Source organism: Chenopodium quinoa, unplaced genomic scaffold (assembly GCF_001683475.1).
Source record: "Chenopodium quinoa cultivar QQ74 unplaced genomic scaffold, ASM168347v1, whole genome shotgun sequence".
Taxonomy (NCBI): domain Eukaryota; kingdom Viridiplantae; phylum Streptophyta; class Magnoliopsida; order Caryophyllales; family Amaranthaceae; genus Chenopodium; species Chenopodium quinoa.
In genome coordinates, this window is record NW_018744895.1 from 2156428 (window position 1) to 2228516 (window position 72089).

General features: G+C 35.1%; 2 protein-coding genes across 2 annotated transcripts; both read right to left on the reverse strand.

Annotated features, from left to right (window-relative positions):
- Positions 1-4738: 4738 nt before the first annotated feature.
- Positions 4739-32220, reverse strand: LOC110706031 (protein ACCELERATED CELL DEATH 6-like). The gene is made up of 6 exons (XM_021883944.1): positions 30735-32220; positions 18873-19478; positions 10052-10575; positions 8784-9329; positions 8557-8673; positions 4739-5078 (listed from the first exon to the last, which is right to left on the reverse strand). Exons 1-6 carry the CDS (start codon positions 31351-31353, stop codon positions 4989-4991), a joined length of 2502 nt encoding a protein of 833 aa, XP_021739636.1. The 5' UTR covers positions 31354-32220; the 3' UTR covers positions 4739-4988.
- Positions 32221-35683: 3463 nt separating this feature from the next.
- Positions 35684-38536, reverse strand: LOC110706032 (chitinase 2-like). The gene has a single exon (XM_021883945.1). The coding sequence runs from the start codon at positions 36741-36743 to the stop codon at positions 35883-35885; it is 861 nt and encodes a 286-aa protein (XP_021739637.1). The 5' UTR covers positions 36744-38536; the 3' UTR covers positions 35684-35882.
- Positions 38537-72089: the final 33553 nt, after the last annotated feature.

The following is a 72089-nucleotide window of genomic DNA, read 5'->3' on the forward strand; positions in this document are numbered from 1 at the left end:
AGGGTTCAAAAGGTATGACGTGTCCGCCTGTCTAAAGGCGAACCAGAGCTCTCGTACCCCGACCCTACTAGGATGATTTCTTTTCAAACCAAACATGTTTGAAAATCTGGTTCGTAGGTCGACTACTTTTTGGCAAGCAAGGACTCAAGAACTATTCTTATCTTAACAAACAGGCGGGCTAGTTATAAACGGCCTATTCTCCTTCTAACTTGAAAAAATTAAGCAAACCTAACGTATTGCCGAAAATACGTTGGGGGTCCAACTGGGTAAATGGTCGACTGATCGCCTAATCTGGAACCAAGACAACCAGTCGTCCAGGGGCATAGGCAGTCGGTACTTTGTACCTGTTCGCAACTTTTGGCTTACAAATTTTAAATAAATGGCTAGCCGAAACAGTCGGTATGGCATGCAAGAGGATATCAAGGATCCTCGACACTTAGAAAAAATAAAGTATAAAACAAAACTTGGAGAGCAAAGACGACCAAAAGATGGCCGCCAAATTCATATAAACAGCCGGCCATAAAGACCGGCAAAATATTCAATACCCCTGCCCCCTGGCCGGGTAAAGTGATACAAGAACAAATGTCGCGCAACCGAAGAAAAAATAAAAAGACATAAAAGCTTTACGATTGAGGCAGAGTTTCGGTATTGACTGCCGCCTGATCAGCAAGGGACGCCTGGTTCTGGGAGGCTTCCTTCTTACTTGTCTCGGCATCAGGAGCAGTTTCTTTAGACGTATCTGCCACAATCGGTTGCAAGGCCACCACCTCCTCTTCCTCTTCTGAGCTGGACTCGGCCGCCTTGTCATCCTCAGCCGCCTGACTCATGATTTGTTGATTGTATTGTTCAGTACAAGCGTTGAACTTTTTCTCCCAGGCGGCATAGTGAGCTTTTGGGAAGAGGGTTATCCAAGTCATCTTCATGATTTGAGCTGAGTCATCCATCATAGCTTGGACTAACTCCATCTTTTCTTTTTCGGCCTTGGCCGAGAGCTCATCAGTGAGGCTTTTCTTCTGCTTTTGCAGGCGGTCTTTGACAGCAGCCAAGGATTTCTCCATGGCCTCAAAATGGGTCATCTTTTTCCTAAGAGGCTTCAGATCATCTCGGAGACCCTTGACAATCGCCTCCAACTCGTTATTCTTTTTCTTGGCCGCCTCCAACTCAGCGCGAATAGTGGAAGTGGCCTGCGCCTGATAATAAAGAATATCAGTTGTCAAAATTTCATTTTGGGCAATTTGAAACATTGCCTTATCAACGTCAGAGGCGGCCATAGCTTTAGCAGCCTTTACCTCTTTGTTCTTGGCGCTGATCGGCCTTCGGAGGCCGTGTACTCTCAGCATGGTCTGAAAAAAGAAAAACAGGCGTCAGATTTGAGAATAACAGGCGGCACACCAAGTCAACACTTTAAATATTCCAAGTCTACCTCAGAAAGGAGACCCATAATGTCGTCTAGGTCAAGGGTGCCGACTCCCTTGACCGCATCCCTCTCCTCTTGAGGGACTGCCTTAATCATGGACTTGGCCATTTGGACCGAGTCCGGTTCTTGAGGGCCGCCTGCATAAAAAACAAAGAGAAAAATCAGAAAGGTGAAGAGAGAGTGATGAACAAATAAGTTAAGTCTAGCAGAACGATTTATACCTCTTAGCGGCCGACTGAGGACTAGTGGTGGGTTCCCCACACTTTGTGGGGTGATTGGCTGCTTGTCAGCCGACTGTTTCTTGGCAGATCCAAGCGTACTCCCACCAGTCGTCTTTCGAACCTTTGAGTCCGGTTGTTGGGAGGAGGAGGGTTTGGAAGTGCCCGCCTGCGAAAAAGATGAGTGGTCAATACTGATATAAGCAGCTTTTCAAAGACAAGTTCTAAGGCTCGAAGCTCACTATGGGCGTCTCCTTGGCAGGAGAATCAGAAGAGGTCCGCTTCTGTTGCATGATGGAGGCTCGCAGCAAAGCAGCCGCCTTCTTAGATGCGGAGATTCGGTCCATAGCTTCAACTACAAGTAACAACCACAAGAGTTAGAAAAAATTCGAAAACAAATCAAAAGAAGGGTACATATATTCAAGAGGCCGGCTACCTCTGGAGGACCGACTGCTAAGGCCGCAAGCGGCCAGAAAAAACTCGTCATAGAGCCATTGAAACTCTGGGACCCAGTTTAGGGGCACTTGCTCTCGTACCCCAGTAGTAGAGTTTGTCCTAATCTCTACTTTGAAGAGTCCTCGGTCAAGGATCTCTTCCCGAGCCTTGCGGGGGACAGGCGGCATGCTGCATCCGCCTGCTAGAAGAGGCGGATCCTTGTTCCACCTATTGTAGCGCTTGTTCAGCAGACGGTCAGGGCTGGAAATGATGAGGAAGGTGTTTCTCCAATCCTTCCATTTATTTTCTTTGCCCCTGGTCATTAGGTAGCCCTTGTGGCTCGTTATTTGGTACCAACCGGTACCGCTTGCCTTGGGGGTCCGGCTGAGATAGTTCATATGGGTGAACGCCTCAAAATTCGGCTCCACCCTGTGCATTTCACATCCGGCTACATAGCCAAGGATGTTGAACCAGGAATTCGGGGCTAATTGCCAAAGCCCCACCTCGTATCCATCGAGGATTTGTTGAACGACCAGATGCAAGGGAAATCGCAGTCCAGCCTTGATTGCCGCCTCGTAGCAGCCAAAACAGGCGTCCCCATAGCTGGTTCCCGCAGGCCAGACGACCGTATCCTCAGCATCCGGCACAAAGACTTGAAAATCAGGACCCATCACATGGTCCGATAGAAAAGTGTCTATTCGTTCTTTCATGGCCTTGATCCGGCCCTTTGGGACATGACAATAATAAGGAGTATTCAACTCCCTGTGAGAGGCGGATGGTTCCGACCAGCCGTCCCCTTTTTCGGCCGCATGAGAAATTCTCGCCTCATGCAAACGAGCATGTCTTTCCTCTGAGTTTATAGAGAGGCGGCTTAAAGAGCTAGAGTCAGACTCACTATCAGAAGAGTCCGACTCCTCCCCTCTCCCTGAGGGGGCCGACCCCTCCTCTTCTTCAGGGGTCGTCTGCTGACTGGCCAGCTCAACAAATAAGTGGGAAGGATCTACTTTAGCCCCTCCTCCGAGCTCTCAACTGAAGGGCCGCCTTGGGTCCCTGCGGTATCAGGTGGCTGGTCCGACAGCTCGCTAATCTGAACCTGGAAAGAGGAGCCATCAGAGTTTTCAATTCTCTTGATCTTTTTTGTTCTTGCCATATTATCCTGCATAGATACAAAGACAGTTGGATTCCGAAACTTGCGCAAAGTTTGAAGTACTGCAGGGCAGTCGGCACCCCTAGTCCTAGATTCAGCCATCCCCGGTGACCGGCTGATTGCTAACCTAGGTCGTGCCTGATGCTTTTGAGGTCTCATTTTCAAAAAAGAAAGAAAAAGTGCAAAAGCAAAAAGAATAAAGAAACAGACGGTTACCTGAAACTTAAGTTCTGAAGAAGAGCTTGATCGAGTAGGCGCCTAGTAAAAACAGTCGTCTTGACAGGTCAAAAGTTGCAAAGTGTCAGAGCTCAAGTTCAGGGGCCCGAGAGTTCTCTTGAAAAAGTTCGCAAATGTGAACAAAAGACTTGGTCAGCATGCCTTTATATAGGGCAAAGGAGAATGCGAAGAGTCGCCTCCAAATTCAAAAACGAGCGGGAAAAATGCTCGGCCCGTCATAGGGCGACACTTGTAGCAGGCCGTCGCCTGTTACAGGCTGACACCTGTCACAGGTGACATGTGAACAGTCACGTGCCACCTGTGAGGGGCAAATGATTAGGGGATTTTTCCCTACCAATCACCATCTGACAAGTGGACCATTCAGGCTCTGCCAAGTGTCCGCCTACATGGGCCAATAGAAGCCTGCCACATGTCAGGAGTTGATCTGTCCCCCATGAACCAGTTGTGTCACCCCACGTGGCCTCCGTATGACAAATAGGCCAAGCAGGCCACCTAAGCCCAATTTCCAAGGGAAGCCCAGTCAGCCCTAGGATAACCTAAACCTAGTATTTGGCACGTTTCCCAAGGTTATAAATATTCTAATTAATTCTCATTAAAGGGGATTCGAAAATTAATTACTCTCACCTAGAGAACCTAAACAGACTGATCATTCCTCCCCTAGAGGAACCAGATCTCCCAACCTTTATTTCCGCACTTATTACTCCTCAAACAAGTACTAACTTGACCGTCGGAGGCGGAGCTCCCACCACCCGGAGTCTCCGTTGTTTTGCAGGTACAGGCGCACGGATCCAGTCCCAAAATTGTAACTCTCCCGCGGGACATCAAAAAACCCCGAAACACCTATACCATTGTAGGTTCATTCCAGATTTCAAACCTATACCATTTTGTGAACCAAACACCCCCTGATTTAGTTAAATTCTTGCATGCTTCTTTTGAATAAAAATTATCTTGTCTAGGATTATTCGGCTTTTACGTAAATTGGATTAGATCTTGTAGGTAATTGTAATCCCTAAGGTGTTTGCGATAGTCGAGTTTGGCTATTGTTTGTGGCTTTAACTCATCTTAAAAGTCTTCGCCAAAGAAATTAGGTCTAGAAGAATTACATTAGGCTTATTACAATAAAACTAATTTTAGTTGCATTAATATATTACTTAGACAGTGTTGTGCGGACTCATTTTTGTCATTCACTTGCTGCCTTTAATTCTGCTATATTCCTAGTAGTGCCAATCCCTAACAAAGGTTGAGTCGTTGAGACATTGCAAAAGTTGACACCAACAATTCAAGATTGTAAACTTACTGAAATTTCTGCATAGAAATAATGTTTTGAATTGATAAAGAAGATACTCACAAACACAGCTGATAATTCGACCTCAAAGCCGGCTTAAATCTCTCCAAAAAAATTAAAACAACACTTTTTTATTTATTTATTTATTTATTTATTTATTTATTTTTATATGAAGGAAGAATAATAAAATTTTTCGGAATGCTTCTCACTTTTCTACTTTCCTTAAAACGTTTGACATTTTTTGGCACCTTATGCAATTGATATGCCCTTGTTTTTGTATGGTGGACTAGGAGGATTCTTGATATCATCTTTTCCAGATGTAGATGCTTGCCCTTGCCCCTGAAATAGCATTTATTCATAATGAGGATTTTTTTTTCTTATATAGGCTATATTATATCATAAAAAGTGTCCAGATATATATATAATCAAATACAAGTAAATAATACCATCATTTCATAATGTTTCTTAACATATTATCATTTCATAATATTTCTTAACATACTATGATGCGGATCAAAGAAATCAAGATTAAAATTTTTATTGCTTTCTTTGATTTCTATTTGAGTCGTCTACTAAGTTGTGAACTTGTGGAGATTGACTATCGTCAATTCGAAAGTTATGCATCTATACTATAAACTAAAGTAATCACCAAAATTATCCCTAAAGTACATGTGTCGCATTCACAACAAAAAAAAATTTACCAAAAACTTTTTAGTTTTTCTTGTTTTTTTTTCATATAAAATAACATGATAAAAAGTTAATGAATAAAAACTTACAATAATTTATAAATATATTTTAAATAACAAACCTAACTTAACAAGAGAGTTTTAACATTAGACATTAAATGAATTCAAATTTTCTTAAAAAGAAAATAAAAAATAAATAAACATGTTATAGATGTCAGTTCATTTAAACTAACTTTATTTTAATTGACTTTTATTATTTTCATGTCTTATTATTTTGAATCCATACATTGCATTGGAAAAAACTAGTGAATATTAAAATTACTGTTAGTTTCTATTATTAGGACTAGTTAGTTAGGATTTTCTAGTTTAGATAGACTCTAATATTTTCTTTTATAAAACAAGGTTGGGATTATTGTTAGGATTTATTTTATCTTTTAACTAGTTTTTGGCCCGTGCAATACACGGATTCATAATCATAAGATTTATTAATATTAATAGTCAATCGAAATCAAGTTAATTGAAACTAAATGACTTAAATATGTAACAATTTTTTTTTTGTAAATTTGAATTTATTTAATGTCTACACTTAAAATTCTTATGCGTTACGTATGAAGTATATATAAATAATTTCATTAAAAGGATTTGGGATTTTTATTTTAATAGAATTTATTTTATAAAAAAATAAATAGTATTTTGGAGGGAAAATTCTTAGAAAATTACGCCAAGTATTTTATATGGGGATTACTTTTAGTATATAACTAGATTAGACTCGTACGATGCACGATATATATGGACAAATAAATTTGCTATATTGTCAGTTTGTCACAATTACAAAGTTTGAACTAAATTTGGATATTGATTAATACACTAAATTTTCAAATTATAAAAACAAATAAATAGTAAAATCGATGACCAAAAAATCTATTAACTAATACTAAAACAGAATATGCTAACGTCACCACTGTCCACATGTCGCTCTCTTAATAAAAAAAATTTCAGCCTAAATGCAATGATGATGTCTTTTTTTAAGCTATCATATTTAACATATTTGAAATTTAAATATTAGAAGCTTTTACCTTACAAGTTACAACTAAAACGTAAGTGACATTGAATAGGTATAATGTAAAAACTTTGATGAAAATCTAAAAATTTTAAATTAAAATTATTTTTTGTACATAATTCTTATTTATATTTATGTATAATACTCAATTTATTTTTTTTTAAAAATGTACAAATTACAAAAATATGTATTATATAAACCGTGCATCGCACAGGTTCTAACCTAGTTTCAACTAAAAATAATATGCAGAGTAAAATAAAGTGATGACATCACATATATTTTAGGCGGGAAAATTTTCTAGTTCATCTTTACATGTGTACAGTTTGGAGAAAGGATGATGTCAGGTGTTGTTATTTTATTAATAGTTACTAGACTAGAACCCGTCGTGCGATGCACGATTTATATAAAATCTATTTTTATAGTTTGTACATTTTTTTAAAAAATGGATAAATATAAATAAGAATTATGCACCTTGTACAAAAATATCTGTACTTTTAAAATTTTATTTTCATCAAAATTATGATATAATACCTGTTCAACGTCGCGTAATACATCAATAACATAATACTAAAACAGACACCAGAAATGACACGTGTCACTTCCTGGTGCCGTTTATTTCCCTCCAACTTTTTCGGAAAAAAAAGGAAAAAAAAAACTTTGAACTATGTTTTTACAAAAAATATCCTTGATTGATTATATATAAGATTTACGGTATATTCACCATATCTGAAAATCCTTGAATAAAATTTATACAAATATATTTAGGTTACTTAACATAAGTATCTAATTAAAGATTTCAAATATATATTTGATCATATATAGAGATCACCTTTTTCATATTTCAAAAATTATTATTATTTCGAAAGATAATCTTTAACTAATTTACATAAAATTTACTATAGGATTTGCTTGAGAATATAATTGATGTTTACATTCATTAATAGTGCAAAAAACTACAAAGAAACAAAGCTTACATACGAGTAAAATCTAGCCTATAATTAAATAGGTACTTTTTTTTTTCTTTAAAAAACGTAGGTACTTTTTTGATTAAATATAATTATGAGTAATAACTAACAAGATTTGTACCCAAAAAACCGAGTACATGCACTAATGTCAGAAAAATATAATCAAAATGTTTAATAAATATTTTAAGGAATATATATCCCTTTAAAGTTCACAGTTCACACGTATCTTTTGCGTTAAACATAAATAGTTTAAAACTTTCACAATTAATTTATGAGAAAAAACATTAAATTGTATTAAACTTAAATATTTATATGATCCTATTATTATACTATTAACCTTAGATGTTTTATTAGTTAAAATGTGGAGAATATTTTCATTTTGATTATCACAAAGTTTTCATAAACAATTCCTTACAAATATTAATGCTCACAATTTTATAATTTGTATACCACTGCACGTATAGAACTATATAGATTATGATTCTTTCCTCAAAAATAAAAAATAAAGATTATGATTCTTATGTCATATGATTAATAATAATAAGAATACACTACATGTTTATAAGATGAATTATGACTAACATTTATCTTTGATTCATATGAAAATTATCGATCAATATCAATATCTATGCCAAGTGTCCCATCTGGTGATTATTTTAGTATATAGTATAGATTATTTGATGTACAGTAATATAATTGTAAGTAGTGCACAATTTAATTTTATTTTAATTTTTTTTTTTTTTGAAAAGTGTATATCTCTCCTTTCATAGTCCTCATTCATATTTACTCTTAGTTTTATCATTTTATGTTTCCCAACAAATATCACTAATACAATATTTTAACAAATTCAACTCAACTATTAAAAGTTTAGTGCAGATTAAAATGTTGCATTTTGATAAAATAGATGGGCTATCCTCTCTTACATCCCTTACTTTTTACATTGTAATATTGATTAACTACAATGCCTTTTCTTGAATCTTTTTTGATGCCAAAATTACCCACTTATATCTTATTTTATCAAGTCAATAAAACTATCTAAAGTTGTTTTAGTCAAATTGTAACATTCAAAAAACACGGATTGAGTATATTATAAGTGATTGCATTACCTCTTCAAGCAATGGAACCATTTCTCGATTTTCAGCATTGGTTATGTTTTCTTTAGCTAGTGAAGAGGTTGTATATTGAGGGATGGCACTACGAATTCTTGACAGAGAAGGTTTTCCCTGGAACAAAATTGTACATACACGATACACCATTAACAAGTAAAAGTAATAGATCGAATAAGAATTATTGATGAATGTTTAGGCGATGAGTGGTAAGGTTCTTAGCTAACCTCTTCAATCCATCGAATTCGATCAACTTGAAACTGATTTGCAGCGGCAGGGACAAGCTTGGACAGAACGCGATCCAATAAGGTCCGTATCGCGAAAACAACAAGGAAAGAGCAAATGATGAAGACAATTATGGCCACCCACAAGGACTTTTTCGGTAATACAGTGTAGATACCGGTCATAAAGGCGAGTATCGTACCATATAGGGAAGTTATCAATATAAAGATACTGCGATCAACCAACAAATATGCCATAGGACGGTTTGAAGCCATAGACCATATCAAACCAAATAAGACCAACATGGACGAGCACAAAGCATATGCGTCTGCTAATAAAAACACTATAAATGGTGCCTTGGTTGCCAGATTTGCAATGCCCGTTTTGTCATCCACACCACCAGGGAGTGTAAAACCAGCAGCAAATGTAATTGTTGCCAGGAGTGCTGCTACAATAAATAGTGCACTTCGCATTGGATCCAAATTCATATCGTGATGAACAAATGATAATTTCAAGTGCGGATTTATATTTAAATCAAAGCACATCAATTCCTGCAAGTCCGATGGTTCATTGTAATTAGCTCTATAATATTGCACATCATATGCTAAAGCATTCTCATAAATGGGCAAAAACGTACTTCTTCATTCTTTCTCTACCCACTTTTTATTCATTCTACCCATGGTCACTCTATTGGTCACAATTTTCCTCACCAATGTCTCTTCAACTTTATCTTATACCCCACAAATATTTATCTTTCCTACACATTATTTAACTTCAATGCCTGATCGACTGATGTTATAAACTTATGCATATACACATCTATTAATCTATTTATAGTATTTAAGCTAACTAACGTTGTTAACCAACCATCATTAAAAACTAACTCAATATCTAAACTCTAACATTATTGTAGTGCAATTTATTCCAATTAAACAACACTTTCTCATATTACACTAAATTTCCCTAAATACTCATCAAAGTTGATGACCACATGTACTAATTGCACAAATTAACAAAGCATATGAAATACATTATTTTTTTTTATTATTGTCTTCATTAGAAAACAATAATATCTCTTGTGATTATACCAATTAAATGATTTCATACTCCTTCCACTTTGGTTACTTTTGTTAATTTCCGTACAAAATGAGAAACGACCACGACATTATGGAACAGGAGTGAGTACAATGCTTAAAAAAAAAAAAAACACTCTTATAGCTGTCATTGAATAAACAACAACAATTTTTAAAAATAAAAGCTTGGAGGAACATACCCAATCGCGATCTTTGCATAGTTGGGTAAGCATAGACATGGCAGTCCTGCTTTGAAAATCCTGTATGTTTCTCTCCACCCCCTCATCACGGAGTAATGCCGTAGCTAGATGAATATCCATCCTCTCTAGTGCTCGATGCAAAGGCGTTGCGCCCTTGGAATCACGTGTATTTTTAAGTTCCGCAATAGATGGATTGTTCAACAAGTTCACATAATCTTGGTAATTTTGCAATTTGATGTGGTGTAGAGGAGTGTCATTTTTTTCAAGGCAAATCTCCCGAAGATTTGGACAACTATCAATGAAGGCTAGTACCGCCCATGTCGTCTCATCTTTCTCACAGGCTTTTACCCAATCGAAAGGTTCTAAATTTTTCGAGTGATGATAATTCTTTATCAAACTTATAAGCCACTGTTTGTGATCTTTTATGGCTACTTGAAGGGCAGTTTCACCGGCAGTTTTTCCATCGGCATCACGCAAGTTGATCATCCACCAATATCTTTGAAATAACTTTGTTCCAATATTCTCTATATACAAAACAATTAATACAGAGATATAGGTCATTATTAACCTTTTAAGATAGAGTTGTATGACATACATGTAAATTCATGCAATATTGGCCACACCGTATGGCCAAATAATGACAGTTACTTTGCCACTATTATAGCGGTTACTCCAACAATGTTACAAAGATTACTTCATCAAATATAAGGGGGCCGCACACAAAACATGCTGAAAACTTTTGTATAGAATAGTATAAGTGCACATAAACAGTTGAGGATAACTTAATAAAATTTAAAATTTAGTATTTTGTCAACTATTTTATGGTAGCTTTAACTTTTATGTGTGATAAAGAATATTCATAGAATATTCTCCTTTTAGGTTTAGGATATTTGTTATATAAGAATATATCTATTATATCTTTACATATCTTGTTAGTTACCTAATATGAATAGGTTTCTCATTGTAATCCTATAAATATTGATCAAAAGAAATACCTCTAATGAATGAGTTTTATATTATCTTACAATATGATTTTTGTTATAGGGATAATACAATTATTTTTACGCACTAAATTTAGTTTGTTTTTATTTTTTATTTTTTATTTTTCCTACTTCTACTTAGATGAGCAGATTTGTCAATAACAAATAAATAATTTTGTTGAGTAATTAGGTTTTGATGATTATCTATCTAACATGTTTGTGTAAGTTGTGCATAGAAAGGACAAGTTATGCTTGGGACAATATACAAGAAACCTAAGCTATGACAAGCTTATATATATGTATATATATATATATATATATATATAAGGAACATGACAAATATATGATAAGCATCAGTAGGAACAAGAACAAACAATGATGAGCTACGGTTGATAAGCTAGATGATGGCTAAGGAGCACATTAAGGTAACTATGTATATATGAGTCGTTTGCGTAGAAGTATATATCTGGATTTAAGTTTAATTAGTTCTCTCACTTGAAACGTTTATGTGAAGACAGGAACTGAGTTAGGTGAAGCAAAGGGTTGGAACAAAAAATACTTCAAGAGGAACAAGTAGAGAGAATGAATGAACCTAAAGTAGGTCGTTCTCCCACAAATAGTGGCGGAACCAGAAATTATATATATATATATATATATATATATATATATATATATATATATATATATATTCATTGGAAACTTTATAAATTTTAAGGACTTAGCTATTCTGTATGTATAGCTTTATTAAAAATTGTGCAGCAAGATTCGAACTCATAGTCTCACATAAGAAATCCCTTAAAAATCTCACATGTTAACCAACTAGGATGTGAATATTTGCTTGATAGAATATGAAAAATTAAATTTTAAACAAAATCAAGGGGGTGGCCATGGCTTACCCCAGCCACTCCCTCATATCGCCCCTGCCCACGAGAACCAAAACCGCAAAGGAACTTCACTACAAGAAAACAGCTTGATTTCGACGGAAAAAATCTATCGGAATCATCGGAAATTCCGTCGGAAACTAGCCTCCCGACAGAATTCCGTCGGAATGAGTCCGTCGTAAAACACTTTGTCGGAAATTCGACCTTTTCCGACGAAATTTCCGTCGGAAGGCTAGTTTCCGACGGAAATTCCGACAGATTTATTTATGTCGGCTAATAGACAGTCCGTAGCAATTTTCCGACGGAAAAGATTACGTCGGAATATTCCTCTTCCGACGGAATTTTCCGTCGGAATTTACCCCTTCCGACGGAATATTCCGTCGGAATCTACTATTTTTAATAAAAAAATATATATAAAAAAAACAGCCCCACCCACCACCCCCACCATCAGCCCACACTACCAGCCCTAGCCTGAACCCACCACCAGCCCTAACCACCTCAAACCCACCCAGACCAACCCACCCCAGCTAGACCACCCCACCCAAACCCTACCCCACTAGACCACCACAACTAACCCCATCTTCACCGACCAATCGTACCCACCCACCACCACCCCACCTAAAACCGTACCCACCTAGTACCCCCACCTTAACATACCTCACTTAACCCACCACCACAACCCAGTACCCCCAACCCTAACCGAACCACCCAACCACCCAGCCTAACCGAACCACACCCACCACCTTAACCCCCCCACTTAACCCTAACCAACCTAAATCCAGATCTACCACCCAAACACCCCCAAACCACAACCACCACTATTGCCAGAAAAAAAAAAAAAAAAAAAAAAAAAAAGAGAGAAACCACAACCACCACTATCGCTTAAAATTAACAACAACAAAAAAAACAATCACAACCACAACCACATCCATAACCACCACTACTACGAAAACCACAATTACAACCCAACAATTACCATAAAAAAGAAAAAAAAAAAAAAAGTAAATTAAAATCAAGAAAACATACCTTAACACCGAAATTGGATGTTAATTTCTCATCGAAATTGGTTTAATACGGCCAAATCAATCATGAAACCTCTAGATCTAGAGTTTTCATGATCGAATTTGATCATAAGCACCATAATTATTTGCTTGTTGACGAAAACCCGAAACCCTATAGTAATTGTTGTCGAAAATTTCTGGAAAAAAAACCAAGAAGAAATAGAGAACGAAAATGAAGAGGAAAGAGAAGAAGGAGAAAGGAAAGAGAAAGGAAAGAAAAGAAGGAGAAAGGTGATGGAGAAAGGAAAGAGAAACGGAAAAGAAGAAGGAGAAGAGAGGAGAGAGAAGGAGTAGAGAGGCGGAGAGAAAAGGAGAGGAGAGAGAAATGAGAAATAAAAGGGGGGGGGGGGAATCCGGGTTTTTAGGGTTATTTATGGTTTTTTTTATTTAATTACATTCCGATGGAATATTAATTTTCCGACGGAATATTCCGTCGGAAATTTCCGACAGATTAAATTCCTTCGGAAATTTTATGTTTCGACGAAATAATTCGTCGGAAATTTCCGACGGATTTTATTTCTGCCGGAAAATTAATGTTCCGACGGAATATTCCGTTGGAAAGCCCATAAATTTTGACGGATTGTAATTCCGTAGGGAATCCATCGGAATATACGGGATTTCCGGCGGAATATCATGTCCGTCGGAAGATGTCCGTCGGAAATAAGCCTATTTCTTGTACTGCTTCAATATATTCTCCAATGAGACCCAGAAGGAACTTTTAGCAGACTTTCTCACAAGAGTCGGAGCATGATGCCTAGCAGGTCTGGAGGTTTTCCTTAACAGGTACACGACGGAAAGCTCCCTAATAGGAGTGCATGTGACAACAAGTTGCAGAAAAGAACATGATCTGCAAGTTCAAGTAAGGAACAAATAAATGTGACAGCAAGTTCCTGAAAAGAACTTGGTGTACGAATTCTAGCAAGGAACAAACAAGAATGACAACAAGTTCCAGTTAGGAACTTGGCCTGCGGTTCCAGTAGTGGATCATTGCTCTGAGTTCCAGAATACATCAAGACTACACGATTCTAGAACAAGAGTTTCAGAGAAACAACATCAAGACAGAGAAATAGAAGTATATTGCTCTAAGATTCATATAAGTATGTTGGGCATAAAAGTATATTTGGAACAAATCTATGGAATTAAGGTGGATCTCTAGACAGTCAATGAAATTAAAGTTACTGGCCCGTTAGGAACTCAGAGACTGCCAGAGTGCCGAACCTAATAGTAACTTAAGCTTGCATATCTTTAAAAGTCATTTTTAATTTCAAGATATATATCTCTACTTAATACGTGCCTATCTTTTAGAGATTTGGTTTTACTTAATAAAGATATTTATTTTATGATAAATTCCTTTTGGAAAAAGATAAATTTGTTTTAAAAGATAAGAAAGTATTTTAACTAAAAAGATAAGAAGGTATTTTAACTAAAAAGATAAGTTTTGAATAAAATCTGATTTTACACTAATTATATCTTATCATTGTTGACATATTTTATTCTTAACAAAAAGATATAATTTCGGAAAACTTTACCTTTAGAAAATATCTTTTAAACTTATCATTTAATTTGATAGAATTTATCTTTTAAGAAGAAATGAAACATTTGAGTGTAACATAAATAGGAAAGATTGTCAAAAATAAAACGACCTTTGGCTGGTGTTTCAAAAATAAATCAACCTTTGATTATTCAAGGATAAAACGACCTTTGACATACATTTGCTCAAAATAGAATAAAAAAATCGGTTACTTGTTTAAAAGGTTACAATTAGACACGTGTCCATTGCGATTAGTTAGGATTTTTTATTTTTATTTTTATATATTTCTTTTTAATAAAGCTTGATTTTTGATTAAAAAAAATTAAAAATATCTCTCTCCTCATCTCCCCTTCCCCGTAAACCACATGGAACCCCTCCCCATCACCACCTCTCCTCCCTCCCCTCCCCTCCCCCGCCACTCATTAGCCTTGCTTGACCACCCATACACCCAGGGGCGTATTAAGGATGGGTTCAAGTAGGTTATTGAACCCACTGATTTTTTTGAAAAAAAAAATGTTTTTTTTTTTAATTTTTTTTATAAAAAAACAAAAAAAGATAGGATATATACAATTAATTGCATAGCCAGAAGAGGAAAAGCAGCGTGGCTTGCTGGTTTTCTTGAGTACATGTTTGTAAGCCTTTAGGCCCCTAAGGTGGGGGTTCGATTCTTTGTACATAAACTTTTTAGCCTTCTAAATATTTTTTCCCTCTCAATTTTTTAGCCGTTTAAATATATTTTTTTTCCTCTTTTGCTTTAACTACTTCTCTAAAATCCCAATATGCAAACAAACTCACCAAATACTCAAAAAATCAAACCCCATTACCCTAACTTTGTTCTCCAAAGTATATGAAAACTCGAATGCTTTATTTTTTTTTTACCCTTTTGCTTCAATTACTTCTCTGAACTCCAAATATCCTAACAAACTCTTTAAAGACTCAAAATATCAAATCCCTTTACCCTAATTATTTTTTTCACCAAAGTATATGAAAACCCGAATATTTTTGTAGAACCCCTTTTTTAACCGTATTACATTATGTTAAGTTATATGTTATCCATTGTAATTTGGATTTGAATGTATCTATTAAAATATAAATTTTACGTTCTTTTTAAATTGCAACATTTGTACACATTCCTTTGGTCGTTTTTTGTAATTCATATGCTGGAAAAATTATATATTCGTCAAATGGATCTTGTTAAATTCGTCTCGAACAATATTTTTATGATATCAAGTTATCAACTATTTTTAGTTATAGAATGTGCAATAGCAAGTGTGAAATAACCAACGTTTAAATTAAAAAAATCTAATGACCTATATCTTATGAAGTAGTTTTTAACAATTCCGAACCCACACTTCTGAATTCGGATAAGCCACTGCACACACCCCAAACATCCCACCCATCATAAAATCACCCTAAAACCATCATAGAGATAGGTGGTTGGCGTGAGGGTTCGAATTAGGGAGACAGTCGCATCGACAGCCACGACAGATGGCTAGGTTTGTGGGGGGTTCCAAGGAGAAAGGTGATGATCGGCGAGGGGTCGATGGTCGCGAGGGGCTGCGTTCGCAAAAGGTGGTGGTCAGCGTGGGGTTGGGCTCAGAGGGGTTTATGGTGGTGGTCGGCAGTGGGCTAGTTCGTGAGGTAGTTAGCAATCTATCATGGTGATTGGCTTCTATGGAGGAGGGTTGTGGTGACGGGACAGCTAAAGAATTTGGGGGTTGTTCAGGGGGTGAAGGGCTATTTTTTTTTTAAAAAAAAAAGAAAAATTAAAATCATCAATAACTTAATACTAAAACAGACACCGGGAGTGACACGTGTCACATCCTGCTGCTTGTTTTTCCCTCCAAAACTCCCTTTTCCTTTTTGACCTTTTTTCTTTGTTAATATTTGATTGTATAATAACATCATTCTAAATCTTTTATATTATATCTTTATGACAAATATATTCCTTTTTACTTGGTGTTCATATTCAACACACATTTACCTGAATAATTATTCCAACTCCTTTTTAATTATCTTTTAAATGAAGTATTATTAGATTTTGCCAAAAAAATAAAAGTAATAATAAATTGATTCATATAATAGATGTTAAAGAAATTACTTTAAAACATCGCTTAAATTTTTTATTTTCAAACACCTCTAGCTAATATTATATTTCAATTTCAACATAACTATATATTCAACTTAATTACAATTTTGTTTCTGAAATTTTACTAATCCGTACTACGTATATATTATCACAAATTAAGGATTTATAGTATATAGTATAACAATAAAATAAATGTTGTGTTTGACAATTATATCATATGTCTAATTCTAGATTGGTTAGGGATTACTAAGTCATGGGTTACTAGGTCGGTCAGAGGTTACTAGCTCGGTCAGGGATTACTAAGTCGGAGAGATTACTTGATCGGAGGGGTTAATTGGTCAGGATTACTAGATCGGTGGAGTTACTTTTGTCATGTGTTAGCTGGCCACATTGTGTGGCCAGCCACACACAAAATCTCCCCTTATATGAAAGAGAGAAGCTCATTTTGGGCTTTTTATTTTTTTACCAAATAACAGTTACTAAGTTTAGGCTTACAATTTGTTTTATGTCTTCCAAAGGAAATATTAATTTTTATGTGATTGATGGTACAGAGAAGCATGATGAAATAACAACAAAGGTAGACTTGTTAAAGTAATTTTAATTATCGTAATATTTATTTGTAGGGTTTTCACCAATTCCACCAGATCGTACCGGACCAAATCAAAAATCGAAAATTTAAAATTTCAAGAAACAAAGACCAAACCGGTTTAGCTAAGGTCAAACTTAGATTGGACCAGAATAATTGTTTCAAATCAGTTTGGATCGGTTCTAGATTTTTTTAAAAACCAAATATCAAAAATTTTAATATCATGACTAAAGACTTGAAAAAAGTAGTGAAAAAATCATTTTTGTTGTCTTTTTTGTAGGTCTAATGAATGAGCAAGTCTTGTAACATTGATTTATTATAAAAATAATCCTTATTTATATACATGAGTAACCCTATTTATTCATAAGAGTAACCTCATTTTATCCATTAAAGTAACTCCAATTCATTATACGAGTTATATCAACTAATTTAAAAATAATTAACCCCATCTGTTAATTTGAGTAACCCTATTTTTTTGTTTTTAAAATTGAAAGAATGATTCCCTTATGTAAGAGAGTAACCCCTTTTTTCATTTAAGTAACTCACATAGTCAAGGTAACCCCATTTGCTCATCACCGTAACCCTCTATTACATAATTAAATCCTGTATTGTGAATTGGTCACACCTTATGACCAGTTACATATAAGAATTTCTGCTAATAAATTACTCCCTCTATTGGTTTTAAATGTTATACTTGCCTAATGCAGCCGTAAAGTACTTACATTTGAATACTATTTTTCTTTATTCACATATATCCAGGCCAATACTTTTTTTTACTTGCCTTGGTTTCCAATAACTATTTTTCAAGTGTATCTTTTCTATGATTATTTAATACCCCACTTATTACATCTTACGAACAAGGCTCCTGTTTTATTAAAGAGTAATATTAAATAAATAAGGACTTTTTTTAAGAAATTACCTATTAAAATTCAAATTTTGTGGAAAAATACCTAATAAATTTTTTTTTGTAAGAAACTACCCATTAAAGGTAAATGTTGTAAAATACTACCTATGGCTGGATTTCTACTGTTGATCTAATTATTCGGCATTGACTCGCTTCAAAACACCGCCGGAACTATAATCTTGTACCCCGAATTACCCCCACTAACTCGGATAATCTCTAAACCACCTCGAAATTAGCCTTACCACCTTGAAAACCAACCCTCGTGGCGGTGGTTTCAAGGGTGCTTAGATGTGGGTCAACGCCAGAAAGTTTGGTCAACGGAGGAAATTCGGCTATAGGTAGTACTTTACAACATTTTACCTTTTATTAGGTAATTTCTTTTAACATTTTTTTATTAGGTTGTTTCTCATCAAATTTGGGTGTTATTAGGCAATTTTTAACAAAAAGTCCAATTAACAATTAAGTGCAACATTACGATTTTAATGGGCAAATGTGTAAGTTAAAAAGAAATTAATAAATAGCATATTTAATTATCAATAAATTAATATTATAACAGTTAAATATTGGTAAATTATTAATAGACACAATTTGTGGACACGTATATCAATGCAAACTCGTAATATGTTTTTCCTTATCTACTTGTATACATGACTAATATTAGTCCAATGAATTAGGTGAATAGTGCAAAAAAATCAACAAGTTACAGTAAAAAAAAAAAAACAAAGGCAGAATTAGCTAATTGTTTGCGTGATGCCGAAAACAAAAAATTAAAAAGCACGAAGAAAGTACCTGGCATTTTCCATAAGCTATGAAGCACAGTATTTCCCTTGGTTTTACGCAACATGTTGAAACTAACTTCCTGATTGTTCAAAATTTCTTCAACAACGTTTGCACAAAGATCACCAACAGCAGCAAATAGAGGGCTCTCTCCACTATCACTTAACATATGCAATAATGTTGAATCGAGGTTTATGTAATACAGTGCAAGTTCTTCGTTTTGTTGTTCATATATAGCAACGAGCAATGGCGTATGTTTGTATCTATTCCCTATTCTCCAAGGTGGAGAGGTATCAGTTGACTCAACCATACTTCCTGCCCTCATTACCTGTTCTAGTTTGTAACCATTTATAATCGATTTCGTAATTTCGACATTCTTATGTGTTCTTGCTGCCGTATGTAAAGGAGTATCATACCAATTCTTTTTTTTCGTCTTCTTTGTGATTAAATCAGTGAAGACTTTGGTCCTCGCACCCGGAAAGTCTCCCTTTAAAAGGAAATCAAATGGCCAAACTTGATTCAGTTTTGCCCATTGGTGAAGCATATTGTAACCTTTATTGCGATCCACGGCGTCCATTAGCACAGGATGTTTCTTTAGTAGCAATTTTAATACATTTTCTGCATCCCAAAAGTTCGATGTTATTAGATACTATTATATGATTCCTCAAAAAAAAAAAAAAACAAAAAAAAACAAGGTATTAGATGAAATCTGTGCCATGTACGATTTTTATATGATAAAACTTGAGATTTTATTAGATGAATTGGACCAGTTTACCATTTTTCAATTTGTTTAGATTTCTTTTAATTTTTTTTTGTCCTATTATAAAGAAAAAAAAAATAAGGGAATTATTATATAATACCTATTTTAAACATCTAAAATGAAATAATCTATCTATTAACCTATACTAAAGGCAAATCCTTTCATGACACTTGTCATTACCTTGTGAAAAATTTCCCGCCTTTTTCGCTTTTTTTTTTGCAAAATCTTATACCTTGTGATATTTTCTTTCCATTTTGACAATCATATTCTATATATACTCAAATGAAATATTTCTGAATATCTTTTGTATACTTTGTTTCGTGGTTTTTATGTGTCCTGCGGAAGAGTTACGTCACCAATACTGGATTTCCTTCACCTGTACCCGCAAACAAACGGAAGCTCCGGTTGTGCAGAGTTCCGCCTCCAATGATCAAGTTAGTAACAGTCAAAGGAGAGTAAAAAGTGCGGAAAGTAAAAGTAGATCTTCTCGGATCCCGATATCAAGAGTTTTTGTCTGTTGTAAGAGAATTGATTGTGATGTAATGAATGAATGTGTCCCCAAATTAGGGTAAATCTCCCTATTTATAGGGTTATGGGAATCAGTGCCCCCTAGTCTAGGTCATCAACCTAGGAAAATGGGCCGCGCCGTTTTTACGGCGTTCTCGGGATTTGGGCCTTTGTAAGCAACCTTTTTTACCTGATGATTGGGAGTGCCACGTGTCAACTGGTGATTGGTCCCTTTTGGGCCTCTCTTGGGGTGACACGTGTCCCCTTCTGATTGGGCCACGTGCCCTGGGTATTTTTTCCCAAATCATTTGCCCCTTATAGGGGTGACGTGGCGTGCCACGTGGCGCCTGTGACACTTGTCAGTTTGGCATTTGTGAATTGTTTTTAACTGTTCACCTTGTGGGGATATTTCAGAAATGCCCTGGATATACCCCTCTATAAATAGCGTTTTACCCCTCCCTCCTTTTTGACCATTTTATAAAGTCTAGAGAGAGAAAGCAAACAATTCTAGAGAGATAGAGAGAGAGTCTAATAACCGCTTGTATATCTTTCTGACAATTTCACTTGTTTTTCCGACTTGTTACAGTCGGTCAGCGCTTGACACCCTATCACTTCAGAATAACATATTTGAGGTAATAGTCTCTCTCTCTCTTACATTCTTTTACTGTTTGTTTGTGCATATTTTTTTGAAATAAATTAATTCACCATCAACACACACGGCACGCCCTAGGACAATAGTCAACCGGTCTCCTGGTACGGCTGAGTCCAGGACTTGGGGTGCTGTCTCTCGGCACCTTTATTTGTGCAGGACACTATGGCTCGGACAAAGTAGACGGCACCTGATCTGGAATATAGGGAGGAAGGTACAATAGAAGTGCCGGCTGATGAAGTAGTATCGGTTGACGAGACATCACCGGTTGAGGGAGAAGTGGACTTTCCCCTAGGTGCACCTAGCACTCCAAGTGATGGTATTTTGGAGGAGTCTGATCAAGGAGAAGAGTTCGAGCCTGGAGACGGCGAAGAGGCCAGCTCTGGGCCTAGCTCTAAGGAGAGAAATAATGGAGAGTCCGCCTCTAGGTTGGACTTTGAAGAGGGCAGCAGTAACTCTTTAGAGCCGGTGGTGGATAGTGAGGAGGAGGAGTGCCGCCTCTAAATTAATAAGACGGACCCGTTTCAAATTCATGTTTCAGCCAGGGATAGGGCAAACATGAAGGTGGGCCTTGAAAATTTCAAGAAGAAACGTTCCCTTGAGGGGAAATATGCCATCTGGGTGCCGCCTGAATTGGGCACCATAGCATGGGAAGATGACCAACGAAACGCCAATGACTACTTTAGCTGTTATGAGGCGGCATTCTTAGTCGGCCTCCGCTCTCCCCTCCATGACGCAATAAAGGCCATTCTTCGAGGATATGGCTTAGGCGTGTGACTGTTGACCCCAAACTTCTAGGTTAACATTCTGGGCTACATCGCCGCCTACAAGATGCAGAACCTCCATCCCTGCTGGGAGGCTTTTGCCAAGATGCATTATTTGAGCCATAACCCAGAGGGCTGGCTGACGTGGTACACACTAACCACTTACCTGGAATACCTTATGATCTTAGACAAACCGTTTAAGTGGTATGATTGGAGGAACAAGTTCTATCTTGTTTCTTCCCGCAAACGGCAAGAAAATCATGAGTATCGTCGTTACAATAACAAGTCGGAGCTGTTGGGCAGACAACAACTGGGCCAAATTAATAGAGCCGGATTTCTTTGGGGTAACCACCATGCCCCTATCAACCGACGAACAAATCATTGTGCCCAAAAATTGGGTACCAAAGCATGAGTGGCCGAGGGATGAGTGCTTTTTGTCCGCCTATGGTCTCAGTACCATGTTTGACAAACGTATGTCAAATAATCATCCGGCATTTTAATGCTGCCTTTATTGTTTCTACACTTTGCTTATAGTTTTCTTGTTTTTTGGTGATATAACAGACAACTTTTATTGCAGAGGATGCCAGAGCCATGATTCCAAAACACAAGACGCCTGCCCGCTAAGCTGCCCAAATAAGGAAGGACAATGCTGAAGAAAAATGGGCTCAGCAGGCGGCTTTCCAAAAGGATCAAGTATATCCCGTCTGTCATGATCATTCTTCTTTCATACATATATGTGCCGACTGTGCCTGACAATTTGTTTTCTTCATCCAGTATGGAGATAAGGGGCCTCCTAGATCATTTACGAAGCTGATCAAACGGAAGTTTGAGGACAAGGCCAAAAGTTCAGCCAAGTCCAGGAAGGTTTCATCCCAGAAGGTTCTGGATCTTCCGCTTGGGAAAGGTCGTCTGACCGTTGGGGGGAAGAGCATAAAAAAATTTGGTCTTGGGATAATCCTTTTTAAGCTGAGCGCCACTGAGGCGATGAAGGGAAGCGAGCCACCCAAAGCTTTAAGCGGTTATAGGCAATCTAAGCCTTCAACCATTACACCAAGGTACGGATGACCCCTTTGATATTTCCTTTGATCTTCCTTGGCCCATGTGGGTCAAGTGACGCTCTCAACAGCAGTCAAAAGGTTCTTTAAGCAGCCGAAATTCTATTGGTGGCGCCTATGTTGCTTACTCACCAAATCTACCTTATGCTGTAGATCTATCCCCCCGATGACCGGATGTGCAGCAAATCTCCAAGACCATGCTGAGGTCCATAGCCAAGAAGGACAAGGAGGCCATCCCTCGGGTGCATACGTTCATTGTTGCACGCATCCTTGCTTTGCTGTCTGAGGTATATTAACTTAACTCAAACCCATAGATATTCTACTTAGTAAAATACCAATTGGGTGTTTAACATGCCGTTTATATAATATAGGCCATGCTGAGGAGTTGACGGGATAAAGAAGTCGTATGCCCGCAAACAGGAAGAGGTAAGGGCTACCAAAGTCCGGGCGGCTGAGTCTGCTGATGTCTCCCAATATAAATGTACAACGAATGATCTTGAGACTAAGGCTAAGTTACTGACGCAGGCGGAGTCTATCAGGAAACTGACGTTTGCGCTGGATGAGGCGAACAAGATAGCCTCCGACTTTGAGGCGGCACTCAAAAATGCCCAGTTGGACCTCAAAGCCTTGGAAGGTGCTGACAAGGAGAACACCACTCTCCGGGCAGACGTTGATCGTCTAAAGAATGAGCTGGCTTAGACAAGGACCAGTCATCAAGCAGCTTTGGAGACTGAGCAGAGCCGCCTCATAGAGGAGAATGAATAAGACTACAAAGATCGCATGGGACCTCCTTCATTCGGGAACCAAATGGGGGTGTCTTTTCCTTGAAATATCAATATGCAAATCTTGTTCTTACTGCTAGGGCAGAGGGAAAGCCAGAGCCGGAGCCGTTTGACATCTGGGCGCACAAAAAAGAGGGCTTTTAGGATGAGTAGGAGAGGGGTGTGGAAGATGGAGAAGAGAATCAAGTAGAAGAGACGCCAATCAACTTTGCTCTTCCCCCGCCTGGGCAGAATGCCAGTGCGCTCCCTTTTGGGCAAGAGCCGTCGGTGGCCCCGCCTCAGCAAAATTAATCTTTATTTCTCTCTTTTTCGGCCTTGAGTCGTCTGCTTTTCCGGCCTGCGTGCTGAGTATCTGTGTTGTAATTTTAACAATCTTTGATTTGCCCGGACATGGATCCGGTATGAAAATATCACCCCCAACTTTAGGGTTAGGTTTTATTAATGAAATGGCCGATTGAGTTAGTTTTACTTCAATTTGAGTTTAATTTTTCAATTTTGCAATTCTTTGAATTTTTTCTATATATGCTTTGATTTCTGCCTAACATGTTAATCGCATACGACAACTAACAAACCGGCTGGCCTCTTGCCCCTAGGCGGCTATGTCGTTGGTTTCAAAAAGTAGACCGATTGACCTAGGAACTCTTGATACTTTAAAGAGTATGACGAGTTCCTTTGTCAATCAATCACTACTCTGATTGTCCCAAGCCAAGTACACAGCTGTCTAAGGTTCATGCGGTATGAACTTGGATAGCTAGATGGTTTTCGATATTACTGTCCATTGGACAAAGAATACTTTCTCCATCGTTTGGGTCATCTGTCAAGTTTAACTAGATTTCCCATGAAAATAATGCACTTCAAGCGTCCTTTTACCCTATTGGGAGGACTGTTAATTTGTACAATTATTATAAAATTCTTAATCTAAGTTGAAATGACGGCCAGGTACCGCATGTTGTCGATAAGACATGCGGTTTGTTACGCCGTTTAGGTTCCATTTTAGATTATTTAGGTCAAACGGCTATGAGCTAATCCTTATTAAGGTAGTCAATGGGACCATTTGTTTGAGTTTATAGAGCAATGTACCAGCCAAATGGGAGATGCTCTCTGCAACAAATTCGCCCGGATGAGCGTCGCTAGATGTCTTACTCTTTTAAGAGCAGATGGTTGGTTTAGCTAATAAAGAAAAAATTAACAGATTGAAAATAAAAAGCAACTTTTCATTGATAAGCTTTTTATTTACAAAAATTTTACAAGTCTTAGAAGTAGTACTTTTTAAAGTTGTCTACATTCCAAGTTCTAGCTAGCTGCCTACCGTCTGGAGTTTCCAGGCAGTAAGTGCCACCTCTTACTTCTTCATAGATCCGGTAGGGACCTTCCCAATTGAGAGTCAAATTGCCCTTCTCATTGGCCCTACCGGTTGCCTCCATTTTCCTCAACACAAAGTCCCCCACTTTCAAGGGTCGTTTATGTACTCGTTTGTTGTAGGCTCTAGTCATTCTCAGACGGTAGATCTCATGGCGTAAGGAAGCATTGCCCCGGCGTTCGGAAAGTGAGTCCAATGCAAGCCACATGGCCTCCCAGTTTGCCTCTTCATCATACAACATGACTCTAAGAGTCAGCTCGTAAAGCTCAATAGGTAAAACTGCTTCAACACCGTATACCATTAGGAATGGGGTTTCGCCGGTTTCCCCTTTTGCCATTGTTCTTATGGCCCATAGGACATGAGTTAACTCTATTGCCTATAGACCGCTAGCTCTTTCAATTTTCTTCTTAATGCCGTCTTAGATTAGCTTGTTGAAGGCTTCAACCTGGCATTTTTCTTGGGGTCAGCCGACTAAGGCAAAGCAGTGTGAGATCCATTGGTCCCCCAGCCAATTATTGAGGGTAGGTGTCTCAAATTGAGGGCCATTGTTAAATTCCATAGCCATAGGTACCCTAAACCGGGTGATGATGTTCTTCCAAATGAAGGAGATGACATCCTTTGTCTTAATACCTTTGACCGCCTCTGCCTTTACCCACTTGGTGAAGTAGTCAACAACAACTAGAATATACCGTCGTCCGCTTGGCGTGGTTGTATATGGATCCAAGACATTCATGCCCATTTGTTGAATGGTACTGGGCTATGAATAGCCGTCAGATCAGTGGCCGGACAGTGGATGAGCTAGCTAAATCTTTGACACTTATCACACTTCTTCCTTATTATCCTTGGAACAGATGCGTCTAGTTTTAATGGCCCCATCTTTGGCTGTGTATACTTCGACCTTAAAATAAGAATCTGTATCATGGTCCAAATGGACCTCTACTTCTGGACGTTTGTCCTCAGGAAGCGGTACAGTATCTTGAGAAACCATCTTAGAGGTACTCTCCCTACAGACGACGCCAAATGTTTCGGGATTTTTTATGTGTCCTGCGGGAGAGTTACGTCACCAAGACTGGATTCCATTCGCCTGTACCTGCAAACAAACAAAAGGCCCGATTGTGCGGAGTTCCGCCTCCAACGATCAAGTTAGTAAAAGTCGAAATAGAGTAAAAAGTGCGTAAAGTAAAAGTAGATCTTCTCGGATCCCGATAGCAGGAGTTTTTGTCTGTTGTAAGAGAATTGATTGTGATGTAATGAGTGAATGTGTCCCTAAATTGGGGTAAATCTCCCTATTATGGGGTTATGGGAATCAGTGCCCCCTTTTCTAGGTCATCAACCTAGGTAAATAGGTTGCGCCGTTTTTAAGGCGTTCTCGGGATTTGGGCCTTTGAAAGCCGTCTTTTTTCCCTGATGATTGGGAGTGCCACGTGTCAACCGGTGATGGTGCTTTTTGGGCCTCTCTTAGGGTGACATGTGTCCCCTTCTGATTGGGCCACATGGCTTGGGTATTTTTACCCAAATCATACTGTATGTAGTATTTTGTAATATTATTGTTAAAAATTTAATAATCGTGCATTGCACGGGATTTTAACCTAATTCATAATATAAAAGTATTTGTATATTGAACATAAAAATTAAACATTACAAAAAAAATTTAGTCTAGTTTTTATGGTGTTTAGTATAGCACTGGTAATATTAATATCTTGACCTGGCGACCAGACCAGTTTCTTTAGTTCGTTTCAGTTCAAGGTCAATCTTTTTTCAGGTTTAGACTGATTTTTGAACACCCCTACATACAGCATAGTATAACAAAATAACTTAGAACGACTTTAATAACAATTTTTTGACAGAAATTGCATAATTAATACTCCCTTCGTCCCATTTTAAGTGCTTGTTTATCATATTTCACGGGTTTTATGCAAATGAAGGAAGTATAAAAAATATTACTCGTATGTGTGAAGTGCATTGGGAATATAATTATAAAAATTACAATATATTTTTTTTCTAGTGACAAAAAATGCAAAAGCATGTGGAGTAAATGTGAGCATCAATTTTAAAGGGTATATTAGAAAGTTTAGTGTGTTAAAAGGTATAAAGTGGGGTAATGTATGTAATTATATATTCCCTCCGTTTTGTAATTATTGCAGTAGTAGGGTGGACATATAAGTTTTAGGAAAATCATAGGACAAAGTCTTAAAAGAGAATTTTATAATATAAAGTATAGTTAGTGGGAAAATCATAGGGTCGGGTATAGTCCAAAAAGAGAATTTTATAATACTCCCTTCGTGTTTCAATAACTGTTACACTTTGACCGGCACATACTTTTAGGCTTTTTAATTGACTTAAACAAAATAAGAGGTAAATGGGGGTAGTTTGAGTATTAAAAAATTGTGAAAGAAATATAATGGGGTTAATATTTTATTGAAAAGTAATGAATGTGAGGGGGAAAAAAACATAAAAAAACTAATAGTGAATTTTGATAGGGACCATAAAAGGAAAAAGATATGAAGACTCCACCTTGATGAGTTGACTGAATTTTTGATGGAAGTCAAACCTAACTATGCGTGGACTTGGACTATGTATTTTGGTTTATGTTATCATACCAGTTTACTTAGATTATTTTGTATTATTTTGGCTGTTTAGATTTAGTGATAAAATTTGTGATTTAGCATGTAATAATTATCGTTGAACATAATTCTCTTCAGAGAATCAAAAACAGCTAGCAAACGTTCAAAATTCAAAAGGGCTGAAAATTCTGTTGAAGCAAGATTTAAGGAAATCTGTTGAAGAATTTCAAACTGTTTGAAGTCAGGTTCACAACGTTTGAAATCAGTCTTGAAGCCTTATAAATAGCATGAAGACCTGCTGAGAATGATCATCGAAGTTTTCAAAAGTTTTATGCTATTCTAGAGTTATACTTTCTCTCATTCAATCATAGTGTGTTTATTACTTAAAGTGAGGGAAAAATACGAGAGTGTACACTTGTTCTTAACTTTGTATTCTTAAGTGTTACACTTCGGAGTAAAGTTATAATACTCGAAGTTATTCTTGAGTGAGTGTTAGCTTTTATTTCTAGGAATTGAGTGTCCTTTATTATCCAACTTGTTCTTAGCGGATGATCTCATATTGTTTGCGGAGGCGTCACCAGACCAAGCGGAAGTAATCAAGGATTGTCTCAAAAGATTTGGAGTAGCATCAGGCCAAAAGGTTAGCTTACAAAAATTGAGAATTTATTTTTCTCGAAATGTTACATTGGACAGTCAGGCTCCTATTTGCTCTGCTCTTGGAATGGAAGCAACTGAAGATCTTGGCATGTATCTTGGGATGCCGACCTTAACTAGTAGGGTGACAAGTGAAACTTTTGCTCACTTATGTTAGAAAATTAACAGACGCCTTACTGGTTGGAAGACCAAATACTTGTCATTAGCGGGCCGTATCACGCTTACTAAATCTACCCTCACAACAATGGAAAATTATTCCTTCCAAACAGCAAAAATCCCACGTAACATCTGTGATGAAATAGATAAAAAAAATAATAAATAAAAAAAATAAAAAAAAAACGAGAAGATTCATCTGGGGTGGTTCGGATGAAAAGAACAAAATTCATCTCATCTCGTGGGATACTTTGCAGCAGCCACGTAACAAACGGGGGCTGGGCTTATGTTCAGCTAGACAATCCAATTCGGCCTTCCTGACAAAATTAGGATGGCAAGTGCTTTCAGAACCTTCTGCCTTATGGTCTCATGTTCTTCGCGCGAAATATTGCAAAGGCCTATGCGATATAGACATGTTCATTTTAATCTCTAACATGTCTAACGTGTGCAGGGCAATTACATATAATGTTTCTTGGCTAAAGAAGGGTTCAGCTACTACAGTGGGAATGGCCGTACTACTTTATTCTGGGATCACTGCTGGCTGCTATTACTCCTCTTAGAGAAGCTGTTGTGGGGGTGTATTCCTAGTCACATTGAGGGAGCTACTGTGGAGGAGATGTGGAATAGTGGAGAAGGCTGGAAATGAGATGTATTTGTCCATCTTCTCCCTGATTATTACTTGGAACTCATAGCTGCTAATAACTTGACAGGAGATCCTGAAGCCAGAGATTTAATTTATTGGAGGGGCTCAAAGCAGGGAGGTTTTTGTATCAAATTTGCTTTGCAAATAATGAAGCAACAAAGTGATTCTCCAACAGATCCTAAATGGGAGATTGCTTGGAATACTATGGTTCAATATCGTGTGAGAACTTTCTTGTGGCTAGTCTTACACGACAGAGTTCTGTGCAATGTGAACAGGCTTAAACGACATCTGACTGACGATCCAAGATTCAAGCGTTGCACTTAGAACACGGATGAAACCTTGATGTACCTTCTCCGTGATTGCCCTGCTTCAAAATCTATCTGGAATGAACTAGGGGGCACAGCTCTTTACCCTTCTTTTTGGACTGGAGACTACACACATGGATGACTCGTAACCTTGAAGCAAATGGGTTAATTTATTATGAAAAATGGCCAACAGCGTTTGCCACAACCCTTTGGTGGATATGGTAATGGCGCAACAAAGTGATGTTTGACAAAGATGCTGAGATGCCTACCAATATAGGAGATTTTCTACGCTCCTGTATTGATGAGGTTTGGACTACACTTATGGGAGGAGACACTACCAAAGCGCGGCTTGCTCGTTCCAAGAGGGAAATTTCCATTTTGTGGCTGAACCCACCTAGTTTCTGGACTGCTCTAAACTCTGATGGAGCAGCCAAAGGTGCACTCGGGCTAGCTGGAGGAGGTGGTATTCTGTGTGATGAGGCAGGGAATTATGTACGAAGTTTTGTTGCAAACTTTGGTATTTGTACTGCCTTTAGAGCTGAACTTCTAGCAACAGAAAGAGGACTTCTGAATGGCAGTGAATTTAGGAATCACCAAGCTGGAACTACAAATGGACAATAAAGCCTGCATTGAAGCTCTACAGAATCCAGACCATCATGGAGGAGAAGCCTTCCACATCCTAAATAGTTGTCGTAGTTTAATTCAGTTTTTTGGTTGTAACTTTCGTTTTGATCATTGCTTTAGAGAAGGGAATAAGGTAGCTGATCGCTTAGCCAATTTGGGAGTGGTGCTTCAAGAGAGGATTGTTTATTTCGATTCACCTCCGATAGAAATAAAGAGCCTTCTTTTGGAGGATGCCATTGGGGTGACCACCTCCAGGCTAGTGAGTTAGTTTGTAGTTCAATTTTATTTGTTTTTGTTTGGGATCTTCCCTCATTTGCAAAAAAAAAAAAAAGTTTATCGACCTTTTTTTTTTTTTTAACTTCAACATAATTATTTCGATTCATGTAATTGTTTGTCTTATTAATCATTAGTAACATTCTGTTAAAGTTATAAACAAAACTCGCCATATGTGACTATTACCGTCAATATATATCATCAGTTCATTTAGAATCACAATGTTTTTAATTTTGCACTATTCATATACACTTTTTTTTTACCATATTTTGTATTTTATGTGTTAGGGAAAATATAGTCATATAGATTCTTGTTAGATACTTGAACTTTAGAAATATTAAATATCATACAAGTAGACACTAGATAATACAAGTGACATACTTCTGACTTCACTAGATTATAAAATGTCAAGTTACATATAAAAAAAATAAAATTAAAAAAAATAAAAAATAACAAAACCAAAAATTGATTTGGCGTGGGATTTGAAGTTTGAACCAGCGTGCCAGCTAGAGTTTATGCAATTCATTTGTACAACTGACCACTGAACCGTGGAATTAGTTTTAATTTATCTTTGTTTTATAATTTCAAATTTACTAATTTCCCCATAATCTAGCATTGCTTCAGGCATTTAGCTGAACCTATACTAAATTAGCCGTTGGGTGAGTGGGGAACGAGTGATTTTATATACTAGTAATACAAAGGGCAATAAATAAGATTAAGATGAATAAGAATCAAACAATCAATCAAACACGCGAGAACTAAAAGACCAAGAAATACAAACCTGAAGAATTTGGTGCAAAATGAAGGGGAGTAGAATCCTCTTTGCCACTAAGACTGTAAGAGTAAGAGGACATCAATATCTTCTCAGCAACCTTATTGCACCCATTTTTAACAGCAAGAAAAAGCGGACTGTTTTCCTCGTTGTCTACCATCTTGCAGAGCAACTCTATATCCATCGACAATATCTCCATTGCACTCTCTTCATTAACCACCTCAATAGCCAACTGTAACGGTGTACAACCATTATGATTATGCTCTAACCATGGTTTATTAATTACCGTCACCCCTGATTTGTAAAACCCGAGGATGAGTCTCACAATTTCAAGGCTGATATGCCTCGATCGGTTCAGCCCAGCCGCCGTATGAAGAGGTGTACAACCATTCTTGTCTGTCTGAGAGAGGAGTTTTTGTAGGACCTGTTCCGGTAATATTTCCCAAGCTACTTTGAGAAACTCCGATCGCTCACTTCTTGTCGCGAGGTGGAAGATATTATTACCAGCCAGACCATCATCAGATATAGTAAGGAAGTACTCAATTGGTTTTGAGCTAACAGCTCTTCTCAGGATATCTACATTTCCTGAGCATGCCGCTTCTTTCAGCTCTGAATCCATTTGTAACATTCTTTTAGCTTTTATGGTTTTTTGTTTTATTCAGAAAAAATAAAAATAAAAAATCTGAATTGTATAGAACGCCGAGAACAGCTAAATATTTTTTTTTTTTTTGTTTTTTGTGGCAATGAAGTTTAGCGTGTTGATATCGGATTTGGATATGTACTTGTGTTTCGGTACGACTTTTCGTTTTTGGGAGCAAATAACAAATTTATCAAATAGAACTACTCCGTATAATATTTTATGTTTTTCAGCCATAATTAATAATATTCATTCTTTTAATATCATGTTGATTTTAACAATATTTATATGATCTTCTGTAATTATAAATTATGACTTGTACGGATGAAGTAATATTGTGTTTTCTGTATATCATGTGGATCTCGTTAAAACTTTCTAAATTTGTATCTTTAAAATTATTTAACTCTTTTTTTTTTATGGGAAATGTCTTAAGGTCTTGGGTGAGTATATTACCAATGCTCCTTTCACATCTCTTGTCAAACCAGGTGGTGGTATTCGTCCTATAGTCGTGGGTACTATTTGGCGGCGTTTGGTTTCGAAGGTTGGTGCTGTTTTGATTGGACAATCTTTGGGACGTTATTGTGATGGTCTTCAATTTGGTGTTGGGGTGTTTGCAGGTGGTGAGGCTACTCTACATGCTGTGAATCGGTTGATCGAGGATCACAGTTCTTATGTTGGTCTTTTTATATTGTTGGTGGATTTTCAAAATGCCTTCAATTTAGTTGATTGAGTAGTCATGTTATGTGAAATTCGTCTTCGGTGTTAGGCCATTTCGCGTTGGGTTGAATTCTGATACTCTAATCCAGTAAGATTGTATTATGGGGAGCACACCTTATGGTCGTCTCAGGGGGTGCAACGGCCGTGATCCCCTTGGTCTTCTACTTTTTGCATTAGTTTTACATCCCTTAGTGTGTAAAATCAGACTCTTTTGACGTATGTCTTCAGGCATGGTATTTGAATGATGGCTTATTGGTGATACCTTGGTGATGGAGAAGGTTCTGAAATTGCTTATGGAGGATGGACCTCATTTCGGACTACACCTCAACGTGGAAAAAACTAAAGTTTTTTGGCCTACAGAAGACCCTTGAAGCAAGCTTGCGGGTGTATTTCCCCTTGACATTGCTCAGCCAGCATGGTGTTAAATTATTGCTTGGCGGTCTTGCTAGTTCCGACTCTACTTTTAGGGTTGAGCTTGTGATGAAGAGAGTGAACAAAACCATTGTGCTCATTATTGATAAGGTTGATAAACTTGGTCGTGATCCTTAGTGTGAGTTGTTGTTACTTAGGACGTGTACGACCATTTCAAAACTTTACTTTGCCTGGCGTATTTGTCCTCCTTGTGTTTTTTGGCGGCTCGGCGCCCTTTTCATGGGGCTAGATCTTTGGTCTTTCTTGGAGCGTATTGTTACTACTTCGAGGCCAGGATTTGGCGGTGATTGGCAGTGGCAACTTGCTACCTTTCCTTTTGCGCTTGGAGGGATTGGTTTTTATTCCACGAGTGATATTCGGCATTATACTTTTCTCCCTTCTCGTTTGCAGTCTGCTGGCTTGCAGTCTAAGCTATTACAAGATGCTGATATTATAGGTTCTAGTCGTGTCTTTGCTGAGGCGATCAATTTGTTTAATAGAGCTGTGGAATCTGAAATTTTAAGTAATCCTAGTGAGGTTGCTGCCCCAAAACTCATGAAAAAAATTAGTAGATATATATTTCACAAAGGTTATTTCATCTACAGAATCCACGTTTTTTTTAATCTACTCATTAGTCAGCTTTGTGGAAGTTATATTAGGGGGAACACACCTCGGCTTGGCTTCAACCGGTACATATTTTGGGGTTGAGTCAGACGATGAACGCTAAGACTCATCGCTGTGTGTTGTATTATTGGGTGGGTGTTCCTTTGTTCTTTATTTCGACGACGTGCTCTGCTTGCTCAAGAGTTTTGCTAGTTGAGGATATTTTCGATGATCATGCAGTTTCGTGTCGGTATTGTAGGTATTAAACACCGGTATTATGTTGTTCGAGATACCCTTATTAATGTTTCAACAAGAAAGGAGGTTGACATTGGGTTGACTGCGGGGGAACGATGGGGCCCTTAAATCTACTGATATGTTACTTTATTCTTGGGAGTGGAGTCACGTTGTGTGTGTTGCCATGACATGGTCTTCTCCTTTGATTCTCTGGGTTGTTTGACTTTGTTCGTGGGCGAGTTGTGACAAATGCTGCTCATCGTAAGCGGGTCAAGTATGAAGCTAGATATCAGGCGATAGGGTAAGGTTTCCTTTCTTTATCCTTTTTTTTCTCTTAGAGAATTAGAGAAGGAGGTTTTTGCATTGCTGAAACGGGTCTAGAAATTTTCAAAGAGTCAAGAAATTGGGGCACTTATAGTTGCACATATCTTCACTAGGATATAGACTTTGTTACAACTAGAGGAGCTTGTGGGGGTCCAGATTGTATCTCGGTTTCCTAATAATGTTTTATAAGTTATATGACTTTGTCTGTTTTTAATAAATAACTAGTGTGTGTCCCGGGCGATGCCCCGAATTGCTGGTTTGTACTTTGTACTTCTTTAATTTGATAATTATGTTCAACTGTTTGTATAGTAGTGTGTGATCCGAGCGTTTCCTAGGATGTTACGGTTTTTTTTACCTCATATGTATTTATTTTTTAATCTTGTGAAGAATAAATAAATTAAATAACCTCTAAATTAAAAGAATATATAATGATATTAATGTGAAATTTAAAACACTAATAAAAGTTGATTGAGATGATAAGTGTATAACCTTTATTTATTGGTGGTTACGGTTCGAATTTAGATCAAAGCATAATTTATTTATTTTGTTTGTTGGTGGTCTGCGTGTTTGCCAACTTGGGCCATGTCCCATGTGCCCATCAGGCATCAGCCCCTATGTAATGAATAATGTATATCTACTTGTAGATTTTAAACTAAGTCCGCATTCTTTAAATAGTCAACGAGCTATAGCCGTTGATTTTGGTCACACAGATTATTTTTTTTTTTTAAAATAAATTGAGGTATTTCATATTTTATTTTATTTATTTATTACTTCGTATTATTTTAATTATTAATTTATAAAATAAAAGCAGCACGTCTTGTGCATGGCTGGCCATATCATAATACTAACCGAGTAATCTCTCTAATACTGACCGAGTTATCTTAGAACACTGACTGAGTAATCCTACAACAGTGACGAATTAACCCATGTATTACTGATCGAGTAACACTTATAATGTTAATAAAGTAACCTGAAGGATGAGTGGCCACACAATGTCGCCAACCACTTTAAAGAATTTGTGATAAAATATACCAGCATTTTCTTTCCTTTTTTTTTTAATTTTTTATTTAGTAGAAATATAGTTTGTTTTGATAAGATTCATTATATTGAATCACAGGAAAAAAAAAACAATAAATAAATAAATTTCATGATATCCATATTTTCAACGAACTTTCTATACCACCTGTAATATAATCTCAAAATTGACGTAACACGTATAGCCCTATAGGCTTATTAACAATTGTTAAAACAAGTCTCTCAACTCTTATTAGAATTATAAATTAACCGATTTTGGGGACGGAGTAATAGACACAATATCGAGAAAAATAATAAAATACAGGACTTTAAAAAACAACACATAAGATTTTTACGTGGAAAACCGCTCCTCAATAATAAGGAAAAAGCCCACAGTCTTGATCTCCAAGGACGAAAGCAACTTCACTAGCAATATCCCAAAGTCAACTTTGCTAGCCTCACTTTTTCACGATGTGTGCCTTCTCACACACACAGATAGTCACACACCACTGTGCGTCTTGTCTTACTCTTTGCTAGCCTTCTACATTTTGCTAGCATCCACACATCCACGGTGGTGTGGCTTTTTCACACGCACGCACCCTTCACAAAGGCCAGATATCCATTTATACTTGCACTGCCTACCATTATTTAATGTGGACTTCTATTTCACATTGTACCTTCTACCATTAATTGGAATTTTACCATATAATGTGATAGGGTGGGGAGCCCTTCCAGTAGTTTACCGTTTTTTTAAAAAAAAAAAAAAATAAAAAAAAAAAAACAATTGGATTTTCAGTCCATAAACTCAATACCCCAAAGTAAAATACAAGTCAATGTTCTTACAAACATTTACTCCTCAAAAGCAATTAACACTTGGACTTTCAAGTCCAGTACCCCAGTCCCCAACCGTCCAAAATGCATTCCTTTCTTTTTTTTTTTTTTTTTTTTTTTTTGTCATTTTCATTTCTTCCTTACCACATTGAATTATTTCTAAAATAATAATATTAATTAAATGTGATTTGGGGAGAATACTTAACATTAAATTCATTAATTAAGTAGGTAAGTGTGACAGATTCTAAACAGCCAAGTATAACTTAATTTGAAAGACAGTAAATAAAAGGACATATTTTTTGTCACATGCAAAACCTTATCCTTAATGAGCAAGTAAAATCATGCAACTTTCCTAAAAAAATCAAACTAATTACAGGAAGATGAAATCAAGGTGCTGCTAGCAATTCTTGAGCTTTAACTTCATGCTTAAACTTCAATGCCTTTGAATCATCAGCACACCAAAAGAAGATTCCGTGAAGTAAGTTCATTTCCTTAAGCTTCTCACAAGCTGTTAAGAAGTCTTTTCCTGGTTTTAGCCCTGTGCTTCCATCACTAATATAACTTGCCAATATCATACCATCTTTGTAATTTTCTGTTTCATTCTTAAAATAAGTGATGAATTCGGATTTACTTGTGATTTGCTCGTATGAATAAAACTGAAAATTGACATAGTCTATATATTTCCCATATTTCTTCCACAGAGCCTGGTAGCGTTTTTGGACATCGTCACTATTAAATGGAGCTATTGACACAAAATTCACTATATTATTCTCCTTGAGATTCTTTATCAAACGTCCAATGCACTCAACAAACGTCTCAGTGTCACTTCCTCTTTCAAAGTGCTCGTAATTGATGTCGATACCATCGAGATGATACTTATTGATAATATCCTTCAATGAAGAAACAGCGTTTGAGACCCATGAATCTATTGAACTGGGCATGAAAATAGCTGGGTGGTCAGACACAGAATCACCACCTAAGCTTACACCTACCCTGACATTTGGGTGCTTGTTCTTAATAGAGGAAACTTCAGAAGGAATGAGATTGTAATGATCCCAAAAGATGCTAAATTTGCCATTGGTGGGGGTTGGAGAAGAAGAGGATTCCGTGTAATCGATAGCGAATGAAAGAAGGAAGTTGAACTGTACATTTTTGTTAATTGGTACGTCTGAAAATTTTATATTTTTGAACATTGCTCCAATGTATGCTGTGAAAACCATTGGATTTCCTGCAGAGGATGAGGCCATAATGATTTTTGTTTTTTTTTTTTTTTTTGGTGCAAATAATTAATGTTTATGGTAAGAATTCCATATTTATAGAAAAGTTCTGAGGACTCTTTCTCTCCCGAATTTTCAATATGTTTGGATGATTGGATAGATGTGAGAACATCCCGCACTATGCTATAAAATTAATACTATGACTTTTTCTCTCCCAAATTTCTCATTTTAATAGGATAAAGATAGCTCTAAGAGCATTCCCAAGTAGCTTATAACTTATAATTCATTCTATGACTCTTCCTTTCTCAAATTATCACTCATTCAACCACATTAGATATACTTCTTTCATTTTTTTTAGATGATGTGTTTTTTTTTATGATGTTTGATGTTTATATCACATCTATTACATATTAATTGCAACTTTTGCCAAAACAGGGTGTTACACGTTAGTTGTAACTTTCCACTTTTTTTTTCCTATTTTAGTAAGTTTTTTAAATGAAAGTACAAAAATACCCTTACTAAAGAACTTATAAACACAATTAACTACTTATATCAGATTTAATTAAATTCCTAAGCTAACTTATTAACATAATATTTTCACCTAATTTAACTAATCTAAAACTTAATTTAAAACAACAATTCATTTCTTAAAATCATTCAACTTAATCAACTCCCACGAATTATCAGAACACCACCCTTCTCAACGTCGCCGCCCATCTAACCACCACTGTCAACATCGTCACCGCATCTACCACCATCGTTATAATCGTCGCTGCTTATCACCATATTCAAAGTCATCGCCTCCTCCTCCTGAGGTCCTTTCTCACTCTCTTCTCTCTCTCTCTCTTTCTTTTTTTATTTTATTTTTTTTTGTTTTTTTTGGAATCGTTTAGATCTGGTGGTTTGAGGGCTGATTGGGCTAGTTTGGGGAGGTTTAAGGATGGTTCGAGGTGGTTTCAGTGTGGTTCAAGGTGAGTAAGGGTAGTTTTGGGTTGGTTTAGGGTGAGTGTGGGTGATTTTGGGGCTGAGTGAGGGTGGTTGTTTTTAGGTGGTTTATGGCGAGTGTTAGTGGTTTTGGGGTGGTTCGGCTAAGAGGAGTTGGTTTCGGTGTGGTTAGAGTTGAGGGGGGTGGTTTCGGTGTCGTTTGGGTTAAGAGGTGGTGATTTTGGGGTTGTTCGGGCTGCGGGGGTGGTTTTAGGGTTGTTCAGGGGTACTTGTGGGTGGTTTATGGGTGGTCGCCCTGAGAAGGGGGTGGTTTCTGAGTCGTTCGTGTTGAATTAGGGTGGTTTTATGGTGGTTCGGGTTAAGATTGGGTGGTTTCAGGATGTGAGGTGGGTGGTTTCGGGCTGGCTGCTGCTGTCCGACAGAGGTAGGGTGGCAGCTGCTGGCCGACGATGGTGGGATGGCTGTTGCTGGCCGACGGTGGTGGGATGGATGTTGCTGGCAGACAGTGGTGGGATGGCTGCTGCTGACCGACGGTGGTGGGGTGGGTGCTGTTGATGGTGGTGGTTGACTTATTAATTACCTTCACTTTCTCTCTCTTACCTTGCTCGATGACCTATTCTTTAATTCATTAATATACTTGAAAAATCATACGATGGAATTCAAGAAAAATAATTGGCATCGTATCGAATGGGATATCGGCAAAGTAAGTAGGGGGCCGCCAATAAATTTATAAGAAATTTGTAAACTGTTTATGAATTATTAACAAAAACGACATATGAAAACTATGATAGAGACAAATCAATCCGAAGACATCAACGATTTGATCTATGAATGTGTCTCTCCTTCCACAATCCTTGAGATTGCTAACTTCATATACATGATAACGAAAAATATGAGGATTTGGGAACGACAATACGAAATTGAATCAAGAACACAATTTTGCCCGTATTGGCCTCAACTCGATTCTTAGTGTAATATGTATAATTTGCAATTTTAAGAGACAAACAAATATTCAGTTTGCTCCAAACTAAATTTTATTAATCGGTTGAAAATTAATGCACACGTAATTGCTAGATATTGTGATTAATTGATTAAACAACATACTCCATTCGTCCCTAAATTAGAAGCCTATTTTCCATTTTTCATGGGAATTAAGGAAGTTGGTTGGGAGTATAAATATGCATGTGGGGTTAGAGTTAGAAAGAGAGAAAGAAAAAGTAATTGAGAATTATTGAAGAGATAGAGAGAGAAAGTATTGGAAATTGATGTCAAAAGTAATAGGGTAATATTGTCAAAAAGTACAACCTATAAATTGAAACAAACTTCTAATTTTGAACACCCCAAAAAGGAATACAGGTTTCTAATTTAGGGACAAAGAGAGTAATAAATAAGAAACTGACTAGTTGTCCACAATTATCTTATTAATTGTGATTTACAAATATGGTTGGTTATCAATTGTGACCTCAAATCGGTATCAAAGGTCCAAAATGACCCCCAAAATCATTAAAGAGCTTGTCTTTGGCACAAAAATCGATTTTTTTTTTTTTAAATTCCATGAGATTTAATGGTTTTTTTACGGCAAGCGGTGAAAAAAATTTAAAAATTATTATTTTGATAAAATAAAAATTTGAGAAGTTTGAATGATAAAAAAAATATTTGGTGTATTTTTTTTTGTGATAAAAGTCAAAATTTCTTAAATAATATATATACTCAATCAAGTACTATTTTGCCATAGATAAATAACAACTCAGCAGATTATACACTTCACATTTTTGCTAGAGAAAAACACCAACTATACAAAAATAATACACTGAGTCAATGTACCAGTTAACTACCAACAAAAATTTTAAAATGAAACTAGAATTAAAATATTCATTTGTTACAACTTACAAGAGTGGAAATTGCTCCTTTAAATAATACCCCCTCCGTCCTAAAATATCTAATACATTGAGATGGACATATAGTTTAAGAAAATTTTACTTGAGACCATTTTATACATTTGTTTAATGTAAAAAGAATCCTTTTAATTACTTTATATGACTGAAATTGTTTCCCAAAAATCAGTGGGCCATGGAAGAGTAGAGGAAAATAGTTTTTGATTAGTGGTCCCATACTATCTTTAGTAACGTATCAATTATTTTGGGACGAACGAAAATAAGAATTGTATCAGTTATTCTGAGACGGAGACAGTAATTAATTTCTAACAACTTTTGGAAAATATCACTTACCAGTTGGCTACTAAAAAATATCAAAGAAAACTACTCTATAAACAAATATTAAATATACAACTAGTTTGTCACCCGAACTTTATTCAGGTTTAAACTTTGAATAATTCCGTTATTATATTAAACGCTTTACAACACTTGTTAATTTTATTTTTAATTGTGAGTAAATTTGAATAAAATGACAATAATAGTTTTTTTTTTTATTTTTTTTTATTTTATATTCTACATTTTTAAACTTGCACTCCCTTCGTGTTTAAATAAATGAAACCATTTGAGATTCACAAAGTTTTAGGAAGGTTAGTTAAATTTATTAAATAATATGTAGTGTGGTATAAGTTTGAGGAAAGAAGAAAGTTAGGGGATTTGTGAGGACCACTAATTAGTAGAATATTATTAAATAGTAGAGAGAATATTATTAAAAAATACTGAAAAAGAAACCGTTTCATTTATTTAAATACGGCAGCAAAAGGAAAATGTTTTATTTATTTAAACACGGGGGAATATTTAGTATTTATATCTAATGTGGCTTGATGCTAAAAGCTATTGAATTATGAAGTGGCATGATACTGGTGTAATAAGGGGTATATGTGACACATTTCATAGTTTGACCAAAATATTAACAATGGGACCCAAAAAAGTAGTATATCTTTCTCGTCATGATTAATTTTAGAATATTAGCTTTTTATCCTAGAAAAATGACGTATAAAATTAAGTTATTCAAGAAGACTAGAAGTGTATCTTTCTCGTCATGATTAATTTTAGAATATAGCTTTTTATCCTAGAGAAATGACTTTGCCGCATGATCCAACTGCTTTAGCGTCATTGTTTCCGGGATTAGATGCTTGCCCCTGATACAAAAAGTAAAATTACTAAGAATGATCACAAATTCACAACCTTCAACAATCATATATAGGATGATATTTTCCTTTAGTAAAGATAATAATTTAACTACCTTTAGCTCAATTATTTTTGACCCTAGAACGATATTTACCTCTTCAAGAATTCGTAATTTAGGTTCCTCGTCTCCATATTTTGTGAAATTGCATTTTTCTCTCTCAAATGAAGCTAAATTGTAAAGCAGCTTGCTACTTGTTCCCTTCGTTGTTGATGCATTTTGCTGGTACAAGAATTTAAGAACTAATTAGATTCATTAATCAAGCGATAATTAAATACTTCCACAGCACATTTAGGTTATATTGTCGGTTAAATACAAATTTTATCACAAAGTACCTTATAAAACACAAATTTTGTCACAAACAACCTTATAATATTTTTCAAAACAAACCTGATTTTAAAAAAAGAGGTAGCATATAAATTGTACACGAAGCCATATAATCTACGGAGTAGAAGTGATTTTATTACCTCTTTAAGCAATGGATTATGTTCTTCCAGGTCTTGTATCCTGGCGTTGGTTGAGTTTTCTTGCTCTTCCAATGAAATATAATTTTTACGATGGGGTGGTTTTCCCTGAAACATAAATTCAATGCTGTTTTAATCGGTTTGACTAGCATCATAAGTAATTAATTTGAAGACATGCTTATTTTAATTTGGTTATAGCAAATTTATATTTCAATTTATAGAATGTAGAGGATAACGGAATATTGAAACTATGTTAGAGAGAACATCTTAAAATGACTAACATATTTTATTTAAGGCTGATGATACATGTAATTATAACTTTATAAGCACATATTGATTATACTTGTATATATTTCCCTAATTTTACTTTGGGAATTCATGACAATCACATGTTGATTAATTAAATGTTTGTTTGCTTTAAGTCATTGTTATTTTCCTTGTTAACTGAGGAATGAATATCATTTTCCTTTACTCAATTACTGAAGTACGTATATGATAAAACTCGTATTGTGTGAAGTATGTGTCAATATTGAAATAAAATGACAACATGGAGTAACAAAAGAAACTAAGACACATAAAAAAGGAGAGCACCCATCTGAGTACCAATACCTTTTTCTAGCTTTAATACTCAGGAGAAAGATAAAGTGTACAAGAATTTTTAAATAATCAGACCTTAACAAAATGATTAAGACTTAAAAAACGGATGAAATCGAAAAGGAAAATACTTCATAAAATTTAGAAAAACAGCACTAGTTTATAAAAAAAATTGTCTTACCTTCTCAAGCCATTGGTCTAGATTTGCTGCAGGGACTGCTTGACAATAATGTATGCAAAACGATCTTATTCGCAGAAATAACAATGAAAGTGCACATGACGAAGATAATTATGCCTGCCCACGAGTTTGCGCTACCACGGTGTAGATACCGGTCGTAAAGGCTACCATTGTGCCATAAAGGGCTTGCATGAGTATATATACACTGCGATCAACCAGTAAAATTGACATATCATGGTCCGAAAGCATAGACCATATCAAGCAAAACAACACCAGCATGGACATGCACATGGCGTATGCATCTGCTAGTAAAAATACTAGAAATGTTGGATTCGTTGCTAGAATGGCTTTGCCACTCTCACTATTTAGACCACCAGGGAGTGTAAATCCAGCTGCAAATGTAATTGTTGCTAATAGAGCTGCGACAACAGTTAGTATGGTTTGCATTTGATCCAAATTTGTCCTTGGTCGGATGTATGCAGCTTTCTAGTGTGGATTTATTTGGATTTGAATGCACATCCTTACCTACATGTAAATATGTTAGTTTTGATGATTTAATAACAAGGCATAGATATTATTCATGAGCTAAGATAAATGAAAAGGATCGGATTTGATAATCTGAACATTAAATGCTTACTGAAGTTCTCAAACTAATCATTTCCACGCATCTGGCGTATCTCAATTACCACATGAAAAATCACTAGACAACCTTTTGTAGCTTTTTAAATTTAGCTATTAAACTTTTATAAATAAGGGGAATAAAAAAATACTTCCTCCGTTCTTTTTTATTTGACCTTTGACTTTTATACTATTCATCACCCCTTCTTTGACCGTCTTTTGTGAATAATATGTATGGAAAAACATATTCATGTGGGATCTTTTTGAATTCGTCTCAATAAGTATTATCATAATATACAATTTTTATAATTTTTACTTATGAAAAATTAAAATTATTGATCGTTAAAGTTTTGAATTGACAAGCGTGATAAAAGAAAAAGGTCAAGTAAAAAAGAGGGGATGATTGTTACTCTAAATTAGAAATTCCATTTGTCACACAAATCATCCAAATTTTCCATTTTTGTTTGTAACATTTCCAATTACCTTAAATAGTCCACCGAATTTAAAAGCTATTCTCTTGCCCTTCCCTACGACTCTTTCAAATAATTTTTTTGTTCTCTACTTTGTCCGCTTTCCAAACACTCACAATCATATTGATCATTGATATATTTTCAGCTTTATTTACACTAATTAAACTTGATATTTTTTCATTAAGGTCTTGTTCTTTCCATCTTAAAAAAAAATAAAAAATAAAATATTCTTTATAAATAAGTTCAGTTATGTAAAAATCAATAAATTTTGAAGAAAAAAAAATATGATAGATAATTAGAAAATATACTTTCAATTCAGCAAAATTAGTTTCAATTTAGTACATATAAATTTAATTCGGCAAATATAATTTTAGTTTAGTAAAAACATCAATGCAGCAAATAAAATGAAGAAAACATGGCCTAAATTAGTTTTATATTCATATTTTTACATCTCATAATTATGACACACTTTTAGAATTAATAAATATAGCGTGCTTAAAATTAGGACATAAAACTTGAAGTTTGTAAGAGCATACCCATTCTTTATCCTTTCTGCAAAGCTTAGCAAGCAAAGACATGGCTGTTGTACCACTATAGTCTGGTACGTAACAGTCTACATCATCATCAAGGAGTAGTGCCTTAGCTAAAAGCATGTCCTTCCTCTGTAGTGCTCGATGCAAAGGCGTTGCACCATCCAAATTAATTGTCTGCAATGGATGGCTTCTCCAACAAGTTCGAGTATTCTTCGAAAATTTGCAATTTAATGTGATGTAAAGGAGTGTCTCTTTGTTCTTTGATTACCTCCTAAAGATCTAGACAATTATCAATGAAGGCTAGTACAGCCCATGTCGTCTCATCATTCTCACACGCTTTTACCCTATCGAAGGGCTCTTTTTCTATCAAAGAAGGTTTTAACAACAAATTTATAAACCATGTTTTGTTTTCTTCTTTGGCTTTATCAAGGGCAGTTTTTCCCTCGTCATCAGGCAAGTTGATCATCCACCAATATCTCTCAAGCAACTTTCTTCCAGTACTCTCTTTTTTTGAAATAAATAGAGATGTTAACGCAGTCCTAGACAAAGTTGTGTCGCTACATATTACATACTATATAATATAAAGATAATTTAGAGCAACTTTAATGATTGTACCTTTCAAAAGTCTCTAGCTATAAATGCGAATGATATCAATCTGGTGCAATTTAAAGGGGTGTTTGGATTGCATGGAGCAGAGGGAATGAATTAATAAAAGACAAATAAAGGGAGATTAGTAAATCTTTTAATTTAAGATGTTTATTGCGTGGAATTTGTTACTTTTCTCACCAATGTTTCAGCAAAATCTCTGTCAATCTAAACGATAAATTTTCCTATTATCTAAAATCTCATATCTCTAATAATACTTCGCCATACCAATCTAAAACACGTATCGTACGTACATCAATGTTGAATTATTAGCAATTTAAAAAGGTATGTAGTAATGTAGAAAGTGCTGAATTACCTGGCAGTCGACGTACGTTATGAAACACAGTATTTCCTTTATTTTTACGGAACATGCTGAAACTAACTTCCTGAGTACTCAAAATGAATTCAACAACTTCTGCACATCCATCACCAACAGCAGCAAACAGAGGGCTCTCTCCAGTATCGTTATAAGATTGACATAATGTTGAATCGAGATTTTAAGTAATACAACGCAAGTTCTTCATTTTGTTGTTCATATATAGCAATGTGCAAAGGTGTATGATCATACTAATTTGAGGAGTGGTATTTACCTCTTTAATTTCTTGATCTTTTTCCTGTTCTTGTTGGTAGCCATTTATAATTGTTTTCGTAATTTCAGTATTTTAATCTGTTCTTGCTGCAGTGTGTAACGGAGTATCATTCAGATGCTTCTCTGTCTTCATGTTGATTAAATCTGTGAAGACTTTGGTATTGGCAGCCAGAAAATCCCCTTTTAGAAGACAATCGAAAGGCCATACTTCGTTTAATTCAGCCCATTGACGAAGCACATTGTAACCCTTAAGATCCACGACATCCATCAAGTTTGGATGCTTCTTTAGCAACAATCTTATTACATATTAATTAGGGTTTAGAAGCAGGTTTATTAAGTTGTTCATGTATATCCATTTTATGTTATCCCTTAGTAGGTGATTTTGGAGGATGATGGAAGATATCTAAGGTAGTTTTGCGTAATATTTAACCCTAATGACTAATGAAGCTAAAAACAGTTAGTCATTTAGAGTATCTAATGCATTGTTGTGAAAATTCAAACGTATATATATATGGTGTATTTAAAAAAAGCTCAACGGTATATATGATGAATTAAGTGAAAACTGATGGGTAAATATATATTTGGTGAAAAAACCGAATTTAAAACTACTAATTTGTTGAAGACTTTTATTATTTATTTATTTTTCTTTTAGACAACGGTCCAAACATGAATTACATAGGAACCCCTTTCCTTGCTTTTTGAGCAAGGTTATGGGTTATAGCTACTTGACATCATTCTCTTTACCTTAGTTTAGTAGAAACTACGGAGTCTACATTACAAGCTCAAGCTTTACCATCTTCTAAGATCTGCCGGCATTCTAATTCTATGTCACTCCCTTCTACATTCTTGAGACCTCTTACCGCTTATTCATAGAACGTTTTAGTGATAATATTACGAGAATAATTACTAGCTTCATTCTCCACAAAATTATCCAGCATTCAGCATGTATTGGCCTGGTTGCAAAAATCCTTCTACGTCAAGTAGTTGGTTTTCCTTTTGGCTCCGCGCAGTGCTGTTTGCCACTCTCATTTCCGCTTACTTATAGTTAGTTTCGAAGCTGCATCCGCGATAGTTGAGAGATTCAGGTTCATTGAAGAAGATTCATACTTCCATATTTTGGGTGGTTTCGAGATCCCAAAATTGGATTTTTTTTTCTCTTTTTGCTCTATTCCATGCGCATGCAATATTTTCTTTTCCTAACACTATATGTGTAACTGTGCTAGCTCTAGGATTCAATACGGCTAAACACTCATCACTACTAGAAAACAACCTATTTTTGTCGGAAACACCCCATATTCCATCGGAAAACCCATTTTCCGGAGATGATTGTCGGAAAAACGACCTTTTTCAACGGAATTTCCTTCGAAAACGGTTTTTCTACAGAATTTAAGTCGTCGAACAAGATTTCTCTGGTCCGGAATGTCCGTCGGAAATTTCAGATGGACTGTTTTTCGTCGGAAATTTCCGACGGAATTTCCGTCAAAAAAGTCAACCAAAAAAAAAAACACCGCACCACTCCACACCTACGCATGCTGCATCCCCTACAACCCCCCTTTCACCTCACCTACACACCTAATCCTACACCACCTCAAAGCCTTAAAATCCACCACACCACCAACTACTGCACATTCAAACCCTCACTCATCACACAACCCACCACCAGCACCATACCCACTGCCCCACACCACAAGCTCCAATCCACCCACCTAAAACCATCATCCAAACCCACCCTAACCTTGACCGACACACACCCAAACCCACCCTAACCCTGACTGAACCCACACCCAAACCCAACCTAACCTTGACGAACCCACACCCAAACCCACCCGCCTAAAACCATCACCACGATCGACCAAAGCCACCACTAGATCCCCACCTAACCCTTTTCCCACCACAACAGCAACCAAAACCCTATTTACCACCAGATCCCCACCCAACCAGACCCTTCTAAACCACACTCAATCAGATCCACCACGAGAGCACAACAACAAAAAAAAAAAAAACAAAAAAATTACAAAACAATCGAAAAAATTTAAAAAAAACGATAAACATACCTTAATAACCGAAACTAGATCTAGAGTTTTCATGGTCGAATTTGACCTTAAAACCCTTGCCAAATTTGCCCTTAAAACCCTTAAAAAAAAGAGGCATTAAAAGATGTGGCAACGACATTAGAGGGTGGATTGCGGTGTTTTTGGGTTAAAACCTTAAATAAATTAGATAAGAGAAGAGAAAAGGAGAAGAGGAGAGGAAAGAGCTAGAAGAGGAGAAGGAGAAGAGGACGAGAGAAGAGAACAGGAGAAGAGGAGAAAGAAGAGAGAATCAGAAAAGGAGGGGAGGAAGGAGAAGAGGAGAGAGAAAGAGAAAGAGAAAAAAGAGGCAACGACAAATGAAGGGGGGATGGCGAGTTAGGTAAAATAGAGTTTAGGGTTTGGTTTTTATTTTTTATTTTTTTATAATAAAGACGTCAGAAATTTGAATTTACGACAGAATATTCCGTCAAAAAGTACATACATTCTGACGGATTTAAACTCCATCGAAAATTTTTGACGGATTTCATACGAATTATTTGTATTCGTTGAAAATATCCGACGGAATATAAATCCGTCGTAAATTTCCGTTTTTCCGACGAAATTATGTGTCCGTCAGAACTTTTCCATTGAAAATCGACCAGATTCTTGTAGTGCATGCCTTCAAAGATGATCTTATTTCTGTGGCACCATATTACCCACAAGGTGGATGAAGTTTTCCATTTCTCATCTTCATTAGGTTTTGTCTCTAAAGGTAAGAAAGATAGTTTAGAATCCAATACCCTATCTTAGTTGAAATGGAGATTTCAGAATGATCCCAATGTCCCACTTTCTCCATATCCTCTTTACGACAAAGCATCATTTATCACTTGCTCCACACCACAAATAACACACAATGAGCTTGAGTCAATACCACTCCATATTACAATGAGCTCGGATGTACTTGTTGGCCTGCTTGGTTCTCTCCTCTAACTCGGTGCTAATAAGCCTAGTATCCTTAGTTGAACGAGTATTTCACACGTCATCCTCTTTCTAACAGAATCCATCTTTTACATTTGGGATATGAGTTCTAAGTAATTTGCTCGAGTTCTCATCATCCTTCTCAAAATTTTGAGCATCCCACCAATTATATCCTGCTTTGATGATGCTCCTTGTGGCCCACGACAGCAAAAACACGGCCCTACCTCGAGATTTTTCCATTTTATCATCAAAAGATATCATGCCCATATTTTCTTCCCTCGAAGACCATACTAGCTAGAACAGAGGGATTAGCGTGGTATCTCCATCACTCCATAGCTGCTTGGTTAGTAGAGCCCTATTGATAGAGTAATGTCCTTGATAATTTTACTCCCTCCGTGTTTTTTTTAGGCTAGAGATGAGATTGCGCGGAGTTTTAGGTGGTTTATTAAAATCACAAATGTTTAATAGAGGCGGATTTACATTAACTTTGTGTGTGGCGGAATTTTTGGGAAAGCATTTACTTCTCTCACACGTGCCTTTGCTTAATTTCCAAAAGAAACAATTTTCTTTCTCTTCCTTATTTATTCAGACAACCACTTTCTTTCTCTTCCTCATTTTCTTTTGCGATTTTCTCTCGCTTTAACAGGCGATTTTCTCATTCCTCAACCGACAATTTTCGACGATTTTCTCTATTCAACCGGCTATTTTCTCTCTCTTCGGGTTTTTTTACTTAATTCTTTGAGCATTTTTGTTAGTTTTAGTTGTTTTGATTCTTTGATTTTTAGGTTTTTTGATTTTTTCTTTGGTTTCGTTTTTTTGTAGTGTTTGATTTTGCAATGGCGAAGAAGACAAATAAAAAGAAGTCAAATGATGAAGGTTCATTTTCTTAATTTTTTCATGATTTTTTTTAAGAATTTCAACTCAAATTTCACTTATAAATGTGTTGTTATATGTCGAATTACTAGTGCATGTTATTTTTAGAGTTTGCACTTGAATTTTGAAGTTAATGGGTTTAATTTTGCTTTAAATTTTTGTTTATTGTATTTAATTGATTAAAATTTGCTTATGCATGTGTTGTTATATGTCAAACAACTTTTGCATGTTATTTTCAGAATTTGCTCTTTGATTTTTTTGCATTTTTTTTTAGGGGGATTTATGATAACTGGAATTCAATTTTGAAGTTAATGTTTTTTTATGTAGAGTATGAGAATTTACAGGCAACATGTCATTGTGTTTAGAAATCAAAGTAAATAGGAGTAATACTGTTTGGTATATGTGTCACTCATATGCATAAACAGGGTAACATTTGTGCATACAAAGGATAACTTTTTAGAATACAACCTGAATTTTCCCAAGAGTAATTTGTGAATTGGTAATTTGTGGTAATTTTAATCTCTGTATTAATCATTAAGCATAACTGATATAGGTGGTTCTATAGGTGGATATCATTATAATGTGCCTTCAAAGGGAAAAGCAATGCCTAAAGAGAGTCTGCTAAGGTTAATGTAATACCTAAGAAGGCCAAAACAATGCCTGTAGAGTCTGCTAAGGGTAAAATAGTACCTAAGAAGGCCAAAATAATACTTAAGAATGCCAAACCAGTACCTGATGTAAAGAAGAGAAAGAGGAGTTCACAATTGGAATTGGTTTCTGATTCTGATTTTGGTACTTCAGCGTAAGAGAACATGTTTTCAATTATTCTTGATTTGCATTTTTTTATTATATTTTGTTTGTAGTCTATATTGTTTTAGTTACTTTTTTTTTCCTGTTTTTTAAAAAAAATTATTTAGGGACCAGAGACCTTTAATGACAAGAAGTAGACCACATACCTTGGGAAATTTGGTGAAGAACTTTAGTGATAAACAAAAACAAGCTGTTGTTGAAGTTGGTTTTGGCGGTTTGTTACGTTTAAAATTAAAAACTCATTGTCGTAAAATGCTACCTTGGCTTGTTAAAAACTTTAATGCTTGTAGCTGCATGTTTACCGTTGCTAGTGGTAAAGAATTTGTAGTTACTAGGAATGATGTATGTGATGTGTTTTGCTTGCCTATGGGTGATATTCCTGTTCCTGAACTCAAGAAAAATCCTGAAGTTGTAAGTGTAGACAACTATATTCTTCAGGCATGGAGATCTGATTTTGATGTTTCTGATAAGCAATCTATTCCTTTGTCAAAATTAGAGTCTTGGATGCAGGAGTTGGTTGATGAAAGGGAAGCATTTAAGAGGTTTTTTGTGGTTCATGCTATGTCTAGCTTTTTAGCTCCTACTCCTAATAAGTTAGTTTCTTTGAAGTTACTAAAGGCTGTTGAAGAAGTTAATGAAATAAAAACTTTTGATTGGTCTTCTTATGTTTTGAGGAAGTTAAAAAAGTCTGTTGATAAGTATAAAAAGGATCTAACTGTTCAAAGTGTGAGTGAATGTTTGCTGGTTTTGCAAATTCTGTATTTTCACCGTTTAAACTTTCAAGGAGAAAAGGAAAGTTGTAGCCTTCCTTTGATTCAACATTGGACAGATGCTATGGTTAAGCCGGTGGTTTTGGGCAGGGACCATTGGATACATCTACATATCATTTGTCACTGTTTGCAATTAGCTAAACTGTTGTTAAGAAACCTCTTACTTTGGGATCTGATTAGGGTGGATTAAATGTTGGTGGTGCTTGTTCAAGTGGTACAATTGGCCGAATTTGAGCTTCCAGATGGTGTCATGACCGCTGATGAAATCAAACAAATTTCAACTGATGTAAGTATTTTTTTTTGTTTAGTAGTTACCCTTTATTCTAATAAAAGTTACCCTTTATGTGCACTAAAGTTACCCTGAATTTTCAATTTAAGTAACTTTTTCATTATTTTTCGTTGTTACATTTGTTTAGTTTTTTCTTTGTTTCTCTATTTTTAGGTTGTTCATGAATCATTTCTTTTTCTTAAAAGAAATATGGATGTTTTTTCAAGCGTTCAGCCAAACGGTTTTAAAATTTTGAGTGATTTGGTTACCAATGTTCTTTCTGAAAGAACTACTTCATTGTCTTCTATGGATCTTGTAGCAGTTTCTCAAACTAAATAATTACTCTCTGATCCTCATTATCATAAGCTTTTAGATGGTATAGTTGGGGAGTGTATGAAGATGAATTCTACACATGAGTTTTTTCAATTTCGTGAAGAAGATGGTCCTAAACGTCGTAATAATGAAGATGTTCCTTACTCTGGTTATAATGAAGATGTTCCTTGACCTAATAAAGATGTTCCTGGACCTCCTATTTGATCCAATAAACCTTTATGTTCACTGGACTGTGGGCCAGTAAGTCAGAAGGTGCCTTTTGTGACTCTTTTTATGAGGGGTAACACTCGAATTTACAAGCGTTTGCCTCAGTTACATTTGTAAGTTCTTGATTATTGTTTGCTAAAGGATGAATCAATGCATAGGAAGTTAAGTGTCATTTTCAGTCATAAATATTCTTTTATCCCTTTCTTTTTCCTACATTGTTTTTAACGCTTATCTTATTTTTTATCGTTATAGTGAGAACCTTGTGACTTTTGGGTTGAATTTTCTAGTTCCAAGAGAAGATATGGTGTCCATTGCCACTCCACTTAATTAAGATTCGATGGTGCATTGTTGATTGCTATGCTCTGTATATGAATGAGGTAGCATGTTTTGAGTCTTCTGTTCCTCGTAGATTCTTCTTTGGTGTGAGGCAAAGTGTAAGTAACTTGATATTTTTATATTTAAACACATTGACTTTATATTTATATATTGAACTTATAGTTTAATAGTTTGCATTGTTGCATGTTGGTGAGAATGAGACAGGTGACAATTCTAACGTTGTTAACGATTTGCACGGTATATGGGAAGGGTTGGTCAGCTACGAGAATCCTGAATGTGATATAATTGATTCTGAACTGGTATATTTCATGCTAAACTAATATCATACCCTTAAAAGAGTTATGTCTGTGAATTGCTCATTAAAGCACTTTTAATTTTACTGTTTCTGATCTATGTTCCTATTCTTGTTAAGGATCACTACGTTCTGTTGTTGTTGATCATGCAAAAGAGTTGATTTACTATCTTCACAATATTATTTGGTGTGATTCTACTGTCGACTACTTTAGAAAGTTGTCTTTCATCTGGTGTGTTCCTGTTATTGAAAAGTGATATGCTTTTTGTATATACAAGTTTATTGTTTCAATTTCATTGTTTTTTCTTTTGTATTCAATGGATTCTTAACTTTTATATGTTTTTACCAGTTGGATCAATTGGGTGATTTTCTTGGCAAAAGAGATCATACAAAGAGTACTCAACTGCCTTTCTACAAGTTTACAATTGTTGATTTGGAATGGTGAAAGACTAAGATTGACAACACTGACTGTGGAGTGTTAGTCATGTATCAAATGCTCTATTTTGTTGATGAATCGTTCATATTAAATGAACTCAAAACAGTATGTATTCATCTATTTGTCTTATTTTTTTCCCTTTCTGATGTTTAATTTCTTTCATATTGATAAGTTTATTTTTTTCTTTATTGTGAGGTTGCTGGAAGAAAATATCTACGTGGACAGATTTGTACCACACTTGTTTTGTGTGATATGAATGAATCAAGGGCAGACGTATTGGCAGATGTGCCTAAGTTCAATGAGAGGAAGAAAAATGTTGATTATGTCAAGGGAATTGAAGAAAGAAGAAAGGCTGCAATAACTGAGAAGAAAAAGCAAGAAGCAAATGAAAGGAAAGAAACAAAGGAAAAGGCAAAGGCAGAAGAAAATCCCAAAGAAAAAAGGGCAGAAAAGCAAACAAAGAGGTACACTCCTTCTAAAGATTGAATTGACTTGTTAGTGATTAGGTGGAGTAGTATATTTTGAAAACTCAATATATGTACATACATCAAGTATAATGATGTGATTAAATTTTCTATGGTACAGTTTTTGGTAGTTTTTTTTGAAAACTAAATGTAGTTTTTAGTGGTGAATGTAGTTTTTAGTGGTTTTTTTTTTAAAAAAAAAAAACTGAATGTATGTGCATACATTAAGTAATTTCAAAATGTTATTGGTATATATACTTTTTTTTTTAATTGTGCACGAAATTGGGTCACTTCATGCACTAAAACGGGTTACTTCATGCAGTTAAAAGGGTCACTTGATGCATTTAAAAGGGTCACTTCATGCATATAAAGGGTCACTTTATGTAGTTAAAAGGGTCACTTTATGCAATAAATAGGGTAACTTTAGTTTTTTTATGGGGTCACTTTTGTGCATTTGGGTAACTTTTGTGCACATAAAGGGTAACTTTATGTGAACTTGAAAGGTAACTTTTGTGCATAGAAAGAGTAAATTTTGTGGATAAAAAGTGTAACTTTTGTGCATAAAAAGGGTGACTTATGTTCACAAAAGTGTAACCTTTGTGCACAAAAGGGTATGCTTTTACTCTGTTAATGTTTCCACTATAACAATAATGCAAACTATAATCATTTAAAGCTTGAAATGAGTACTTAAATTTTAACCAAACTATTCATAGAGTTAAAACAGAAAAAATAGTATAACAATATAAAGTATAATAATAAGAAAATGTTCTAACTTTGGTAGTAAAAAATTCTTAAACCAGTCGTATTTTAGGTATCTTTGATCCAAATTCTGAATTTGGAAGTGGTATTGCTGGCTTCTTTTTTCTCTTCCCTTTTTCAAGCCCTCCTTTTTCTCTCTTGCTTCTTCCTTTTGTTACAGCTCTTTTAGGATCAAGTATAGTTGGTTGTGCTTGTACTAGATGCTAAAGAAACATCATTATTGCTCTGAATGTTGTCTGCCACATCAGGAATGTCAGAAGCAGCTTCAACACCTTCTCCTCTCTAAGCAGCAATAGCAAATAAGTCTTCCACCATTTTTAGGCCGTTTCTGAATCTTTCTCCCATAAATGCTCTTGTCTCTTCATTTTCTTGACTTTTTAAGATTAAATTATACTATTTCCTCATCATTGTTTGCCTCCATGGTATATATTGTTGTGCAGGATCTTGATTCTTCAACCTATTCCATACCTTTGTTTTTGCAAACTTTGTCCATCTTTTGTAACATACTTGTCTAGTATTCTTGTTACTGAATGTAGATGTAGAATTCTGATGTAATGATAACATAGCCATACAATGCTTCAAAAGTTTTGCAAGTACACCATACACTTAGGCTCTCATGCATATAGTTTACTTGATGTGCAGACCATGGCTTGTCTTCTAGGGATATTTGATAAAGAACACATTCTTCAGTTCTCTCTGTCATTTGAACAGTTGTTGCGATAGAGTATCCAAACTCCTCTTCAAAATCTCTAAAGAGTGACAAAGTGAAAACCTATGCACCAAAATCATGTAGCTACAGTCAAGTTGCTATATATTTTGTGTAATTTATGTATTTTTGAGTATAACTTTTTACCTGTGCATCATGCTTTAGCATTTCGGACAGTGGCAATGAAGTGAATGCTATTGACTTGCTATAGGTGAACTTATCATATTTCTCTGTGCTTCTCCAACAATTGGTTGTCTTTCTTGGACTATCTTTGTGTGTGTGAAGTATCTTGTTATATGCTTTCTTATTGAAAACCCCAGTATAGCAGCATGTTTTTCATACAATTCCAAAATTTCTGCAAAAGTTTCTCTTACCACACCAACAAATGGTCCTCTAAGATCTAAACCAGAAGCATTTATTGGATTGCATCTATGATTTAATTCAGACATATCAGACAACCAGAGGCAGCATGTCACTCTATTTAGAAATCAAAGTGAAGTGGAGTAATACTATGATTTATATGGGTCACTTTTATGCATAAAAAGGGTTACATTTGTGCATACAAAGGGTTACATTTGTGCATACAAAGGGTAACATTTGTGCATACAAAAGGGTAATATTTGTGCATACAAAAGGGTAATATTTGTGCATACAAAGGGTCACTTTTATGCATAAAAAGGGTAACATTTGTGCATACAGAAGGTAACTTATATCAATGTTGCATTCACACAGGTAACACATAACAAAAATAACAATTATGGATCACTTTTTCAACTAATTTGGTTACTCAACAATTAAAATAAAACAATATGAATTTTTATTAATTAGAAGGTTGATTGTATGGAAATTACCTTCAGTTGCTTTTGATTTGGTTGTTTATGCTGAAATTGAGTCAATTGATTTATAAGGTACAACCTGATTTTCTATCTCTTCTGCATTGTCTGCTTCTTCTGGATTTCTATTTTCGCTAAAAATTTGATTACCTCCAAACTTAGTGTTAAGATTGTTATTATCTCTAAAAATTTGATTACCTCCAAATTTAGTGTTAGGATTGTTATTATCGTCAAAAATTGGAACAATTTATCTCCAAAAATCTTTGTTTCTTCTTCTATAATCAATCAATTTAAATCGATTTCAACAAAAGAATTTGAGTTCTCAAAATCACCTAACAATGGAGTTTCAATTTGCCTCTATTTTTGTAGAAATTCGTGGATCAGATTACTGCAATTTTGAGGTATTGAAGTTTGCTGATAAATTTTTCCATTGATGATCGAAGCCCTAAGGTATGAATTTTCACGTTTTCTCTCTACATGTTCTCACTTTCTCTCTCTTCCATTTTTGTTCTATGTTTTCTAACTTTGAGGTATGATTTGCGTTTTTGTTTTTAAAACAAAAAAAATAAATAAAATTGCTCGCATGTGCCGCGCCGCCAGATTTACAATAATTTTTTGTAAACCGGAGGCATGCAAGTTTTTTTGTTATAAAATTAGATGTTAGTGGGGTAAATAAGGTTATTATTTTATTGAAAAGTAAAGTGGTGTGAGAGGAAGTGGAGACCATTGGATGACTGAGAAATGATAAAGTAAGAGAGAGTGGAGACATTAGTGGGTAAAGATATAAAAAATGGTATTCTAATTTATAAAAAAACGGACGAAAATAGTAATTGTAGCTTATAAAAAAAAGGAGGGAGTATTTATTAAGCTAGAGTGCTATAATCCTTTTTTTATTACAGGAACATCATATAACCAAAGATAACAAAATACATATGACAAACTTAACTACATTAAGTGACGAAAGCCCAGGAAGGACCAATGCGAATATGCTTCATTCACACGAGCTAATTTTGCTAGATTCCGGAACTAGAGACGAAGTCAGACGTCACTTTGAGCCCATGTGATCCAGCATGCATGCTACAAAAGAAACCCCATCAAAAAATAATTTACCTAGCGTCTAAAGATGAGGATTAGAATATTCTTTTGTTGATGTGACAAGCAAGAAGAAACCCTGAGCCGAGAAGGCAAATGTAATCCCCCGTATTTTTAAATAAATTATAAATAAAATTTTATTTATTTATAATATTTATTTGTATTTTTTCAAAAATTAATTTAAAAGGTTTCAAATATAATTATTATTTTTGGGTTAATAACTATTTTATTACAAAGGAATTTTTATGTGTTCATATTCTATAATTCATGACCATCAAAACAAAGTCCAATCCTTTTCATTAATTAAGTGGCCCATTATTTTATTCATGAGGCCCAACCTAAACTAACCCTTCCTACTCTACAATTTCTCCTCTTATAAATACCTCATTAATCCTCAAATTTTTCCGCACACAAAAGGTAAGTTTTATTTCTTTTCCCTTATTTTCTTTCTTTTCTTTTTCTTTTCTTTTTCCGTTTTTCTTTCTTTTCCTTTTCTCCTTCTTACGTGAGCACTGCTCTCTACTACTGCCCAATTCTGCTCGACGCCCAGACCTGCTAGCGCCGCCCTGCTGGCAACCGTTGCCCTACTCGCTGGCAAACTGCCACCACCCGGCCACCATTGTCCCTCCCCCTTCTTTCTCCTTTTATTTTTACTATATCTTTCAATTATGTATGTAATTTGATTTATTGTTTGAAATTGATTAATAAGTATCAAAATTATATTTTGAGGGTATAAAGATTATAATTTCAGATTATATAAATGTTTTAATTTTCAAATTTTGTAATTTTAAAACCTAGGGTTTCCATTTATTGAAATAGGGATTTTAGGGTTCTTATGAGCAATTAAATTGGGGCTTTTATACCTAGTTTATTTCTAATCAATAATTAAGCATAAAAACATGTTTGTAAGGAAGTTTTAAGGAGTTTTTAATCAATTATATTGCTGGAAATTAGTTTGGGTATTAATATACGATTGTTGGTTGTTTTCTAGGATGTGATTATTCCTAGGAGACTTTTGAGTGATTAAAAGTGGCACAAAGAATTGTTTACACGAGATATGTACATGTATAATTTGTTGTAAGTAATATCATTTTTAGGTACGAAATAAGAAGAACTTAGTTTCATGATTAGAGAACACTTGAATGGAAATTGTTTGGTTATACATTGGATTAATATGTATGTCTATGTTTATGAGACATGTTTTTGGTGAATTGATTTAGGTTTGTATGGAATTATGGATGAAAGCATGTTGAATTGGGTTAATTATTTGTATGGAACGTTGATACAAGCATATTTTTATTGGATTGGTTTGTTAACCACATTTGGATTATTGAAGGATTGGAATAGAAGGGTTTAAGTGGAATGAAATTATTAAATATTCCATGAGGTTATTATTATTTTATTTATGAATCAAGCATGACTTTTTAGTATGTTGATTAAAGAAAGATTAAGCTAAAATGGCTAGGTGGGTTGAGTATGTTGAACAATTTTGGATATTTTGGAATTTAATGGAATTAAAGGTTAATTTGTGGTATGATCATCATTGTCCTAAATAAGAATTAAAAGTGAATTTCTCTGTATGGTTGTGTATAGTTTACTTGAATGAGTAAATGAGTTGGCTATTAATTAAACTTGTAATCACGTAAAGTGAACCATGGATGAGCAATACAACTCTGGAAAGTGTGCACTTCTAGAGTATTGACAATTATGGGTTGTGGTATACAGTGGTATCCCATGTCTTTTCAAGGCTTGTTTAATCAACATGTCATCTTTTCTTTTGGTACAATTTTATTTTATAATTAGAGTTAGATGGCATCCTAGACTAACTTTATGAGAATGGAGTTGCGCCCATTCTTGCATCGCGTTGTTTTTATTTTAAATGGTCATTTGGGACTAAAATGATTTGGTGGATTGAACAAACTTGGCAATTGCTTACTCCAAATTAAATTAATTAAATTAAGCATAAAGAGTCAAGTTATTAGAACTGGTTAGTGAGTATGTTGATTTGATTGAATAACTCAAGTATGAAGTCTTTAATGAATTCGTGTTGAATACATACTTTAATTAGTAGGTTTGGTGCGTTGTAGCTTGTATGTACTCGGCTTTGCTGATTGAGTGCTTTTGTGTGTGTTTTCTTTTGGTCATGACCTTCGCCTTTTAATGACCCTGTGAAGATTCAATTATTACACTTGTATTATTGGGAGCAGTATTGCACAGGTTAGCTTGATGATGTGAAGTACAGGATTTGGCTAATGAATTGTCAAGGGATTATTATTTTTTTTTTGACAGGGGATTAATGTGATTGAGAGTATTCGTTCTTTGTGTTGAACTTATTTATGTTTACTGTTCTGATTATGTTTTGGGATTTTGAATGTTGGTTTGGTTTTTAATAAGACCTTATATGGCTCTAGTTTGTAAGCTTTAACTTATTGGTTTTCTAAACTATATTATTTTAAGATTTAAGTTTGGATTTTCCGCTGCAATATCCTGATAGAGCATTAACGTTTTAATACGTGGCGGTAACATGTCAATAGTTCTCCTCTAATTTACTTAAAGTAAATGGTTTGGAAAAAGGAGAATTATTGGGGTGTTACAAAGTGGTATCTGGGAGATTATGTTGGATTTTAATTACCACTAAAGCCAATTTGTATTTTATTTTAACAATTATAATCTGTATTTTATTTTATCAGTTAATTTGTATTTTATTTTAATAACTATATGCATAAGAGGTTACCCGGAAGTGGAACCGGTTCTGGGTGGTTCCAATTCCAATTCTTAAATTTTAGGACCTAGTTGAAATAATTCCAATTTCGGTTCCTAATTTTAGGACCCAATCCCCACCAACTCCGGGTCCGTTTCCTAAAATGTTGATCAGGTACCCAGTTGGTTCACCTTTAGAACACATGTACAAATAGGGAAATATCATGTATTTCGTATATAATGACTTTTTTCTGTAAAAATATAAAAAAAAAAAAAATTGATATCTTCATTTTGTACATTTATATTTTTTTCTCTAACTCGTTTTACTTTTAAAAGATATTTAATTTTAAATTTACATATATTAGTTAACAGAAAAAATTAATTAAGCGTCCTTAAATAGGGGCGGATTTAAGTTAATGGGCCCCACTAATGTAATAAAAAAATTATTAATGCAAATATTTAAAAAGATGAAAAAATAAAGATATATTTAACATTAAATTATTTAATATGATTATAATAATATGAAAATTATGAGTAATATATCGATACACATAATCATATGTGTCAACAATATATAATATAATACATATGTAGTTTTATGAAATTTGTTAATTTCTTTTGAAAAGAATGTTGTTTGCTAATTTATAAATAATTTAATATAATTTATTCTTGATGATTGAACCCACATAAAAAAAAAAAAATCTATTATTTGATATATAGTATATGTTGTTGGCCAAAGCAAATGGTAATCCCAAAGGAAAAAAAGTTGGAAGTTTATTTGAGTGGTTTAGTGTTGGGTTTCGTGATGTTCAACATCACGCGGAAGGAAACCCGCCTAAATTCCGCACACAAATTAAAGTAACTAAACGTGTATTAAAACCATAATCATATAATTAACAAGAGGAGAGAGAAAGAATCATTACCCTTAATGCGTTTTTCGCTCTCACTTAGAGCTCGGACTTGAAAAGTGTAGGGTCCCGCAAATGCGCTAACCTCCGATGGCCAACACCCTCGCTCCCCAAACCGACCTGACCCTTACCCCAAGGCTTAATCGGAAGTAGGCCAAAAATAACTTAGAGTATTAGAACGAAGGTTTTCTCTTCTTAGAGATCCTTCAAGTTCACAACTCATGTGCTTTTTCCCCATGCCAAATGATTGGTATTTATAAGGAAAGGAGTCCTTGAAATCTCATCTCCCATCAATGTGGGAGAGTTGGAAAAAATGCAAAATAGAATTTAATTTAATTCTAAATTAAATTAAATATCCAAATGATCACCAAATGACAAGTTGTAAGGGGAGAGCAAGTGGTTAGGTGAGGACCACGAAGGGGGACCATCCACCCCTTGCTCCCCAAGCAAACTCTCAACAAACCAAGCCAACAAGCACATGCTAGCTGGCGCCCTGCCTTGGCAGCCAAGGCAGCATCGCTGGCGCCTAGCGCCATGGCTGCGCATGCTAGCCAACCCGCAAGCACAGCCAGCAGGCCACGCACACAATGCGGGTTGCTTCTGTTGCTGCGTTTTATGTGCTAAACTGCGCCCAGCTAGCTGTTGTGCTGCTATCGCTAGCCTAGCTAGCTGCTGTTATCACTCGTAAGGCCCAGCAAGCATGTGCGTGCTGTTGGCCTTTCTAGCGATGGTGCGTGACTTGTGCTAGCATGCGATGCATGCGCGCCAGCAGTGCTTGCCTTACTGCGCCAGCTAGCTAGCGATGCTAGCCTTGCAGCGATGCTAGCATGCTAGCTAGCTCGGCATGTTGCAGCATCCAAGCTAGCACGCGCATGTTACGGCTGGGGTTGCGGGCATGCCTCGCATGCATGGAAACCTTGTTAGCCTTATTGCCCTAGCCCTCGGTTGGCTCGGCCATTCCGAGGCTAGGGCTATATATTATAATTTGTCGTTTGGCTGATTTTTACGTCTCGTCTTGTTTTTTAAATTCGACTCGACTTACGACGCTCGGTTTCGACGCTCTAAGCTCGGAATCCGAGTTCTTTGTTCGTAATACTCTCTTTACTCATTTAATTCTTCGGATTAATTCTTCATTTTTGTTCGGTTACACGATTGGGTGTGACCCGAATGGTTCAGTCAAGATTAAGCTGGAATATTTATTATGCATTAATATTACTGATCGGAAGCGGCCTCCAGCTAGGCATTCCGATCACTTGACCTCACAGAATAATTAGCTTTCTAATTAATTCCAAACCCTCTATCAGAATAATACACTTGTTCGAAGGACACCATTCCTTTCAATCTCCCACTTGTCCTTCCAGACAAGTATACAAATTGTGTATAGCCTATTTCTTATGTCACTTAATGTCTCTTCATGAACTATAAGGTAAGATTCTTCATCATCTTTATGACGTTCAGAAGTGTTTCTCGATTCTCAAGTTTGATTGTCAATAAGCAGATGATTTCTAAAATCCATCTGAGCACGTCCATGCATTTTCATAGTCTTGCTCTTCGAGAGGCCTTGTAAACAACAAAGACATGTTCCCTACTAATAATAAGGGGACATTCCCAGTCTTGCATTGTTACCTTCCCATACTAAGAGGACCTAGCTGCCCAACTGTTGCCTTTATAATCCCCTTTTACAGCAGACGTTTGACAACATCAAAGCGGACTAGTACTCAAACAAGAGAACTAACAACACTCACGGTGGAGGAAAGAGGTTCCAATAGCTATAATGAGAGATATACTTATGACGATTGTCAAATCTCTTAAAGTATTCTCATAGGTTGATCCGGTATAGTTCCAAACTAATACATGTGCAAATGATTTATGACAATCATGTCCTTGTAGCACAAGAAACGGTGCTATAAATCATACTACACACTAATCTCACGCGGTCATTAGTCGTCCAACTTTCAAATGGCCTCGATTAGGGATAATTTCGATATGATATGCAATGTTCACTTAATAGGTGTTTCTTTATCCTAGACATGGTCTTGATACCTTATTTTGAATGTTTAAATCGAATGGACTCATTATTTAATTCTAAACCACAATTAAATAAAAATGGAATAATAATTTACAGAAAAATTAAATTACTCCATAAATGAATGGTTTTAACATGGTGTTTTACATTAAGATCTCCACAACTTAATTAAAACACACAAATAGGGAAATCAAAGCCAATCTCCAATGTGCCTGATTCCCATTGCCTCAACGTGCTTGTTGTGTTTCACTTGAGGCAATGGTTTAGTGAGTGGATCGACTACATTGTCGTCCGTTCCAATCGTGCAAATTCTGATTTCACCCTCGGACTTCTATTCTCTTATCATGTGAAATCGCCACATGACATGTTTGACTTTCTAATGTTCCCTTGGCTCCCTGGCCTGAGCAATAGCCCCACTATTATCACAGTAGCGGTCTTTTGGTCCTTTTATTGAAGGGACAACTCCAAGTTCAGCAACGAACTTACGAATCCAAATTGTCTCCTAAGCTGCTTACGAAGCTGCCAAGTATTTGGCTTCTGTTGTAGAGTCTGTGGTCGTGCTTTTCTTAGCACTCTTCCAACTAAACGCTCCTCCATTAAGACATAATACGTATCCTGATTGTGACTTGAAATCGTCTCTGTCAGTCTGGAAGCTTGCTTTGGTATAACCTTCAACAACCAAATCCTTACTCCCACCATAGACCAGAAATTTATCCTTTTTCCTTTTTAGGTACTTTAGGATATCCTTGGCCGCAGTCCAATGCGCCTCTCCTGGGTCTGATTGGTATCGGCTTGTAGCACTGGAAATGATGAGGAAGAGTCACTCACTTGAAAGGGAAACTGTTTCAAGAATTTGAGATGAAAGATTTGGGCACTCTCAAGTACTTTCTTGGCATAGAGGTCCTGAGGTCGAAACAAGAAAACTTCATTCACCAGAAAAAGTATATCCTTGATCTTCTGGCAGAAACAGGAATGCTGGATTGTAAACCAGCTAAGACACCAATCGTGGCTAATCACGGTCTTCAAATTCTTGAAGGAGCAAAACTGGCTAATAGAGAACAATATCAGAAGATTGTGGGAAAACTCATTTACTTAGCTCACACAAGACAAGACATAGCCTATGTTGTAGGAGTGGTAAGTAGGTTCATGCGTCACCCACAATACAACACATGACAGTAGTAATGAGAATTTTGAGGTACTTAAAGGGTACAAGTAGCACGGGAATTTACTTCGACAGAAATGATCATCTTGATCTAATTGCCTACACAGATGCAGACTGGGCAGGGGATCGTGATGGCAGGAAATCCAGTTCTAGGTACTTTACTCTAGTAGGTGGTAACTTGGTTACCAGAGAAGTAAGAAACAAAAGGTGGTGGCCTTATCAAGTGCAGAGGCAGAATTCAAAGGATTTGCAAAAGGAATAACTGAAATCCTATGGATTTGGAAACTCATGAATGAACTTGGTTTTCCACAAAGGACAGCATGTAAAGTATTTTGTGACAATAAGGCAACTATAAGTATCTCAGAAAATCCGGTCCAGCATGACAGAACAAAGCACGTTGAGATAGACCGACATTTCATCAAAGACAAATTGGAAGATAAGATTATCAAACTTCTGTTTGTTCGATCAAAAGATCAATTAGCTGATATCCTGACAAAAGCTGCCAATACTGAAGCCTTCGATAAGACTTTACGCAAGTTGGGCATTGGAGCACCGACTGCCCAACTTGAGGGGGAGTGTAGAAAATAGCCATATTTTGTTCCTTAATTAAAGGAACAGAATATTGACTACAATATTTTTAGGCTGTAATTTTGGTAGTTGTTTACTTATTTGCTAGACTGGTTTTGTATAAATGTAAGCCTCCCTTCTATAATTAAATTAATACAAAATAGGTATTCAATACCAAAAACACAATTCCACATATTTTCTTCATTTTCATCTGAAATCCTTACCTTAACTGGTTTAATTTACCAGTTTCTTCCGATTTCTGCCATATAAGGTAAGGCTCTTAAATTTTGATCCAAGTATCGCGATTAAAATTTCCAAAGTAAGCCTTTTCATTTGTAGCTGTAATTCAGATGTCCACTTGCAATGTTCACAAATTGACAAACTTTGTAGATCTTGTTACTTGTTGTTTCTAACTGAAGGCCTCATCACCTCTTGAACCCCAGGTTGAATCAGTTTAGGGTCTTCAGGCTACAGTCCTGTAGTCCATCTATTGTACTTAATGTGTTAATGCCCTACATAACCAGTTCCTCTGAGGTTTCCTATATTTGTTGCAGTCTAGATAGTATCTCCTTCCCTTTGGAATTTTAACCCAATCTAGGTATGCAACTATGAATGGATGTAAAACACTCCGCTTTGTCGTATGCTTTCATGTAATAGTGGTCACACTTCTTTTTTATTCTCATCTCCTTAGTTTCCTTCTTCTACAAAGAGGACTCCCTTCTCTGCTTCCAGAGTTTCAGCCAATAAAGTCACCTCCTTTTGCATGTGAATGAAATTTGCTTTTGCCTCTCTTTATTTAGTACTAGGTGAAATGCCTTGTTTATAGTTGGAAGTCGTTCCATTGGCAAGTTTGTTACAATTTTATCATCATAACTTGGATCAAACTCATTAATAAGTCTATTAATTTGTCCCTTGTAGCTGCCTCTTTTACTCCTTTTCATTATATTTCAGCTACACTTGTGCCTCCCATTCATAATATCTATAGAAAACCTTGTAGGCTCTTAAGTTCATCGCAATGCTTATAAGCTTACTACTTGCCAAACATGCATTGTTCTCTTGGCCTTAACTTTGAGAAAAGCTACCTAAACGTTACCTCTACCCCTAATTTTAAACGCTACTATTTTTAACTTATGATAAAAGTTACCTAAACATTACCCTGCCCCTAATCGCTACTCGCACCACTACTTTGCCAAACACTCTTAATTTTTTCTACTAGTGTTTTGACTAGTCAAAATGCTAACCGTTACCTCAAACGCTACCACCAAACAGGATCTATCATATTGAATAACGATAGATTGATTCTCTCCCTATCTCTCATATTTCTCCTTATTTTATAACACGTTATCAATATCATTTTCTAACTAATCGGAAAATTTACAATATCATTCTTTGGAGACGTGATTAATTGCCAATGCCCTTTGAAAATATTGTTCAAGCACCATCTCTTGTTAATTGAGAAAACGAAGAAATTCATCATCGGTATTATCAAAACATCACAATCGTCTTTGTATAACGTTGAGTTTATTGCTTGGTACCATGTGACTGATTTATTTTTTAGATATGATTATTTTTGCATTAGGGGTATGACCATACTTTGCTGCCGACAAACCATGACTATGCATACTTTATTATTTTATTTAATTGATTAAATAACTTGATTTTTGTACATATAATATCATGATTATCATGCTTGAATATTTCTACAATTCTACTGTATTATATTAAAGCTTGATTAATGATTATTATTGTTACTATTTTATAATAAATCATTACATAAGCTTTATTAGACGATGGTTGATATATTGTTCAAGGGTTTAATGTCTCGGTTTTTTTTTTTTTTTTTTTTTTTTTTTTTTTTTACTTTGAAAGGGTAAGTCGATGAGTCCATGATGTTATACATAATTCAATAGGTTTGTGTTTCTATTACCACCAATTTTGAACCGGGATGAATTAGAATCCAACTAATACTTCTTTAGTGATGTTTTATGATTTGCTGTAATATCTTGTTCAAATGTTTTCTAGTATTTTTAATATGCTAATCAAATAATTTTTCCTCGGTCATATCCTTTTAAGTCTTGTGTTATTTAGAAAAAGAACAAAGGTGCGTCAATTTTCACTATTCTTTTTCTTACACAAGTATTTAAGCGGAGGATTGGTAAAGAAATTTCTCAGATGAGCAATGTTATTTCTAATTGTCATATACATTAAGAAATGACTTTAAAATTCTGTCGCATCATTCACTTGTAAACCTTCATGACTTCATGAGTAGATTGGTAGTAAAAGGTTTTTATAGTCTCTAGAAAATGTTATGACAAGATGATGGGAATTTTATTTTATTTTTTATTTTTTTTTGGCAGTGTCAAATGAGTAGTAACTTAAATTTGTATATAATCCTATTTATAATAATCTAATGTCACTTAGCTTTTACCTGGCAGCATGTTAATTTTCCAAACACCTGTTAGGATTAAAATGACAGTACTCTACTACTCCGTATATATTTTCTCAGTCTCTAGAAATGTTAATGTAAGAGGAAGGTGGACAATTCTTTCCGTAAATCCCAAATGTGAAGCAAAACAATATTGAAATAGATGAAGAGAAGTTCCATGCCGCATGTAATCCTATAAGCATGAGATTTCTTATGTTATTTGAGACAAAATATTTTCTTTTGCATAAAAAATCATGGATAGTTCTAAGCTAGCAGCAATCGTTCCGGAAGTCGTTATAGTAGATAGATGCTGCCAAATTTTCTTATAAAGGTGTACGTACTAATTTTTCTTGACAAGTGATAGGGAACAAGGGTTTTCAATTGGCTTCAATCACAAGTTTTTATCTTCAGTGATTTTTAATGAGGTCTTCATTGTCTAATTTACAAGAGTGCTAACTTCACTTCTTTTTTTTTTTTTTTTTTTTTTTTAATATTTTGTTATGTGTCGTTTATATGTTTGATTTCATATCTTTGATGGATATACAATATCTAAGTGCTCATACAGTCACCTTTGAGAAGCTTCTTTTCATTAGTTCGATACGGTACTAAGCTATAAAGTTACATGATTAGACCTAAACATTATAATTCCTAATTTGTACACATTTTAGGTACATATCTACACTCAATTTCTTAAAGATTTAGAAGTCTAAGGTGTATTTTTACGTTATTTGCTTAGTTATGCTCTCCTACTCTCCATTTGTGTATTTTGATGAATTTCAGGTGATTTAGATACAAATGGATTATTGTTGGCTAATCTTGAGTATAATAATCATGGAGTATGAAGCTATCTTGCTCAAGGATCTCAAATCATGTCTTCGAGAGGAAATAAGTAAGGATAGAAAGCAACAAAGGCATTGATGAAAGACTTGACGAATATGAGTTCCATCCACTATTTTGATCATACCTTTTGATCTACAAATGATATTGTATTGATTCAAATTACATTAAAAATTAGACTTCAAGAACTTTCCAACGATATATTACACGCCTCAAACAAAGCTCTGAATCTCAAGTCACGACCATTTTAAGATGAGATATGCGTGCAGCAGCGAGGCACGCCCATGTCTTGTGGAGGCACGTACGTGCCTAGAAGGTTCCTAGATGATTTAGCCCAGATAGTTTCCTAATTATATCCAAACTCCTAGCTTTATTATAAATACTCCTTATCTTTATTATTTCATAACCCCATTACCAATTACCTTAGAACCCTAGTTTTCTCTCTAGTTTTATTTTATTCAATTCAAGTATTATATTTTCTTCTTCTCTTTCTTTTATGTTTATTTCTGTTATTATGCTAGAATAGATTATTATTCTATGGTTAGGTTGAACCCTAGCCATGATTAATACTTGATTGGTTCTTTTCAATTCCCAATTATTTGTTTATGTGTTCATGCTTAATTGATTGTGCTCATGCCAATACTAGATTAGGGATAATTGGTATTGTTATTATTCTATTGACTTGATCGCAACGGGAGTTGGGTTTTGACGGATTTGAATAGATCAATTAAGGGTATGAAATTCTCCATGAAAGTAGGTAGAATGGATTGTTAGGAAGTTAGGATGCCGGACTTAATGTCTTTAATTTACATGATACCACGAAAGTAGGTTTGCTTGTTGATTAAGAAAGCCATTGACAACTCGGGAGAGATCTTTCCTTGTGAACATATAATTAATTGGTTGCGGTAAGAATTTGTCTTGTATTGATTATGCTAGTGGTGATACTAAATTCTAGATGTTTTTATTATTATTTGATTCGTATTTGATATTTGAGTAGCCGTAGTTATTAAATCCATCACTCAATCTTTTATTTTAGTTTTTTCATTGGTAAAAGTTGATTATTAAACAAATTTGTAGAATAGATAATCACCATCAGTCTCCAAACTTGGAATCAATCTCTTCTTTCTTTCACCTAGTTCACCATTGGGATCTTTGTCGATGCCTTCCTCTCTATAATCAATCAACTTCTTTTCATAATGACCCTACGTTGAATGAATTATAAAATGAATACATATATTGATTGTTACATAAATAACAATAAGGGAAAATCAACAATTTTACATTATATTTTGGAACCAAAAATATTAATTTTCAATGAATTTACGTACAAATTTTATATAGTTTTGGGAAACATATATACTTCCTCCATTTCTTTATAGTTACAACACACACTTTATCACAATATTTAAGAAAAGTAGACATCACATAGTATAAGAAACTTAAAATGGGGTTAAGAGGTTGTTAGGAGTATAATCAAGTGGGCCATGAGCTTTAAATAAAGGTAATAGTACAATTTTTATCATACAAAACCTTCCTTTCATAGTGAGTTGCAACTATTAATTGTGACATTTCCATTTTAAGGAAGTGTTGCAATTATAAGAAAAAGGAGGAAGTATTAATGTATGGCTATTATACCCGTGTTGTAACTCCCTTATACTTATTACATTCCTTTGTGACTCTTCACATGATGGTGGCTTCTTATTGTCTTGTGAAGTACAATTTACATGTATAAATATGTTGTATGGAAAATTGAATAGGTAATCAATGTTCTCACTACATCTTCTAGTTTTATCCTGCTTTTATTCCTCCATTTCATAACATATAGCACAATTTTAAATGACATAGTTAATCCCAATTTGTTTTCAATATAAATACTCACTCTGTGTTTTTTTCAAGTGTTACACTTACCAAATGCAAGCAATTTTTCTTTTTTTTTATGCGCTACACTTCTCTTTCTAGTAAAAAGAAACTATATTTTAATATTATATCTCTCTTTTCGGTTCTTACCCAAACTCAGTACTACATTTATTTGTTATTTTTTTCCTCTCACATTTATTACTTTGCAATAAAATATTAACTCCACTATATTTCTTTTACAATGTAGTTAATATCTTACTATCCCACTGACCTCTTATTTTATTTAAATTCAATAAATTACCTCAAACTGTGTTGCAGTAATAAAAGTGTAATATTAAGAAAAACACATAGGGAGAAGTAATTATTTGCCTTCTCTTTCCTCAAATTAAATAATAACAGAGAGTATTAGGCTCTAGAACGATATATATACCTCCTCAAGCCGTCGGACTCGCTCATCCTCTCCTTTAGTTTCTGCAAGGATTACATCTTTCTTTCTCACAAACGAAGTTGAACCTTGAAGAGGTTTGCTACTTGTTTACTTATATTTTTGAAAGTCATCCTTTGTAAAAAGAAGTGGGTTTCCCCGGTACATTATAAGGGAATGTTTAGTTAGCCTTGTATAAGGACCTTACATTTTTGTTCAGGTTAGAAGAAAAAAAATATTTAAATCATATCAGATTTGAGAAGATAAGTAGTCATCATATATAAACTTTATCATTTAATGTACAACTGTTTATCGCTAAATGTTTTTTAAATTCGTAATGCGAAAAATCATGAAAATTGTACATTTGTATTATAAAATGCACATTAATCTAATACAACACTAACAAGACTTCATTTGATATAATAATCTTTTTTCATATAGATTTAAATTTTTTATGGTAAAGGCGGATGTACCAAGCTTGGTACATCCGCCTTTCAATTTTTTCATTAAAAAAAGTGGAAAGAACATATAATTGTTTTGTAATGAACATTCAGCTTTATGTTCTTTTTGCATATCCTTTATGTTCCTTTTATTATATCCTTTATATTCTTTTATTTTATCTTTTATGTACTTCTTCTAAGTTTTTGGTTTTTTTGTTTATCTTGTATGTGTTTTATTGCTGATGTTTTTTAAATTCAGCCTTATGTTCTTTGAATTTAACTAGTATGTTCTTTGATGTATTGAACGATCATAATAAATGTTTTAACATATGTTATTCTTAATTTAGATTTTAACACCATTATTAATTATTATAATATTAATTGTGAATATTTTTTTTATTAGTTCTATGTTTTCTAAAACTTATTATCACTTAGTAACTATTTATATTTTTAAATCATTTAAGATCATAATTTATATAAAGGACATATAGCTGTTTTGTAAAAAAATATTATGTCACAAATAAAAGTAAATTACACCAACACTCGAAGTACACGGACATTTACGATATTTTATACAAAAATCTAATATATATCAGTATTTGATATAATTATGATCATATAAAAAGAACATAGTGTTAATAATTAAGTACAATATGTTTTCTATTAAAGAACATTATTTTATAATGTAAAGAACATTACAAGGTATACATAATACATAGTATGATCCAAATTCCAAAGACAATTATCTGAAAAATAAAACTTTAAATATTGAATTTTGAATTTTGAAAAAAGAAATCTTGAATTATTTTTAGAAGAAAATTATTTTGAGAAACTGGTTTTTTTCTTAAATATAAAAAAAATAGCATTAAATGTAGGTAAGTATTTACTTAGTATTTAAAGTAGATGCTCGAAAATTATCATGTTTGTTACACTTTAACAATATGTTCTTTACAATTCTATAATATGTTCTTTTCACTCTGCTATATGTTCTTTATATTTGTGCAATGTGTTCTTTATATTTCTATAATATGTTCTTTTCGCTTTTTTTTTTTTTAAACAGGTGTACCATGCGCATGGTACATATGCCTCCACGAACAACCATGGATTGATATAGATTAGTGCACATATTAAGTCACACTTTGGTCAATAAGCAATCAAATTAGCTCATATTACACCACAAAAAATAAGTTTAGATCAAATTAGAATAAATAATTTATGAACATATCAAATAAGCAAATATTAGGTGAACTAAACATACTCTAAGTCATCAATGAGCATGCATGCACTGACAACGTAACTAACATGTATTCCAACTTTCCATTCAAGATTGATGGTCACATTCATTGTGTTCACTAGTAATGTACTTCCTCCATTTTCTTTTAAACACAACACACTTTTTTCCACGCTTTTTTAGGAGATGATTAGACTAGGTGAACGGGCTATTTTATAAAAGAGAAAAATTCAACACCAAGATTATAGAAGGGTTAGGTACTACGCGTAAAAATTATTTTGATTAATTTATCCGTTTACATTACTTAATATCTTCCTCAAATTACATACCGAAAAGGTGTGTTGCATTTAAAATAAAGCAGAGGAAGTATTTTACATGATCGCTAAAAGATGGAGATTAATTTAATGATAATTATTCTTTTAAATAGTATCATAAGAAATTTATGTTGAGATACAAACTTTAAAGAGTTATTAGCATATGGATTATTGCTTTATAACTATTTGATTACCTCTTCTAGCAATTGGACTTCATCAGGATCGCCTTGATTATTTTCTTCAGGGATAATATCTTTCTGACTCGAAGATGAAGTTGAATTCTTAAGTGGTTTGCTACTTGAATCCTCAGTAGTCTGAGGCTCACCTTCTTTGGAAATTAATGCTTTTTCCCGGCACAAGTCCAATGATTAGTATCAACATGTATTATTGTAGGGAATTTTTCACCTCCGCCCTACATGTGGGTCATGTTTTTAAGCATGGTGACGCTCCAAGGAAAAGAAGCTAGAGAAAATGAGTCGCCAACCAATTTTAGGAACTTGTAAACCGTTCACAAGTGTGAAGGTTACACCCTATTCACAATCACAGAGATTGCTAACTCCATAGTGGTCCGAAACAATGACTGGATGTTTGGGGATGATGGTACGAATTTGACCTAAAAAGAAGCCAAACCCCCCCCTAAATAGGCCTCTACTTGATTCTTTCGATATTCATGCGCGCTTTTTCGATCAACAAACATACATCAAGTTAACCCTAAACCTGTTTAATCTACGTTGGTTAATTATTAATGCACAATTAAATCTAATATTGGTGATCGCTTGAATTAAAATCATATTGGCCTAAATCAAATTATTAATTATCTTATTAGGCGTAATTTCAAGTACAAGTTTCCTTTAAACCTGCAAAAGGGCGTGATCAAGCAATAACCACGACTACATTTTTAATCTAATACAACAGTACAAAATTGGCTAATACAACGGTTAATTTCATACCGTTGTATTAGATGTAGTCTAATACAACGGTTTATGCTAAAATAGGTCTAATACAACGGTTTATACTAACCGTTGTATTAGATAAATTCATCTGTTGTATTAGCTCAGCTAATACAACGGATTAGAGAAACCGTTGTATTAGACCCTTTTGGGCTTTTTTTTGGGGCTTTTGAAAACACATTGTACGCTCCCAACATTCTATTTATCTCT

What these genes read in the sequence shown, in the direction of transcription:
- LOC110706032 (XM_021883945.1), bottom strand. Translation starts at nt 36,743, where the DNA reads ATGGCCTCATCCTCTGCAGGAAATCCAATGGTTTTCACAGCATACATT.
- LOC110706031 (XM_021883944.1), bottom strand. Translation starts at nt 31,353, where the DNA reads ATGTTACAAATGGATTCAGAGCTGAAAGAAGCGGCATGCTCAGGAAAT. An exon ending in TTTTGCACCAAATTCTTCAG is followed by an intron (nt 19,479 to 30,734) that starts GTTTGTATTTCT and finishes TTTGGGATGCAG; the next exon opens with AAAATGTATTAAAATTGCTA. An exon ending in TATGCAAAGATCGCGATTGG is followed by an intron (nt 9,330 to 10,051) that starts GTATGTTCCTCC and finishes TCGGACTTGCAG; the next exon opens with GAATTGATGTGCTTTGATTT.